The sequence below is a fragment of the Lonchura striata genome, chromosome 6, assembly GCF_046129695.1.
Source record: "Lonchura striata isolate bLonStr1 chromosome 6, bLonStr1.mat, whole genome shotgun sequence".
NCBI classification, from domain to species: Eukaryota; Metazoa; Chordata; class Aves; order Passeriformes; family Estrildidae; genus Lonchura; species Lonchura striata.
Genome location: NC_134608.1, coordinates 5,550,430 through 5,622,518, shown reverse-complemented (window position 1 = coordinate 5,622,518; position 72,089 = coordinate 5,550,430). Strand labels below are relative to the sequence as shown.

Here is a 72,089-nt window from a genome sequence, read left to right as displayed (position 1 = left end):
AAAGCAATAATTAATGACCATTTCTGCTGGGTCTCTAACTGATGCAGGGGGAATATTGATATAATCCTATTAGTGTGTTGCTCTCATTAATGTACTTATGTCAATTAGCTGAGCATTTTAGCAGAAAGGTGAATTTATGATTTTTTTCCCTCCATCCAACATAGATTTCCATTGCAAAAATCAATTTTGAACAATCACTAAAGATCAAGGTCCATTAATGAATCTTATCTGACACTAATGTTGTCTAATTACATTAAAATGTCACAACTAATTTAATGGCAGAAGAGCTCCCTACTCCATAAACAAACATAAGTTTGGTTATTACATTTCTAAAGAATTGAATGTTTGATCACGAAAATAATGAATGGAAATTCCAGTTTTGACAGGTTTTTTTGCATTTCTGTCATTCTTAAGTGTTTTGAAATAAAGAGCAAGAAAAACCTGGGCTTGACAGAACATTCCAGGCCCTGAGGAATTCTTGGAACTCCTTCCAGGGCCTTAAAAGGCTCCAGGAGAGCTGGAGAGGGACTTTTGACAAGGGTGTGGAGTGATAGGCGAAGGGAAAATGGCTTTAACCTGACAAATGGCAGGTTTAGATTAAATATTAGGATTTTTTTTTTTTTCTGTAGGGTGGTGAGGCCCTGGCACAGGTTGCCCAGAGAAACTCAGGCTGCCCCATCTCTGCAAGTGTCCAAACCCCATCTGGATGGGACTTTGAGCAATGTGGTTGATCAAAAAGAGGGAGCAGAGACTGCAGGGGAGGCACAGTGAGAGTTTTCATCACTCCCACAGATTTGAGCCTTGAAAATGAGTTAAAATAAGACACTGAACCAACAACTCCTCACATGACTGAGAACTGGGGCAAGGAGGGGAGATCTTAACCTAATTCCCACTGGGTTTTTTCCCTTCAACAAAACAAAACAAAACAAAACAAAACAAAACAAAACAAATCAAAACAAAACAAAACAAAACAAAGCAAAACAACAAAACAAAACAACAAAACAAAACAAAACAAAACAAAACAAAACAAAACAAAACAAAATAGACAGCAGACTCCTTCACAGTTGCCAGAGCTGGAGCCTCAGTGAGAGATGATGAGGGATGCAGCCAGTCACTAAGTTTGGGTACGAAAGCATTTCTGATTGGTTTCCCACAAGATGAAATTCTGTTATAAAACCTGCTGCTCATTTTCCATTGAAAGAGTAATTTGGGAAACTGTCTCTCTTTGTGCTCTAACTAGGCAGCAGATGGCTCCAGATATGTTTTACTTGGTCCTATTGATTTCACTGCACGATTAAATTTTATTTCTCAGCAGAGCAAATTAAAAATATGTGAGATGCTTTATAGGCCCCTGAAATGACAGAAACCTGCCCTGAAAAAGTTCCAGCATCAGTCTCTCATGAAGAGCACCTCTTTTCCTTGTGTCAGCTCAGAGACATCCCCTTCCTCCCCACAGTGTCCAGCAGTATTTTTTGGGTCCAGGGAATGCTGTTGGCAAACCCAGTGCAAAATACAGACAACAAACAGTCAAAGGAGAAATAAGAAACCCTGAGGAAAAAAGGTGCAATGTGTTTTTTTTTTTTTTTTTTAAAAGCCCATCCCCAACATGCACTTAATAAATAATTAATTGCTGGTATTTCCAGGCTCAGATCCATTTTCACACAAATGCACTTGTAACCCCAGTGATTAAAAAAAAAAAAAAAAGAAAAAAGATGCTTTTTTGATGATTTTTCTTCAATGCAGCCTTGAAGCAATAAACCAAATTGACTGCTAAATTTAGACAAGAATACAGTCTGGCCGAGTCATCTCAGAGTCCATAAATTTATTAATAGGTGAGATCAAGACGAGTCAGGAAGCAATCCCTGAGATGCAGACCTGCTCCTCCTTTTACTGGGTCAAGGATAGTTTGGGGTATGAAACACATATTGTAGTCTCCAATTTACATGTGTAAATCTGGATTTATGCTCTTAACTATGAAAAAAAAAAAACTTCCTGGAAGAAGAAAAACTTCCCCTGCTGAGGGGCTGCTTGTTCCAGACCTGTGACTCCACAGTCCTTCTGCCCTTAGGATTCCTGCTTTTTTCCAGCAGAGAGAGGGGCTAAGTAGTACTTCTATATTTTTATCTCTATATTTGCTCTTTTGTAAATAGCATTTCCTTCATGTTCCCTGGCAAGGGAGTCCTTGGGAGTGTATTTGAATCCCACACTGGCACCTGCATTTTAGTGCAAAGCAGGTGTGGTGGTAGATGCTCAGTCACATTCCTCACACAATTCCTAACTTTTTGTCTCAGGTATGCCATGAAGGTACCTCACACATTTTTTTTTTCCAGGTTAGAAAACAAACCCACAGCAAGGACAAGTGATCTGCCTCCAGTGCTGCACAAAGAAGGGTACAGCCAGTTACAGATCCATTGTGTGGCAAGGTGGGAAAAGAAAGAGGTGGGATGTGAATGGAGAATCCACTCCCCTCAGTGCAGGAAGGAATTGAATCTCATCTTCCTGGGGAGGAGAGCAGACAGGCAGGGGTCACCTCAGAGCAGCTAATGCCATAAATGTCCTCCTGCTCTTCATCATCTCCTTGTTCTTCACAGGCAAAGCATGACAAGAACCTTCCTGGAGAAGCCTGGAGGTTTCTCCAGGTGCTGCACACGAGACCTGGCCTTGAGGGACATCTCCCATTTCTCTCATGATCTTCCTGCCCATAGGATGAACTTTGCAATGGCAACACAGCTACAGCCAGTAGGGTCATAGATTTTTATCACAGTTTTATGTGCAACACCTGGGAAAAGCCTTTGGGTGGACTTTGTATCCAGAGACTGGTCAGGGCTGTGAGAGGGAGCAGGCATTTCCTGGAGCTGCCCCTCTCCATCACCTTTCTCCCTCACCATCTCCTTTCACCTTCCCTGCTCTTCTCCCATTCATGCCTGGGACTGGTGCCTGAAAAGGGCTCTGCTTTGCAGGCACAGGCTGTGCCAACAGCTGCATCTCTAACAAGGGCTGCATTAAAATCTGAAAAGCTCAGAGGGAGCTGCAAGCCGAAGATGTGAGGAGGAAAGGCACCAGGTGACAACGGGGGTGGTTTGTACCTTGTCCTGCTGGAGAGCCTGTTTTCCTGCAGCAGTGTAATTCTTCAGGAGCTGCTGAAGGCAAACGTGAATGGATGCTGCAGGGGCTTTCTCTGGGGTTAGGGCTTGCACTCAGGAAAATGATATCCTTTTAGATACTTAGCAGGACCTTCCCTCTACATTGCCAGAACACTTCTGTGCCCATCACCCTTGGAGTCAGGGCGAGAAAGGCAAGAACTTGCTCTGTGCTCAGAGCATGAGCCTGAGGCTGGGGTGGTGCTGTGAGCTTGATCCTGTCACTAACAGAATGTAATTTAATCACCAGATTTTCAATACTGATCTGTGACTGAATATTTCAACTCAGACTCCACCACAGTTATGGGTAAAAGTCACCCCACTCATCCCCAGGCTACAAACTTGAAGTCCAGGCTCATGGAATCTCAGAATTGTAGAATGGTTTGGTTAGAAGGGGCTTGAGAGACCATTGAGATGCAACAGGAGGGTTGGAAATAGATGATCTGGAGGGATCTTTTGGGTGGATGGTTGGATCCAGATGATCCTACCAGATGATCTCTGCAAACTTCCACTATCTCAGCTTGCTCCAAGCCCCTTCAACCTGGCCTTGGACACTCCAGGGACAGGGCATCCGCAGCTTCTCTGGGCAACCTGTGCCAGGGTGTCCTCAACCTCACACTCAAGAATTTCTTCCTAAATTTGAATCTAACCCTGTCCTCTGTCAGTTTAAAACCATTTTCCTTTGTCCCATCACTCCATGCCCTTGTGAAAACATCTTCCTCATGGACATTAATCAGGTGGTGCTCATTAATCCACCTGCTCCTGTGGCCGAGGCTGCCCCCAGAGGACCCTTCCTGGAGAAGCTGATAGAGACTGACACAATTTACAGCTCCTGGTGTCAGGAAAACCTTTTGCACTGGGGAGGAAAGAGCTCCTGCTTACAAGCAGCTACTTAACAGTCTCTGGGATTTTTTTCCTTCCTTTTCCTTTAAATTGCTCAAGTTGAGCACTCCACTGAGCAAAGAGGGGACAGTCCCCCAGAAGCAACAACTGCCACCTAATTTCACCAGCAGCACTTCTCCCATCTGCCTGGCCATTCTTCTTAAATTGCTGTCTAATTTTCAGTATAAAGAGTGTCTAAGGTGCACGCTTCCCATGATCGCAGCTTTATTACAAACCTGTGAGAAGAAAAAAGAGCTTTTGTTGGTTTAATTCCTTGGAATTTCTGAATTGAGCTTCCCCAAAACACATGCACAGAAAATGAAGAAAAAAGGTGCTGTTTGAAAGAGTGGAAGGAACAAGCAGTGGAACACATTTTCTTGTCATTCTTTTTAAAATAAAAAACCCAAGCAAATAAACACATATCTGCAATTAGAACATTCATCAAACACCCTGTATTTTGAGTTAGCTGTTGGAACAAAAACTGAAATGAAAATAAATGTATTTCTAGAGTGACTGATGGGTACAAACTGGGGGTGTAATTCTCAAACACAGATCCATCCTCAGAACAACACAGACCTTCACAAATACAGTTGATGGCTGATCAGCAGGAAAAAAATAAGAGCAAAAATCAGAGTAAAAAGAAGCAGGGTAAACACTTGCTGTTTGGTTGACTTCTGCCACTACAAATCTAGGCCAGATGCAGCCCTGGGTTTCCAGTCATCGAAGAAAGAGCCTCGTATAAAGAAAATCTATTTTGCAAAATACACAAGTGAAAGAGCTTGGAAGGTCACCAAACCTAAACAGTTAAAAGCAATCACGTTTCAATTAAGATGAATTGAAACAAACAGGCTTTAGAGAGGACGGTAAACACAGCAATGTTTCACTGAGCATTAGGATGAACAAAGAGCATACATCTCCTGAAATGCCTTTTAAGAGCCACCTCATCCCAGCCCTGCCACGAGACCTCGCGCCGCTCCAACCGCCCGACTGCTCCCCGCCAAGCAGAGCACCAGAATTAAATAGTTTTTTATCCTCCCCGTTTGAGATTAAATAACGTCGAGGGAACCAGGTGAAGCAAAAGGGAGAGAAATGGCTGCACTGTATTAAGAGAGTTAATTATAGATGCAGATTAAAAGGCAAGACTGAGTGGTGGAAGAAAAGGGAAGAGTAACCTCCGGCACAGAGATAGTGACATGCAGCAGTTGTCAGTCACCTAGCAACAAGTTTCCTATCCCTGCTGTGCTCTTTAATTCAGCAAATCTGCTCAGGATGTTGGGCTGTTCTCCTGACAAAACGCATTATGTAGTAGACTAAAGGATACAAAAATCCACTGTACACAACACTCTGCTCCCTATTGACCACTGATCCTTTCTCTCAACCCACAAAAGAGCCTTGCATAATGCTCTGAAAAGAGAAAAGTCTCAACAGAGAAAACATTTGCTTGTAATTGAGATTGACTACATAACGAAAATGATGTTCTTTTTTAAATTCAGCTTGTTGAGGCCATGCTTTTTGTCTCCTGGCTCTCAAAACCCATCCCTGCTGGGAAAAGGGGCAAACATTGTACAAACTCAAACCTGTAGGTTTTTTTCCCTTCTTTTCACTGGAAGCACACACGCGCACGCATGCACGCACACGCATTTTGTGGCTAAATGGGCAAGACGGGCTCCTGAAGACTTAAACAAGTCAAAAAAAAAAAAAAAAAAAGAGGAGACAAATAAGAAAATTGTGGAGTGTTTCTGTGTTGAAGGGAAGCTGCCTTACTTCTGAATGGAAGCTGAGGTGTGGAAGGCAGAATGTATTTTGTAATTGTTCTGGCTGGCTAAGAAGCAGCACTGTCTGAGGAAATGAGTTGTTTTATTCCCAAATCCATGCAGTAAGTTATCAGCAAACTCAAGTATCACAGAATCACAGAATGATCTGGGTTTGAAGGGATCTTAAGGATCGTTTCTTTCCAAGCCCCCTGCCAAAGGCAGGGATGTCACCCACTAGTTCAGGTTGCTCCAAGTCCCATCCAGGCTGGCCTGGAATTATCCCAGGGATGGGGCAGCCACAGCTTCTCTGGGCAGCTTTTGCCAGTGCCTCACCACTCTCACAGTCAAGAACTTCTTCCTCATGTCCAAGCTAAACCTACTCTGGCTCCCCTACTGCATTCCCAGACACACACATCCCTACCTCTGCATCCAAGTCAGGACCGTGCTCTGAGATAATAATTATCTAAATACTCAATATTAATATAAAAATAAATATAGACTGAAAAGGGAGTGAGTTTAAAAGATGTGAATTTTGGCACAATGAACTCTACTGTGGCCCATGGCAGAAGTTTGGGTGAGTGTTCCTCACAGAGGGGCTGCTGCAGCAGGAGAGCTGAGGGAGCTGGACCAGCAGGGCTCTCCCAAGACTAATTGGCAGGTCTCATCTGGAGTCCAGAAGGAAGCAGACTAAGAGAAGGTAATGGCAGAGAAGCTAAAGCCCCATGCAGCTCACACAAGCAGAACTCAGCAGAAGAAAACAAATCCCTGAAGAGGGGCCTGAGTCCCACTGGGTACTCAGCTCTTTGGGGTGGGAGTAGGTGCAGTTTGTCCAGTCAGTGGAGCAACTTAACACAGCCAAGGATCAGCATCCTGGGAGCTCCGCAAGTGCAGAAAATGGCAATAAATCATGTCAAGCTTTTCTGCTGACATCAACCAGCTGAGTCTGGAACTGTGCAACTCCAGAAGAACCAGTGGTAATGCCCAAAATCATCTGGAGCTCTTCCGCCAGACCAGGTGGTTCTGAACCACATCCAACCTGGCCTTGAACACTTCCAGGGTTGGGGCATCCACAGCTTCTCTGAGCCAGTGTTTTTCCATCCTCATTGTAAAAATTTCTTCTTTACGTTCAATCTCACTTGACCTTCTTTCAGTTCAAAACCACCGCTGCTAAAAATTTTGTCACCAGCCTGTGGTTCACAGTATCAGAAAAAGAGAGGTGGCTGTGCACCAGGAAATGAAGCAGTGCAATTCCTCCCCCAAAAAGCTACAGAGAAGACTGAAAAAAACACCTTAGTGCTCCAACTGAGAGAAAATGGGAAGGTGATTGCATGATTAATGACACAAAGCTCACAGAACAGAATAACCTGGAGATTGTAGCTGGCCAGGGTAAGGCTGGTGGGTACAAAACTTCATCCCAGAGGAAAACAAACCACTTGGACTTTTCTCAAGCTCAGCAGTTTCCACCCTCAGCTGTCCTAGAAAGGGAAAGGATGAAGGGCAAAGGCCAGAATTTACACTTCATATTTCCAGGGATGGTAATATACATTCCCCACTTGTGCCTACAACCCCCCAAATAGAACACAGAATATAACAAAATCTATTCAAGTTAAAGGATTAGGAAGGCCTGGCACAAATGTGTTATTCAGACACAATCAAGAAAAAGTAGACTTTAATTTTTCAAGTTCTCTCTCTTAAAAGGATTTGCTCCTTTGGAAACAAACAAATTGTTTTCAATAATTCTCCTCCCCTTTTTAAACAAAACAAATTATTTTCAATCAGAAAACATAAATTATACAAGAATTTATTTCAACTGATAAATACGAACTTAAGAGAGGTCTTCAGGAGCTGGAAATGCTGGGAAGGGAATGTGTAGCAGTAGGAAAGAAGGTTTTGTGAACCCTCCATAAGAGATGAGAAAAATAAAAATGCAAAACAGAGGAAGGTTTAGAGGAATGCAATAGAGAAAAAAAGAAGATGTGACTAAATGTGGTGCAGAGGAAATACATTTTGTTTTCTTCATAAACAATATAGTGTTGTTTACTATAGAATTTAAGACTCTGACATACAGAGAGTGCTTCAGACAGATTTCATAGACACGAGAAATAAAATTCCCTGTGAGGGAGCTGGATCAGTCATAGAATATGCAAGAGTTCCAAACTACTGAAAAAAGAAAGAGAAAAAAACTAAACAGCAAGTCCTAAAAGAACACACCAAAAAATATTTTTACCTAGTTTCTGGAGCTTTTAAAATATGGTCTGCAGGGATATTTGTTGAAATGAACCTACAATAACAACCACCCTGGGTAGCCCGAGCACGCAAGCTGCAAAGGGGATCTTGTCTCCTAAAAGCAGAATTTCTGCTAAGCAGGATATGAATTTTCAGGTATAGTTCTTAGAGATTTCTCTCAGAAAAACTAAAATTAAAGTGGACACCGGGGTCAACCCGGAATAGTTGGATCACGTCCTACCAAAAATAGGAATCGCGAGGGATTCTCCTGTTGATATTTCAAACTTTTGTTCATGCAAGTTTTAATCAATTAAAATGCATTATCTACCCTCTTAACTTTCTCAGAGAGGATTATCTGACATTTACTATTCACCAGTTTTGCTGAAAAGGTTAATAGTTCACGGGCTGGAGTTGGGGGTAAACAGAATTGATCATTGCTAATGCCTTGGCTGGAACGGAGGGGCTTTGTGTTGACAGGCTGGGAGATGTAATGAGCCTCTAGTACATTCTTAAGGCTTGTTTCATTTGCTCTGTGAATGGGGAAAGTAAAATTATAGTCTATAGGTGTTTTCCATGGTCCTTTCATAAGCAGGCCTCCTGACACCAATTAAAGAGATTATGTCATCAACTGAAAAGAAAGCTATAACCTTGTATGTTAATGCCGTGATTACTTAAGACAGGGTCACTGGACCCAATAGAACAGGGAATGACCTTGGTGAAATTAACTTCGCAGCTCAATTCCTAATTAACTGTTTTCAATGAAAGAATGTGTGATTTCAGGCTATTGGTTAAAATAGTCACTTTTTTCTGTACAAGGACTTTGCTACCAGAAGTTAGTCTCCAGCAGCATTAAAAAAAAACCAAAAAAAACCCCAGGAATAAGATTAGGAGATGGCAAACAGCATGTTCAGAGCTTTATGAAAGCAGATATTGTCCCCTGGATATTTTGCCTGAGAAACCTTATTCTTTTGAGGCTTCTTTGCCCACAGTGCAAAATTTACAATCCTCGGGAGGAAATGACACATTTGAACACACATCCATGGCAGGAGAAATTGAAAAAAAAAAAAGTTTTGAAAACACAACACTACTAAAACGTAGCTATGTATAAAATACAAACCTGTATTTTTAAGCATTTTAAATTTGCCATTTTTAAAATGGAATTGCAGCATATATAGAAATTTGGCCAGGGAATCTGCATTTTGTAGCATTGGAGGAATATGTAAAGAAGGCAGGGAAGGGGTTTAAGCAGCTGTCTCTCAGGTAAGGGTGGTATTGATGTTCCAGAGGGATGGCAGATTGCCAGGGCACCCCTGGACTTTGAGCCCTTTTGGAGATGCTCACTCAGAGGTGCACTCTCAGTTCTGGTGAAGGCACTAGCAGGGGCTGCCCCTTGAAACTTTTTTTGGCACTGAACCTGCCTTGGATCTCTGACCAGCTCTGCTATAGTCACACCTGTACCTGCTTAACTTTCCCAGGAAGAAATACACACCTGAAAAGATTTTCAACACTAATATCCAGCTGATCTGGTGGTAAAAAAAATAAGCTTAACCTGTTGACTTTTTTCTACTCTCTTAAATAATTTTTTTAGGTGTGGTCCAAGTCATACTCAGCCTGGGACCACAAGTTCTGAAGGTGTTGCTAATCCAACACTCCAGCAAGCAGCAAATTCCCTTTCAGAATGGTTGCAAGGTTGATGACAATTGCTTCATGTGTAAAAACACTTTAGACCTGAGTCCCCCTCTGAACAGGTTCCACTCCCAAGTTTGGGTTTCACAGAACCATTGGATGGTTTGGGTTGGAAGGGACCTGAAAAGGCCCAACCCCACCCCCAGCTGTGGTTTACATGGTGCAATAAACAGGGCAGAGGTTCCTTCCTCTGAAGGCTGTGAACAAGGCAAGCAGAGAGGATCTCCAGGGTGTCACACTGTCCAGGTGTCATACTGGCCAGGTGTCACACTGTCCCAGGTACCACACTGTCCAGAGTGTCACACTGTCCCAGGTACCACACTGTCCAGAGTGTCACACTGTCCCAGGTGTCATACTGGCCAGGTGTCACACTGTCCCAGGTACCACACTGTCCAGAGTGTCACACTGTCCCAGGTGTCACACTGGCCAGAGTGTCACACTGTTCCGAATGCCACACTGTCCTGGGTGTCACACTGTCCCGGGTGTCACACTGTCCCAGATGTCACACTGTCCAGGTGTCACGCTGTCCCAGGTGTCACACTGTCCAGGGTGTCACACTGTCCCCAGCCTAGGACAAGCCATGGGGCTCTGGATCTGCATCTGCTACAGAACTGGGAAATGGAGCTCACTCCCCTCTGGCATCTGTGATGGGATGAACATTGAAGGGCAAGCAGGAACCTTTCCTATCTGCCCACATCTCATCCTAAAGAAGTGATTACACAAAATCACACAAAATACACACAATTACACAAAATATCCCAGAGAAGGTCGGAGGTACCTCTGTGCCACGGGCAAGACCTTGAAGGGAGCCAGCAGCAGAGCCAGGGATGAAGCAGCTTCCTGAAGCTGCACCTCTGATCCCAATTCCCATCTGTGCCAGCCACAGAGCTTGTCTGGGTGGCCCTGGGCCAGCTGCTCATCTCCTCACGTGGAGCAAAAATCCACCTGGGTTGGGCACAGACGTTCACTGTTCATGAGAACAGAGAGCAAAAAAGACTTTTCCCACGGTGCCCAGGTCAATCAGCAGCATGTTCCAGTGGGGATCCAGCTCTAGGGGACACTAAAGGGACTGGCACTGGGAATAACTCTGGTGTGGTCACTGATACCTGCCTGGAGATGCAGCCTGCAGATGGGAAGGCATCAATTAAACATAAAGGTCTGTGAACCTGTGACCTTGTATTGCAGGCACAAAACACTCAATTCCCTTCAAACCCAACTGAGTGTGGGCAGCTGCTTTCTATAAGAACCAAGAAAACAAAACCTCATAGGGCTTCCTGGCTTTATTTTCCTTCCAGGGCTAAAACATCCCTCTCAGACAGGGCACAGATGTCGTCAAACAAGCCCCAGGGCTGGGTACCACCACCCTCCCAGAGCACACTTTGGGTAACCACCTTTTACACCCCAGCCCCTGGCAAATAAATGGCAAAGGAGCAGTTGGTAAATTTGATGAAAGGTGCAATTTAAACCCAATAGAGACGTTCTGCCTGCTGAAGGCAGTGTATTCTTTACTGCTTGTTTGTGGAGGAGGAAAAAGAAAGGAAAAGATTCCTCTCTTCTCTGTGGACCACCCATGGAACTTTTTTGTCCCCTAATTCTGACACCAGAAGAAAAAGAGATACTTGTTTCTCACAGCTCCCATGAACACTCCTCCCCATACAGTAAGGCTTTGGGAAGTTAATTGCATTAATGTGTTCCCTGGGTAAAAACAGGTGTTGTAACACCTGCATTTTCTAAAGCTGGATTTCACTAAGAATGTGGATTTTCAGAGGGTTGGAGCATGTAGTTTATACAGAGGTGATATTTAAGGGACTTGTGGCTGCACAGAATCACTAAATTGGGAAGGTTCATAGCTCGTGCTATGAAATCCTGCAAATTATTGATGACCAGAGCTAAGCCTGGACAATACCCAGCTGTCTGCAGGAATTCAGCATGGGCATGATTTTCAGGGCATGGCACTGGAGTCCCTGTGTTTAATTCCCCTTTTGGCCCGTGCTTTAGCCCTGCCTGGACCTGACAAAGATGTTCAGCCCTTCACAGGATGCAGCTCCTTAGACAAAGCCCCTGAGCCCACGGGACTGAAGCCTGCAAGCTCTGTGCCAGCATCTCCACTGAAAAGCCAGGCAGAGGGGATGGGATGAGGCAGCTTTTAGGGAATAAACATTATAGCTGTAAAGAACATGACAGCAACAACATTATGGCTGGAAAGCCTCCTGGCACCGAGGATTTTCTAGGAACAGGGAGCAGCTTACAGGCTCCAAGGGCTGAAGTGGAAGATCTGCTTACTCACGTGAGTAAGGGCTACTAGCAGTAGGAAGGATTGCAAGATTAAGCTCTTAAGGAATGAAGTGCAAATGGGTCTGATGGTGAAGTGGCTCTGCAGCTGCTCACACAGCTGAGGAGATGGCCTGTGACACAACACACTCCATGTGTACATGTCCATGTCATAAAACCAGCAACCTGCTAAGTGCACATCGTCCCTCCCACCAGAGGCACGGGGGCTGCCTCCTTGTAAAAAGCATGTTCAAATCCTGACAATCTCCACTGCCTCGTGCCAACACTCCTCTGGACATTGAATCATGGCTGGGGGATGTATCTGGGGGGGAGGTCCTTCCCTCAGCCCTCCCCCTCCACTTCTCTGGGTTTTTTCTGTGAACTAAAGGTTCAGAGCCATAGCAGAGGGTTTTGGAAACTGTTAAAGGGCAGGAAGATGATTCCTGCAGTGGAGGCAGCAGGAAGCAGCAGAGCTTTCACCTTCCAGGGATAATTCTGTTGGTGAGGGTGTGCAGAATACAGACCAGAAAGAGGCAAACCACTGAACAAAACTGAGTGATAATGAAGACAACTTCCAGAGCTCATTCAAATACAAGTGGAATTGGGACTTTCTTCATGGTTGAGAATATCCAGAAAGTATTTAAAATCTGTGTTGCCTCAAGTGCAACAGTGAGCATGAGTCCAACTCTGTGTCCTTCTAAGTGCCATGGCCATGTTTCATGCAGTGCTTCAAGTTAGTAATTAATACCTAATTCTATTAGGTATATTATTATTATTATTATTATTATTATTATTATTATTATTATTATTATTATCCCTGCTCATATCCAGCCTTATTATACTCTCATGACCTGTAAAGAAAGTGCTGCATGATTTCCTTTTGCAGATTACTGTCAATTGCCAGCAAACTGGGTTTTTTTTCCCAACTGGGTGCACAGAGTTTCCTGGCTGGAACGCAGCACTTCCATGGGATGTTTGTTGTCCTGGACACACAGGCTAGGAACACACCACAAGGGAAATAGTTTAAATGCTGGTATCAATCAAAACATTTAGTTCAAATGCTTTAGAACACAGAAAAGCAGTGGAAGGCTCTAAATACCTCCTCCAGAAAGCAGATTTACCTTGTAATGAAAAATTTTCCAAGGGGAAATGAGAGATGGACAGCAGAAATGACTGACATCCATTTCCTTCCTTCTGTTGTGGGCTATTTTCAGACACGGATGATGATGTCTGTCCTTGCTTCCTCTGAAGTCCACTCTAGTAAATTCAGAATCACAGAAATGCAGAATTGTTTTGGTTGGCAAACACCTCTAAGACCACTGAGCCCAACCATTAACCTGCCATTGCCAAGGCCACCACTAAGCCATGTCCCCAAGTGCCACACCCACACAAATTTTAAATCCCTCCAGGGATGGTGACGCCACCACTGCCCTGAGCAGCCTGTGACAGTGCTTGACAAACCCTTCAGTGAAAAAATTACTCCTGATATCCAAAGCAAAACTATCCTGGCACAACTTGAGGTTGTTTTCTCTTGTACCATTGTTTGTACCCTGGGAGCAGAGCCCGACCCCCACCTGGCTGCACCCTCCTGTCAGGGAGTTGTAGAGAGTGAGAAGGTCCCCCCGAGCCCCCATTTCTCCAGGCTGAGCCCTCCCACATCCCTCAGCCTCTCCTGGTGTTCCAGAGCCTCTGCCAGCTCCATTCCCTTCTCTGGATGTGTTCCAGCCCCTCAATGTCCCTCTTGTACCGAGGAGCCGAGAACTGATCCCAGGGTTTGAGGTGCAGCCTCAGCAGTCCCCAGCACAGGGGCACGGTCACTGCCCTCTCCTGCTGCCACAGGCCAGGTGCCAGTGGCCTTCTCAGAGTCACAGAGTCACAGAATAAAGAGGCTGGAAGAGACCTCTAAGATCATCAAGTCCAACCTGTGCCCTAACACCTCAACTAGACTGTAGCACCAAGTGCCATGTCCAGTCTTTTTTTAAACACATTCAAAGATGGTGATTCCACCACCTCCCTGGGAAGACAATTCCAGTACTTTATTATTCTTTTGGTGAAACATTTTTCCTGATATCCAACCTGTACCTTCCCTGATGTAGCTTGAGACTGTCCTCTTGTTCTGTCAGTGCTGCCTGGTGCAAGAGACCGACCCCCACCTGTCTACAACCTCCCTTCAGGAGCTGGGGTCACCTTCAGCTGAGCAGCACCCCAATTTGATGGAGGGATTTTGTGTCTTCTGAGCTGGGAGCCTTGTCCCAGAGAGCCCCAAAGCCACCTCTGTCCTGCTGTGGGACAGGGCACACCCGTGGCTGGGCTGCAGGGAGGACACGGAGCTGCCTCACGCTGGGGCAGCCGGGGTGAACTTCTCCTGGAGAACTTCTCCTGGAGAGCTTCTCCTGGAGAACTCCACTTGGAGAACTCCTGGACAACTTCTCCTGGACAACTCCTCCTGGAGAACTTCTCATGGAGGGCTTTTCCTGGACAACCTCCCCTCCTCCTCTCCTCTCCTCTCCTCTCCTCTCCTCTCCTCTCCTCTCCTCTCCTCTCCTCTCCTCTCCTCTCCTCTCCTCTCCTCTCCTCTCCTCTCCTCTCCTCTCCTCTCCTCTCCTCTCCTCTCCTCTCCTCTCCTCTCCTCTCCTCTCCTCTCCTCTCCTCTCCTCTCCTCTCCTCTCCTCTCCTCTCCTCTCCTCTCCTCTCCTCTCCTCTCCTCTCCTCTCCTCTCCTCTCCTCTCCTCTCCTCTCCTCTCCTCTCCTCTCCTCTCCTCTCCTCTCCTCTTCTCTCTCTCCTCTCGCTCTTTTCTCCATCTGGGATGATGTTTTCCCCCTGACAAAAGGAGCTGGAGCCCTCTTGTGTTGAATTCTGCGGCTTGCAACGATCCCTTCGGAAATCCCTTCGGATGAAGCTCCCCCAGCTTCACCGGGATGCTGCAGGCGAGCTGCTATTAATAGGAGCCCATCTGCACTGCTTGCCTTTGCTTCTGCAGCAACCTTGCACGTTATAATGGGAGGAAATGGATTTCAGCTTCAGGAGCCACGTGTTTAATTATGAAAAGAGAAATAAAAATCCTATGTTTTAAAGCCCTCCTACTCTAATCTCAGCTTCTGAAAAATGTGGCTTTTTCATAGAGTCAGAGAACCACAGAATTGATTGGGTTGGAAGAAGCATTAATGAAACATCAGGCAGTTCCACCCCCTGCCGTGGGCAGGGACACCTTCCACTATCCCAGGTTGCTCCAAGTCTCGTCCAATGTGGCCTTAAACACTGCCAGGGATGGGGCAGCCACAGCTCCTCTGGGCACCCTGTGCCAGGGCCTCACCACCCTCACAGGGAAGAATTTCTTCCTAAAATCTAATCTAACCCTGCCCTCTATCAGTGTGAAGCCATTCCCCCTTGTCCTGCCACTCCACCCTTGCCCAAAGTCCCTCCAGCTCTCCTGGAGCCCCTTTAAGCACTGGAAGGGGCTCCAAGGTCTCCCCAGAGCCTTCTCTTCCCCAGGCTGAACACCCCCAGCCCTCAGCCTGTCTGCAGAGCAGCTCCAGCCCTCTGTGCATCTCCATGGCCTCTGGATTTGCTCCAACAAGTCCATTTTTCAATCCCTGCTGTTTAATTAATAGGGTACAGTAGGTTCCAAATAGGTAGGAAGCATAGGTTAGAAAGGTGACTATAGGATTTGCAATTCCACTCAAATTTCAAAGGTGCATGAGATAATTAAATCTGCTCACACCTGCTACAGAGCTGTGCAATATGACTGATTTCCACTGATTGCCACTCATTTTGTCTAACCTGATCTTCCAGTATATAGCTGTGGTAGACCAGCACACACATTTGGGAAGGGGCAGCACCCTAATGGCTGAGAATTTCTGAGATTATTGGAAACTGATGCAAATTTGGTGTTACATTTCATGATTTTTATGCCTAAATAATGCATTTCTGCCTCATTTAGTAATATCAGCTTGACTGTGAAAGATGATATTGAAACCACCTCAAATAGAAACATCAGGATTTTATTATGAGAAGCTATTACTTAAGCAACCACAATCATTAATTTGGTCAGAGTTGGGGAAAACCTGGGATTATTTTTGCTTTAGGTTTGTATGTTCGGAGATACTTAGATTTGTTGTAATACCCTTCTGATAAAAGGTTCTCTGCAGCAGTTAGAGCTTTCTGAGCTGATAGGACAACACAGGGATGTGGCTTTCTATGACCACCCCTCCAAAAATTCAGGCCTTTTATGATGCTTCCAGTTGTTTATTCATGGAAAAAATGATAAAAATGCCCCCAAACTCACTAAAACAAAATCTGTCTGCTTTTGGTTGGAAACGTAAATTCAGTTCAGGTGAAGGTCATATTTGATCTTTCTCCATTTTGCCTCCTGGTTCTCATGTCCCCATGTCAAAGCCCTTGATTATAATCTGCCATAAAATCATCTTTGTCAGGTGAACCATTTCCTCTGCTTGTGGTTAAACACAGCACCTGCAGGCAAAATGATCTTTCATGGTTCAGGACTGCTGTGGCAACACCTGGAAGAGGTGGCTGGTTTGTATTTCAGCTTTTATGTTCTGGGTTTCAGAGCCATCAGGGCCTGAACTGCAGAGAGCAGGGCCTGAGTCCCACCCCAGCACAGCTGAAATGGAAATAATTGATGCTGATGGTACCTTTAAGTGAGAGAGAGTCCTTAATGCCTCCTGCCAACAGCAGCTGAGTGTCTGAGCCAAAGCAAGGAGGGAAAGCTCTGACAGAAGACATTATGGTAATGTACTCTAATGGGACTTGCTGATTTGAATAAAGTAGCATGTTAAACACTCCACAGCCTCCTTGCTGTGTGCCATGACCCTATTTACAACTCCATATTTAAGATATTTGCACTCAATACAATTTGAGACAAGCCAACACGCCCACATTACAGTATTTTTCCATTTATTTTGTTCTTAAAAATTTAAAAAGAGTGCATAGAAACTTTGTCCCCTGGTGGAAACCTGACAGCTCAGAACAAGCTTTGCAGCAACATTCCCATCATTTACTTCTTGGATGCATCTCTGGCAGCTAAATGCTTGTCCCAAACCCAAGGTCAGCACAAAGTCACCTGTCACTTGTAGGCAGCACTACTGATCTCAGGAAAGAGCTCACACTTGGGTTTGCAGTTGTAGGAGCAATAAACATGCTTTATTACCCACTCAGAATGGAAAAGAAGAGCTAATATTAATAACTGTACATGCTAATGGCTGCAGAGCACCACAGCCTGTGTTGCACACAGGCCCTGGAGAGCACTCGTGTTCCAGCTGAGTCAGGACAGCCAGAACAGAGCTGGGTGTGATAATAAAAATGATTAAATCATGACATGATTGCACTCTGCTGCTCCTGGCCTCTGCAGCCCTTTGTTCTCCAAACACCCTTTGCAATCCAGCCTCTCCTTTCACATCCAGATGAGAACATCCATTTTTCCTTCTGCTGCTGCACAGCCCCATCCCAAACACCCCCTCCTCCCTTCACCTTCTTAAATCATGGTTGACCTCACCACCAGTGGGCTGTAGGTGTCTGTCCTGTGGGAAGCTTCTCCTGATCAGCCCCTGCACTGCTGGTCTTGGACCAGAGGAGAATTAGGGCCTGATGCTCTTCCCATCCCTTCCATGCACTGAGATTGCAGCCTGCATTTATAAAAAGCCAGGGTTTTATTAAGCTGCAAATGTCATTTGTGGTTTTAATTTAATCTTGTGTTTTACTTGAAATGGGAAGCTTTTGTTTTCCTCGAAGTTCCTCAATGCAATTTTCCTTAAAATTAAGGAATCTTAAAATGAAAAATTCTCACAGAAATAAAAATGTTTAATATTACTAATGGCAAAATGGCTTTTATGAACAGATTAATTGCAACAATATGATTTACAACTTTCTGAAATATTTCAACCAGTGCTTATTTGTTTACTCATTAGATATTCATGTTGGCCAAGATATTTTGAAGCTAAATCTTTCTTGCTTTTACGTGGGGAGGCTGCTGAGCTCTCATGCTCAGAGCTGTGTCACACAACAATAGAATGGTTTGTGTTGGAAGGAACCTTAAAGACCTCCTCATTCCAACCCCTGACAAGGGCAGGGACACCTTCCACTGGGCTGTCCACAGAAGCTGTGGCTGCTCCATTCCTGGGAGCCTTCAAGACCAGGTTGGATGGGACTTGGAGCAGCCTGGGATAGTGGAGGGCTGGAACAAGATGATGTTTATAATCCTTTCCAAGCCAAACCCTCTGAGTCTGTGATTCCAATTTAATGGCTGAGGATTGTCTCTGGTGACTGCAAATGGGTAAGTCTTGTCCTGAGAAGATCAGTGCTGATGAACAGGCTGCTGAAACCTGCTGACCATGGCCAACTATGAGGAGTTCTGTGTGCAATTTTTCTGCCCCTTTTGAGAGGTGCAGATGGTTACCAACACCATCCACCACAGGATGCCATGCCATGGGTGTGAAGTTAACCAGCCCCAGAGCCTGTGGTGGGGCAGTGCCCAGCTTCTCCCAGCCCCTGCTGCTCCAGGAGCCTTCTGCAGTGGGAATGGTGGGATGGGAAGGCAGGCAGGGGGGGCAGGGGCAGCGGTGACACTGTGCTGCAATGTCACAGGATGCTGCTGCTGCTGCTCCTGCTGCTCGTGGGGCCTGGGAGAATTCATGAGAAATGACAGAGAGGTCAGCGAGATAATCTGAAGGAGCTAAAGCAGCTGGAAACCTGGAGAGAAAAATGACAAGTTCTTTTGCACTTTTTGAAGCTGAACCTTATTTACTTCTGGGGACAGATCATCAGGACTGATGCACACCAGTGGCTAAGGTAGAAATTCCAGGAGAGTAAGAGAGCATCCTATTGTAAATGCAGGCAGTGGGAAGAAATGATGATGTCTGACTCCAGTTCAGAAGGCTGAATGATTTCTTTATTATAACTATACTATAATACATTAATATACTATTTAAAGGAGATACTAAAACTACAAACCTACTTTCTCTAACTACCATATCTAACTCACTCACAACTCGTGACCCTCTTCTCCAGAGTCCAGCCCCAGGTGGGTTGGATTGGCCATCAGGCTCAAACAATCTTCACCAGAATCCAACCAAGAACTCACTCCAGGTAAACAATTCTCCAAACACATCCCACATGAGAAAAACAAGGAGCAGAAATAGAAATTGTTTGCTCTTTCTTTCCTCTGTACTTCTCTATGAAAAATCCTGAGAGAAAGAAGAATGTCCTTGAGACAGCATCCCTTTAGAAACGTGTGGGTAACAAGTAGCAGAGAAAAAAGAGGCAAGGATAATTTTGGATCTGAGGTCAATGCTACTGGAATTTTTCTTTTGATGTAAGAAAATTTGCAGAAGATATCTCACTGTTCAAAAACCCCAACCATACACCCAGATGCATTCAAGCATGATTAGATCTGAAGTGTAATTCTCTCAGTGACACGACCATCACCCTGGGTTGTTTTAGCAAATATGGGGCAGGAAGGAGACAGCAGTGAGGAAGAAATCTTTCATTTTGCAGAAACCTAAGGTAATTCCTTTCTTGCCACTGAATTCCTGGTTAATAGCCCTCTGTGAGCAGGTATTTTAGGGCACAGGTTAGTTCAACAAAGAGAGGACACTCATCCCTTGCCCCAAGAGAGGACTTGCTGAGCGTCCCAAGTTTAAGTGCATCACATTTTGGGTTCTGTAAACACAGGAATACAAACTGGATGACAAACTTTTGTGAATTGGACCATGAGTCATGACTAATTTATCAAGCTGTTCTAAATGCATCAACTGAAATAACAGAAATATAAACAGAAGTTATGTAATTCCTCCTTGCCTGTGCTTGGGCCCTGCTTGTGATGGCAGAAATATAAACTGAACTAGAGCGTATAAAAAGATTTCCAAGAAAAAGCCTTTGTTTAATGTTTCCTATGCATCAGATATCCCACTTGCCTCCCAGACACATTTATTCCAAATCATGCTTTGCTGTCCACAGAAAATTCCTCCATCTATTTATACTTTCAAATCTATGATCTTATACATTAATAAATAGTAATGAAGTCCCGAAGTAAATACCAATGTGACGGTTTCACTGGAGCTCTTGCTGACATTTATAAATATCTGCAGCTTTCATGGTTCAGGACACTGGCAGAGCTCACAGATTCTGTTAAACTTTATCATACAATTGTACATATGGTCCCTCTTTTGAAAGTATAATGCACGGGGTTGATGGAATATTTCTGTTAGGCAGCACTGCCTGTGTTTGCCTGCTTTATGAAAAGCCATGTATCCCGTGCAGATGTATTTTAGCTAAACCCACCATTTTTCATCTCAGCTGACACCAAAGAGCCCACACAGTCTGGACTTCCCCAAGCTATGGAAATGCTGCTATCTTGTGCTTACTCACTGCTCTGACTGAGTCATCCATTTATATGTCTGTGCATTTATACTCCAGGAGATAATCCAACGAGACTAAAAGCAATTGCACTCCTCGTGTGTGCCTTTGTCTGTCACAGGGATTACAGGACTTGGGTCCCCACTGTAGAAAGTTCAGCTCAGTAACTCAAGAAATACTTTCCAATTGAATTCTGTCATTGCCCTGCTCCAAAAAGTAAGACAGAGGAATTTCACGGGACAGCCCAGAGCTGAACCTTGCATGGGGCAATCCTGAATCAGGGATTTTGTTGCTGGGATAAGGCCAAAGTGAAGAGCTGTAAAGTAGCAATGAGTTTGAGTCCAGCTTTTTCAGAAGTTTAAGTGACCAAGAGCAAAGGATTTGAGATGGAAATTCAATTCAGTCTCAGATTCAGGGGTGGCACAAGGATTTCTGAGCCAGTTTCTTGCTGGAAACAGTCTGTACTGCCTAAATGTGCAAAAAGACAAATTTCTCAGTAGACAGAGCCCTACGTGCTCAGTGTCTCCCAATTATACCATGAGATGGGGAAGTGGGAGGGAATTCTCCACTCCAGAGAACTCTGACAAAGTAGGACTTTGCTCCCATGCAACAGGGAAGGTCCTCACTGGCTTTGGTCTCCCAAAACTCATCTGAGCAGGAACCAAATTGCTGCCATCCCTGGTGTCTGCTACAACTGGCAGGAAATGGATAACTTCCAGATAAAAGAATGGCTAAAACTCCCTTTTTGCACAGTTAAAAGTTTCACACTCGGAGTTCCATGCTCAGTCATCCCCCACCTGACATTTGGTGGAGGCCTTGGGACAGCCAGAACAGGGGAACTGTTCAGAAAAACTCTCTGAGTTTGTGTGCAGATGAGACACAGACAGAGCTACTCCCAGTAGCTCTGGCATGGTGAAAGGAGCTTCCATCTCCTGCTGGATGGATTCTGCCAGCACTGCTCACATTTAAAGTCAGTTAAAAGTGTTCTGTGCTATCTCTCTGGGAAACTTCTTGAAAATGAACTTCTGGGAACAGTGGCTTTAATCCTCTGTCACTTGGGACATGAGACTTGTGTTTGCCACTGCTGCTGCTGAGGATGAGACTGGAAGAGAGCAGCCAAGGCAAATGGGCTGGGCTGCTCTTGAATAAACACTAAATCCCAGATCAGGTGAGATTTCTGCTATTTCTGCTTGCAGGCTGCAGGATGGAGGCTCTGAGAACACTACATAAACCCAGCTTTTTCAAACAATGCACAAAACACCTTTAGACTCTCCAGATTTCCAGAGATGTTTTTTTGCTGGCCTAAAACAAATGTAACACAGAGGAAGGGAGAAGGGCTTGTGCATATGCCACAATACAGATCAAGTCAAGTGAAAAAGCCAGTGTTGGTGGCACATGAAAAATTAGCTCCCTGGAGCAAAGTAGACAACGACTTATTTATGCTGGCTGGAAAAACTGCTTGTTCTACACACTTGTTTTCCTCTTACCTACAGCTCTCCCCAGGTAAGGGTAACCAGCCTGGTAATTTTGCATGACACATCTTTTTGCTGATAATGTTTAATGTTTGTAGGTGGTGGATGTGTGAGTTAACCAGTGATTCACTGCCAAGTGATTTAAGACATGTAACCCATCCCAGTTATCATTCTGATAAAGGGAAGAAAAGCAGTGATGGGAGTCTGTGCCTAAAAAGTTTTGATCTGACCCATATCTATTAGAGTCACAGAATCAGAATACCCTGAATTGGAAGGGACCCACAAGGATCATCAAAGTCCAACTCCTGGCCTTGCCTCTGCTTTGCCTCCTCTGTGGCTGAAGACTTTATCCAATTTGTAGACTGTGTGTGACCCCAACAAATGTTTAATGTCACTACTGGAAACCCAGGGGCTGTGCAGGGCAGGCACAGCCCTTGCTGGTTGGTTTAAAACCATGGTTTAAAGTGTAGGGTAACCCAGGGCAGGAGGGGAGGGTGAGGGCAGCTGGATGTGCCACCTCTGTATCCTACTAAGGGAAAGGCAACCAGGGGCAGGAGGGATGGAAGAGGCCTCAACTTGCACCAGGGGAGGTTTGAAATACATATCAGGAAAACATTCATGTCTGAAAAGGAAGCTGGGCATTGGAACAGGCTTCTCAGGACTGTGGTAGGATCACTATCCCTGGAAGGGCTCAAAACAATGTGTGGATGTGGCACTTGGGGACACAGTTTTGTGGTGCACGCACAGAACCGTGGTGGTGCTGTGTTAACTGTTGGACTTGATAATTTTAAAGCTCTTTTCCAACCTCAATTACTCCATGATTCTATGAATGTTGCTAAAAATGACCACTGGAAAAATGAAGTTTAAACATCCTTAGGTGAACTCACCACATTAGTGTCCTGGTGGCCTCATTGGATGGATCGTGCCCTTTCTCAGCTGCTCTCTTGCCAGCACGGATTACTCCCAGCTCAGATAAGCCCAAAGGTACCAAAATAACATCGTCCCCACAATTCATTTATTTATTAACTTCTGAGTCTCCAAAGACGAGGTCTTTTAAAGGTCACATCTTGACAGAATTCCCCTCCCCAGCCCCCTGTTGTGCTAAAGCAGATCAGTGTTATTGACCTTGACAACAACGCCTGAAAGGTTTAGTGACAATCCATTCTGTACCAACGAGCACACGGAGCTGCTGCTCGTGGGCTGGGCGTGCAGAGATCGGCTTGCACTGACAAGGCACGGAGCAAAAAGATTTACTGCATCCATCTGAAGGTGAATTGGATCCTACCCTCCTGACATGAGATCCCCAGCCCCAGGGAGAGCCCTGCCCGGCGCTGTGCTGCCGCATTAGTGGCTTGTAATGGCCACGAGAAGAAACAGAGCATGACAAGAGCTAAATAACATCAGAGCAGGGAAATGGCCAGGATTCCCCCAGCCCCTCTGCACTCCCAGACTTTTTAAAAGGTGGAAAGCAATGAAATGCCTTTGTATTGCCTTTGAAACAGCTCTTTTAATTTATTTTTTTTTTTAAATAAGCATTGTGGCAGTGGATGTGTCATGATGGAAAGAAAAGCATCCATGGGTGGCTGATGTTTAGCTGCTCTCCCACGTTTAACTCCAGTCCTCAGCCTGTGTATGCCCTTCCACCTGCTCTGGGGCAAAAGGTCCCTGCTAATTGAATTCTTCTTTTCCTCTTTTCTTCCCCGATGGCCTCTCCAAAATGATCAACAAAAATAAGGGTTGAAACTCTGGCCTCAAGAAAGGCAAATTGAATGTGTCCCTGGTGTCAGTGGGGGCAGGATTTCACTTGTTCAGTCAGAAACAGGTTTTGCCAGAATCCTGACTCTTTCCCCTCGAGTTATGGTGATTATGGGGGGAGAGGGGAAGGGGGAAGGGAGAGGGAAGTGCTATAATAGATAAAGAGGTGGATAAAAAAAAAAAAAAAAAGAAACAGCACACAGAGTGGAAAAATGTACACTGACTGTTGTTATTCTTGTGGTTTATAATAAAATTTGGGAAACGAGGCACATGAAGAAAAGAAGACAAGATAAAAAAAATTAAGGGCTTTGTTTCAGAGTTAACCTTTCTCTGGTTTAAGGAATTATAAATAATCTCTCCTAAAGGGCTGGGTTACCTCCCATCATTAGTCTTATTTCCACAATGCCTGTTCCATCATGTTCATTTCGGGGTCAAAAAAATCCACCTTGAAAAGCCAGCAGCACCCAGCAGATTTCCTTGAGATCCATGCAGGCACACTTGTTTGCCAGCCCTTGCACTGTTCCAGCACTGGGAACCCAACCCAGGCTCCGTGTGCTTGGCCTCAGGGTGCCTTTCCCTGGATCCTTGTGTCTGGAAGTAGCATGGAAGCAAACTGACAGCTCCTCATGGTCTCTTCTGGAGGTGCAGGATTGTTGCCCAAGGATCAACAGCTTCTCTTTTAATGCGTGTATTATTGAATTGGTATGATTGAAAACAACATTTGGGAAGAAGAGGGGTCACTCACTGCAGCACGAGTCCCAGGACTGGAGAACAGTGAGTACAGGGACATCACTGTCCAGGGAGGCCACAGAGGTGATCCAAGGGCTGCTGAGGAGACAGGCACAGAGAGCTGGGGCTGCTCAGCCTGGAGAAGCTCCAGGGAGACCTTAAAGCCCCTCCCAGTGCCTCAACTGGCTCCAGGAGAGCTGGAGAGAGGCTGTTTATCCCTCCATGGAGGGGTAGGACAGGGGGAAATGGCTTCAAACTGACAGAAGACAGTGTTAGATGGCATGTTAGGAAAAAATTCTTCCCTCTGAGGGTGGTGGGGCCCTGGCACAGGCTGCCCAGAGAAGCTGTGGATGATCCCATCATCTTGTTCCAACTCCTCTGCCATGGACAGGGGCACCTTCCACCAGACCAGGCCCCACCTCATCTGGCCTGGAACACTCCCAGGGATGGGGCAGCCACAGCTTCCCTGGAAACCTGTGCCAGTGCCTCTTTAAGGCTCCTTCCAGCCCAAACCATTCCCTGATTCCATGATTCTTCCCACCTGTGTGGGGACAAGAGACTAAACTTGAATGAACATTTGTTTGCACACACACTTCCAAGCCCCAGTGTTTAGAGGCCCCTAGAAATCCCCCCCTCCTTTCCTTCTCAAAAGGAACAGCACGGTGTTACCCTCCCAGTCAAAGATGTTTCTCTACTTCATATTTCACCCACATGAGCTCATTTGATTCCTGCAGGGGCAGAAAGTCCAGAGAATTGCCAAAAGAGAGCTTTGACCATGGTGAGCTCAGCATCACTGCACATCTCTGGCAAGCAGAGAATCACCCCCACCACTTACAACATTAATTTAGTGCCACACAGCTGCTGCAGGAACAAGAAATCCAGCTTGGGTGGCTGGTGAAGCAAATTCCTGCTTCAGTCATTCAGTTTGCAGATCAAAGGGGTCTTGGTGAAAACTAAGGCACAGGTTATTTGAAATTCAGTCTCAGCTGGAAGAAGCCACTGGAGGGTTTAAAGCTGCAATGACCCAAGTGTTGCAGCTGGCAGGATGTTGCTGATGGAGGGTGGTCAGCCCAGGCAGCGATCACCTGCCTGATGTAACACAAACAGTGCCCCTTAAAGGAGAAGATTAATTTTAGAACCCTTCTAGACTGTTCAGCCATCAATGTTAGAAGTCCCAGATTAAGAAAATCGTGCTATTAAAACAAAACAGATTATCTCTTAAAATGAAAGAGCCTCTCCCTCCTCACCATCATCTTACCTTTACTATTAAATCATCTTATCTTTACTATTAAATCATCTTACATTTACTATTATTTCCCACACCTCCCCAGCCCCTGACAGCAGGGTTTCCCATCTCTGGGTGCCTCATGCTGCCTCTTTGTTTTGCAGAAGCTCCTGGAATTTGCCTGTTGCACCCACACGGGGCAGAGCCACCCCTTTGTTCTCTGGCAGGAACTCTCCTCAGCCAGGGCTGACCCACGACTGGTGAGCCTGAGCTCTGCTGTAAAATAAATGACCAGTGACAGTGATAACCACAGGAAAGTGAGAACTGAGATGATTTAGGCTTGCAGCTCTGTCCTTTGATTTGGTTTGATGCAGCAAGTCCAGGCATGGATGAACCAGGGATGAAGTGCTCCCCTCTTAGCCCTGGCTTTGTGGCACACACAGAATCACAAGTGGTTTATGTTGAAAGGACCTTAAAGATCATCTCCAACCCCTGCCACGTGCAGGGACATCTTCCATTAGACCAGGTTGTCCAGGGCCCCACCCAGCCTGGCCATTCCACTGCATGTGAGATTTCTTTGCACATACCTGAACCAAAGGTGTGTCCTGTCTTTCCCTCCCAGAAAAATCCCAACAAAAATCCCAATGGCCTTAAGCTGAAAGTCAGTAGGTTTACATGGGATGTTAGGAAGGAATTCTTCCCTGTGAAGGTGCTGAGGCCCTGGCACAGGGTGCCCCAAAGGAGCTGTGGATGCCCCTGGATCCCTGGAAGTGTTCAAGGCCAGGTTGGAAGGGTCTTGGAGCAACCTGGGATAGTGGAAGGTGTCCTTGCCATGGCAGGAGGGTTAGAATGAGCCCATCTATAAGGTCCCTTCCAAGCCAAACCATCTGATAATTCCACGGTTCTGTGATCCAGGGGAGGGCAGCAGAACTGAAGCTGCTTTCTCGGAATGTCCCTAAGGCAGCAGCTCACAGCAGACGAGGAGAGCAGCTCTGAGCTCTGCTGAGCTCAGCACAGCCTCCTCCTGAAGCCCCTGAGTTAGCCCTGCCAGAGCTGCTCCCCCTGCCAGGAGCGTGCCTGCTGCTGGCTCGGGAGATCCCGGCTCAGGCACCGTCCTGCTCTTCTGCAGATGCTTCTGACTCATGCTGATCTCCCAAAGATTAGGGAGCCCAGCTTTTGAAGTGCTCTGAGACATGTGTTATAAAAGAAAATAAATTAATTGAAGCAACATTGGTCTGAGCCCTATCAAGGCCGAGATCAGACAGAGGAAGGAGGAATGTCCTTTTTTCCATGGCTCCCTCTGACCCATGGGCTGGAGGAGGAAGTGGGCAGATATTTTTAACAGAGACATTACATCACCATTTTTTTTTTTTATATTCTCCAACTGTATGAACTGTAGGACAAAGTGGAGCCAAATGTAATTATTCCTAAAAAAATGAAGGCATGAGCACATGCACAGCGTCACGGTGGAGATCCCAGTTTGGCTTCTCTCTGGGCCAAATGAAGATCTGTCCCTCCTTCCTACCACCTCCACCTCTCCCTACAAACCTGCCGAGCTCCCAGGACATCTGGCCATGCCCAGGACCATCTGTGCACTCAGTGAGACTGGTGTGACTTAAAACCAGGAGTCACTGGGAAATAAATCTCTTGGGGGACACTCCTTCTCTTGGGTATTTGAAACAGCAGTCTCAGCCTTGCCAATTGATGCAGTAAATATTTCTCCCATGAACAAGTTATTCTAAACTGGAAATTAACAGCATAAAAAAAATTAATAAAACCTTCCTGTCTCCAAATTGGACTTGATCCCAAGTACTGTAGGAAATGGGCTCACCAGTGGGATGAGGATCCTATTCCATATGAAGCCCTGGCCAGGTTTTTGCCTGTTTCTCCATGGTTTGCCCAGGTCACCCCACAATGACCCTTAGAGGTTTTCCTCAGCTGCTGAACAGAGGAGCACAGAAATGGATAAGAGGCTGCACTGCAGCATTCTTGGAGTTTTCAGGTTCCCCTGGATCCCAGACATGACAACAGCCTGTCTGCTTGTCCCACCCCACTGCCTTGCTCTGCCTGGCTCTCCCAGAAGAGGATTTTTCCAGCCCAGGAGCAGAACTGGAGACATGGTTCCCATGGAAAGGCTTTGACATCTCTGAGTGAAGGAATTTGCTCAGTAAGAAGCACTGCAGACCATAGGTGTGGGTTTACCATATTGCAGCACCCTGATTTTCTCAGCACACTGAAATGGCAAGTTTTGTTTTTTTTTTATCAGAGGCTACAGGTTCAGCCTGTATGAATATAGGACACCACCAGCTTTGGATTGTCTATTAATTTTCTATTTATTACATTTGATTTTCTATTAACTTTTTAATAATTCTATCTGTTTTCCTATAATATTTTATTAGTTTTTCTCTTTTGATTTTCTGTTTCATTTCCTCTGCTACTTTTTCATCTTTCTGCTTTATAATCAGCTGAGATGAACAGACAGTTCTGGCCTCTTCCCATTGATTACACAGGCCTGTTTTGGTTTTCATTACCTTGTTTTTGTTCTGGAAATCATACCCTGTCTGCAAAGAGACAGAGAAGGCAAGAACAGCATTTTGACCCTCAGATTTCTCTCCAGTTTTCTACTGCTGAAATGTCTGGACCTTGTCTTCACATCAGCTGCTTTTTCTACTGCTCAGCTCTGCAGCAGCCAGACTTTGTGGCAACACCCCAGATCCAGCATTCCCCACTAACCAGGAGAACGAGGCCATCCTATTCTAGGACACCTCCCTGAGAACACACAATTATTTGAAGCACAGGAGGGAAAGGGGTGAGAAAACTTCAGTAGTGAGAGAGAGGATGTTCCACAAGCATTTACAAGTATGGTTTATAAACAGGAGATTACTACAGGAAAGTTCGGCGCTTGCAGCTGGCTGGAAAAACCCCTGAAATGTAGATTCCTTTGACTCTCCCTTCTGCAACAGTTGGGACTCAGTCTGAAATTCAAATTAACTTTCATACCCGGCCTACAATTCCATTTTGTGCCCCAAAGCAAAATCTCCTGCATAATTGTGTGTATTTAGGTCACTTCTCCATTGTTCGCTTCTGCAAAGAAAATCGCTGATCTGCCAGTGGAGAAAATTCCTAATACAGTTTTCCAAAGCACTCCTGCAATTAGAGATTGTGCTCCTAAATGAGACTGAAACATAGGCATGGATTTGCTTGGGAAATGTCTTGAGACTTTTTACGCCTGTTTTTGACAGCAGTGACTTCATTTAAATACAGATTGTATTTCACATTTATACAGGGCTGAGCTTGTTTGCCAAATTTTATTAAAATAAGTATTTATCCTACTTTCATAATTTAATCAAATATTGGCTATAAGTATGTAATATTTGTAAATATTAATCTAACTAATTAACATTTAATCTAGAGAAATAACATCATCTTTTGCTGTTCAAGGGTTCTTTTCAGTGCAAATTTTTCCCTACACTTAATGCTGAGTTAAGTCCTTTTGTTTCTAAATTTCTGCTGGGGTTGGTATCTCCTGTTTATGCCTGACTGTACAGCACCAACCACATGTATGGGCAGATCCACATAAACATTTTAACTGCTCCAGGTATCAAATTAAAATATTCTGAGCTGACTGCAATGACAAAGAAACCTCTCCTGGAGGCTCAGTTAATTGGCCGAGACCAAGGATCTACACAAAGCAAAGCTGTATCTCTGGGTCTTGCAATGAACTAAGCAGCATGACTCAAAATTTATATCTTTTTACATCTTACAAACCCATGGCTTGTGGCTTCATAAATATTTTTTTGTGAATGTGCTCCAGAACAGGCCCAAACATTGAGCAAAAGGCCCCACCAGAGCTGCACTTCAGGGCAATGACACCAAAGGTTGGGCGGTGGAAAGTCAAAAAGCTGATGCTGCAATGTGCATTTCTAGGCATTAATTAAAAAATCAAATCAAATCACTGCCACCCCACCCCCTTCAGACGCGTGCTAGGGACAACAAAGCAAGGCAGATCTACCTCAGGATGCTGGGGGAGAGGGGAAAAAGAATCAGGTCAAAGCACACAATGTACAAATCCTTGCGACGCCGTGGGGCACAGCATGCAACGACCTCAGACTGCTCTGAAAATCGATTACAGAAGGCCTTCAGCTGAATGGAGTCAATGACCCTCTCCCTGCACGGCAACAGAAAACAGCCACATCTTCCCTGAGCTCACACAGACCAGGGGGTCCCAGCCCAGGATCCTCGTGGTGGCCAGGAAAAGGGGACAACCACGGGAACAGCCCCTCCCAGCTACTCTTCCTCAGACCAGGAGATGAAAACATGGGCTTTCTTTTTGAGAAGATTGGATTTCCATGGGATCAAAGTAGATGAACCCCAGTTTTCCCTCTTCCCCTTCGGAAAAACATCACCAGCTGTGCTGGAGGTCAGGATGTAATAGACAAAGAACGTGTTTAATTCAGGAACTACAACTGCCTAGTGAAATATATGTCAAAAGAGACAGCTGGCCTGAAGGCTGGGCTGCCCTGTGCCTTTGTCTTAAGTTTTTCTCTGCCTACAAGTACAGGAGAAGTGGGACTGGTGAAATGGGCTGAGTTCAGCTGGTATGTCCAATTGCCAGTGCCTGCTTTTTTGTACTTAGAGGATTTGTAACTCCTGGCCAGTTCCAGCTGCTCTGCTCAGGCAGTGAAAGCTGTGACCAACACACAGTGATGAGGTTTGGAGCAGAACAGTCAGACGCAGGAGAGAACCACTGAGTCATTCTCTGGGGAGAACAGAATGGTGATTTGGGTAGCAAAGAAGTGGCACCCCTTAGATTCTTGATACTCCCAACAGACACAGAAATATGAGTTTGGTTGTGTTACTGGTGGGCAGATACCCTGCTTCTGGTAATTGTTTCCATCATCCTCATTAAGAGTAAAACTGGTGAAGTTTTTGGTTCAGTGCCATGCATTGAGGCTGCTCTCTCCATCAGTGCTGCACCTCAAATCCTTGGGTCAGTTTTGTGCCCTTCAGGATAAGAAAGACATTGAGGGGCTGGAGTTTGTCCAGGGAAGGGCAACAGAGCTGGGGAAGGTCTGGAGCACAAGTCTGATGAGGAGCAGCTGAGGGAGCTGGAGGGGCTCAGCTTGGAGCAAAGGAGGCTCAGGAGGGACCTTGTGGCTCTGCACAACTCCTGACAGGAGGGGACAGCTCAGTGGGGCTCAGGCTCTGCTCCCAGGGAACAGGGACAGGACAAGGGGAAATGGCCTCAAGTTGTGCCAGGTGAGATTTAGATTGGGTTTTAGGGAAAAAAATTCATTAGAAGGGTTGTCAAGCACTGAACAGGCTGCCAGGGAAGTAATGGAGTTACCAACACTGGGGGTGTTTAAAAGATGTGTGAATGTGGCACTTGGGGACATGGGTTAGTGGTGGCATGGGCAGTGCTGGGCTTACAGCTGGACTTGATGACCTTAGAGATCTTTTCCAATGTAAACAATTCTATGATCCAATGAATTGAGAATCAGGTTGGAGAGCATTACTTGCACAGAACTCATAAATTGGAGCACAGGAATTACATCACTTAAAACCACACGCTCTTCAAACACTGAGAACATGATACAGTAGCATGATACACCAGACTAAGCATATTTTCCAGGAAATTGTGCAAAAAACTTTTGAAGTCAAACACTACTGAAATTAAAAAAAAAAAAATCAAAAAGCGTCAGAAGAAGCTCCATTAATCTTTTGTGCGTCAGCTAACACAGACTGTGCAACTGTGTCTTCTGTTGTTTCTTCTTTCAGAAAATCCCCCAGAGCAGCAGAAGCAGCAGAGGAAATGAGTTGTGAGTTCCGTGGCACACAGACATCTGCAGGGGTTTACTCCTGAGCACGCGAGGAGCTGCCTGGCCTCAGCTGGGAATGATGCTCAGCACCCGCTCCAGGGCTCTGCCAGCAGGGATCCAGCCAGGCAAAGGGCACAGCCTGGCCAGACGGGCTGCGAGGGGTGTTCACACCATGGGTGAGCTACCTGCCTGCAGGAAACTCAGTTTGGCTTTCTAGCAGTGCCTCGAACCCTGTGAGAGGGTCCAGCCCGCAGAGAATAGGGGAGAACCTTCTCACTCTCCTCAGCTGCCTGAGGGAGGGTGCAGCCAGGTGGGGCCATGTAGAATGACACTACTCCTAGTATGAGAAAACCTAGAAAATGCAGAGAAGATGCAAGAGGGGACACAGTTCCTAACACTGAGGGGATTTTCAGACTTTTACAGAATAGTCTGGTAGCTTCAGGCCAAAAAGAGATGGACAAAGGAGAAAAATCAAAGAGCTCAGATGCACAGGAGTGGTGGCAGAAGGAATGTGCTTCACTGCATGCAGAGCAAGAGGCAGCCACAGGACAAGACCCAGCTGATCCCTGGGTAAAGGGAATATAAAAATCAGGCTAAAGGCTACAGTCTATCTAGAAACCAGGTGATAAGGTGAGTACACCCCTTATCAAATGCTAATATGAAAGCTCTGTATTAGCTATTTGACAATAAAAGCTGGGCTGGGACCTGGGGCAGGTTTATTCTGGCACTGAGCTCATGCCCATGCTGAGGATTTGGGTGCAGGCAAACTGAGACCCTCAGCCTAATATCTGAAACAGTCCATTGGGCTAGCACCTATCAGTATTTCCTTACAGAACAATACAGTTTTCATGCTAAAATTCCCATGAGCTTTAAGAGTGTAGAAGCATTAGGTTAATACATTTCTGTAATTAAACATTTACATTACTTTAATTCATGCTGCACATCTGATTAATATTACTCTCTCTAAAAGCCTTCTAAATCAGCCTTCTGCTTTGGTTTTATTTTCTCCCTGAAACTGATTCTTGACATCTGACCAGTCTCCAGTTCTTTACTGGGAGTTAACAACAACCAGCTGGGGGGGGTGGACTTCACTTGCTTTCCTATTCCAATTATATATAGTCTACTAAAACAGCTGTAGGTGAACATTAAAATCCCCCAAATTAAAAAAAAAAAAAAAAAAAAAAAAAAAACAAAAAAAAAAACCAACTTTGAAACAACTGCAAATACTAAGATCCAAAAACCATTCTGAAGTGCACATTTCCAGATACTTACAACATGAGCTAAAACATTCTCAGGATTAAGACTGATTTAACTTGATGGTGTCACTCTTCAGGTAACAGACTTCTTCTGTATCCCTGACAGGGATGATCACCAGGAGAATAAATTACTCTTCTAAAATAATACTTCAAAAGGTTTCTGGCATTTTGGAAAAGGCAATTTGGATAAGATGGAAATGCAGGGGAAAACAAAACCCCACAGCTCAAGACTTGGAGGATAGGCTTGTTCAAATAATCCTATTCCTCTTGGCCCAGAAACTCCACAGGTTGTTTTAAAAACAGACCAGGAAATGTTTTATTTCCTTAAAAGCCTTTTAAAAAAAAGTTCTATTGCATGCTCGTAATATACCCTGAATTGTTTTGCTTCTTTCTTATAGTATGGGACAGGAGTCAATTTTCAGAGGAAGGTGAGTGTTCTCAGCGAGTTCCACTTGGTGTTCACGAGCCAGAACAAACTCTGATGTTCTGCTCAAAGAGGGAAGAGCCATGGAGCAGCTTCAGCGAGGTGACACCTGTAAAGAGAACCAGCAGGACACTGGACAGTGTCACAAACACTTCTATTCCTAAGGAGCAGAGGTAAAGACAAGAAAACACAGAGCTAATTGTATTTTCTTCATATCCGCTCTACTGTTCAAATAAACTCCGTTTCAAATGTTTGTTCAGCAAACCCTTAATTCCAGACAAGTCTAAGTTGTAGGTCACAAAGTTTTCAGTGCTGTTTAATAGGATTAAAAACCTGTAGCAAGCATTTTGTTAAAGTAGAGCAGATACCCCAGCAAAAGCTGCTAACTGGTAAAAGAGAATAAATCTCTCCCATAGCTGTGGCTAAGTAGGACCTTTGAAAGGCTGCAGATAATTTTAAGCTCTCCCACTTCCAATAAAAACACTGGAAAGTTTGCACTGAAGTTGGTACATACAAATTAACTTCATCAATATAGGAATTCTCATTATATTGGTGAACTTCCAGCCCTGCAAGCTCACAAATGAGAGCCAAGCACCACGTTCACCCAAGTCCCAGAGCCTCTCCTGGCCATGTGTATTTGCAGAGATAATTGTCTTCGTTAGCACAGAATCATGAAGGTTGGAAAAGACTCTGAGATTGAGTCAAACCTTCAGAAAATCTAAGATAATATTTCTATTTTTTGCCAAATTCACCTCTGTTCCTTCAGAAGCTGTTAGAATAATCGCCTATATTCTGAAAAATTGCTGAAGACTTAAACTGAAATGAGTAAAATGACTTCACCAGGCTTCAGGGTTCTACCTCTTTTAAATTAGCTCACATAAATGCAGCCTCATGAAATTCAGCCACGATGAACATCTGCAGTTGGCCCAATATTTCTATTTAAACAGCTTGGATGGCATTAAAATTTATTATCACATGTCAGGATTGAAAAAAACCCATTTAAACAAACCAACAATGCCATTCAGAGGTATATTATTTTTTGGCTTTGAGGAAAAATACATTAAAATGCATATTTTCAGTTAGATAGGATAAACTAGTCTTTTTATACACTCTGAGCTGGAAAACACAGGGATATATTTTGCCTCCCATGTCTGCTCCATTAATGTGAACCAAGGCTAATAGTCAATCTTATCATAGCAATTCCATTTTTTTAATCCACAGAAAATATTTTCTTTTGCTAGACCATTCAGTAGCTCCGAGTTTTAATCCTTAAAGGGATGGGGCTGAATCTTTAAGTTCTTTTAACAGACAAGTTTGCTCCACGTCTCAGGTGACAGCAGAATCCCCTCCTGTCCCCTCCCCAGCTTTAATTCATTTAATCCATGTTAAAATCCTTCCAGCTCTGCCTATAAAGATTTCCACAGATGACAAATCTGAGCTGGTTACATCCTGGCTCATTTTTCCTTCAAATCACAAAGGTTAAAAACATATTTATTTTTGCCTTTAGCATCCTTAAATTCTTAGAAATTATATTACACAGGTCTAGCTTTTATTTTACAGTACTGAATCTGAATCAGGGCAAAAGATACAAATGTATTTTGCTCCTGTGTGATGTAGTATTCCAGAAGTTGGGCATCCTAATCCATCCCTATCTCTCTTGAAAGCCCCAGACCAGGTGGCCCCTGGGGAATGCTGGGGCTGGAGCCAAGCACATGTAGCTTTATATTGGAATTTCAACATGAAAGGGAAAAAACAGCAAAAGGGAGGGAGTTTTATAATTGTAACTAAAAAGTGATCACGATAAGCCCTCAGTATTTCATTTTAAACTAACTCCCTTGAGGCAGAAAATAGAAACAGGCCTGGAAAGTTTGCAAATCAGGGACAGTAAAAGAGATGTGAGGACGATATGTGTAGCACTCAAATACACACACACATTGTAATTGCCTGTTTTATTTAGTGGAATCACTTTTGTAGATTAGAAATATTTCCAATTCCCGTTTACTTCAATGCAAGCCTCCACCATCGACAGGCGTAACGCAGTTTGTTCAACTGATTCCAAACCAAAAAAAAAAAAAAGGAAAAAAAAAAAAGGAAAAAAAAAAGTACAATCTCAAAAGTTAAGTTAGAAACTAAGTTCACACATTTTCTTTGGGACCAGGAATCTGTACATAGTACAAAATATACATTTATTGAACTTTCTGTAAACACACAGTTTGAATTGTGTAAAACTGTAAATAGTGGGTGAACTATGTGGAGAATAATTTATTATATATTGTTATACATTCTACTTAAGGAAAATAGTTATGCTCTTGTATATTACTCTGTTAAATTTATAAATTCCATAATGAAGCTGTGTAATCTGCAAACATGCTTTTCAAGCTTAAATCTCTCCATTCATAACACACATTTATACAGGTCATTAATGAAAAAAGTTACACTTTCCACAAAATAGATATAAAGAGGTCATGAATTTTCTAAAAAGACAGGCACAGCATGTCACTACAAACGAGACTTATGGTACGGTGTGGAGTCAATTCTGTGAGAAGACAGGTGAAAACTCTCTAATTCAGCATGTTTGTACATGGTCTTAGGAACAAGACAGATGCTAGAACCCAAAATCTCTGCTTATAAAGATTTATCAAATAGCTGGTCCTGGAAATCAAAGCTCACACTTTTCAGATATCCAGCACTCCCTGGCTGGGAGAACCTCAGCTTTTGTCTCCTATCAGCTCTTGGTCATGAGTAATTGAGTTTTCTGAGCAGTGAAATACCTGGCTCCATTTGCCAAGAACATTTGCATAATTCAGCACTTACTCGAAAAAGTGGATTCCTGGCACCAAAGAGTTACATTTGGTTAATGAATACAATTTAACTCTTGGTGCCCAAGGTCATCAGCAAGAACAGGCTGAGAAACCCCAAGTCCCACAGGCTGCAGGGCATTAACCCATGGAACATGAGGTAACAGCGTCCCAGCACCAGGGACTCTGGTGTGCAATGCCCAGTTTCCAATTTAAGGGGCTGGAAATTTCAAATTACAGCAGACTTCTCAGTCTGGCATCACTCAGCAAAAATAAAAAGTTCCCCTATAAACACTGTCAAAGATCCTTTCACAGCACGGTCCACCGGATGATCTGGGTTGGAAGAGTCTTAAAGATCATCTAGCTCCAACCTTTCAGGAGTCCATCACTGAACATGGATATAATTATATGTAAATTCAGGACATTTATTCCTACATTCTCAAGGTCTCATTGTCTTTCCATCCTGGATATGCCATTTTGGATTTCATTTGTTTGCGGCTAAAAGCACTAGATCAAAGATCAAACCTCTGAGACTGTGCTCTTCTGCGGTTTTAAAAGCAAAAAAAATTCTTAAGACATTTAAAGAATTAAGAAATTATCTCAGATTAACCAAACATTTTGCTTTAACATTACCACTGTCTTCCCTTTGGCTTTGAAAAGCTTTTTCAAAACCTACACTGAAATAAGATTACATTTGTTTTTCATTCCAAGAGAAGTGGGATAGTTAAGGCTCCAACAACACGTGCAGAATTTTTATGTTGTGAGCAAAAGCTCCATCAACATCAGCAGGATGTAAAGTTAAGTTTGTGCCTGATTTTCCCAAGCCTATCCGACTCTGATTTTCCCCTGTAGTGTGAACAGAAATATTGTGATCCAGCCTGAAATCCCAACAGTGAAAATGAAACTGGGGACCCAGTATTTGCACTGCTTGGACTGGCTGAATTCAGTAACAGCTGAATTGAAACTCTGGACCTTACTCTACAGGCTTCAATAGAATAAAAGTATTGAAGGTTTGAGGACCTGCTGGTCTGTTGTCTCATTATTCCTAAATCTATTACTCCATTGATTATTATTCCATAAATTATTCCATTTATTTCTCAAAATAAATAATAATGGCAGCTCCAGAGGCCTCCTCACAACACACATGGGGAGTCCTGTCCACCTGGAAAAACCCCACCTTCCCACCCAAGCTCTTCAGAGCCAACACTGCAAGGAAGCAAAAAGGAATTTCAGCTTTGCCTCAATGTTACTGAGCAAGCTGAGAAGTGCTGGTGTTGTGTTCCTGAAGGAAAATGGTACTGCCTGACACAGCACCCGCCCTTCAGATAAATGGCTGGTCACACACAGGTTTTATTCTTCCCATTTTGGGAAAAAAAAAAAAAAGAAAAAATAAGAAAGCAGGTGCCTAGTGATATTTTAAAAAGTACTTGGGCAGGGATCAGTTCAAGTTATGTGTAAAAATCTGGCTATGCAAAAACCACTCTGGAAATCTGACCTGTCATCCCACTTCTACCCAAGTTTTGACACTTTCAGATTTTCTTGGTTCTATAAAAGGCATTTTTTTAAGTTAAGCCCACTTTCCCAACTTTTGTGGTGCAAAAGTTGGGGGTTTTGTGGTCTTTGCATTTAAAGCAAACCTTTCCCAAAATACCTTCCTAAGACATCAATATCACTCCTGTTCTCTTAGCCTGGAAGCGAAGACTTTAGAAGAATGTGTACAAGAGATGGGAAAAGAAAGATCTGTATTACTGCTACTCAAAAGGAACATCAAACAAAAACACAGAGAAAATGAGAAATATGCACAAAGCCTAAGTTACTACAAGTCAACAACTCTGACACAATCAGGGGATTAAAGCTCCAGACATTTTTTTCACATACTAAGTAAATTGTAGAAATAGTTGTCATTTTTCTAGAAACAAATTGTCAATGGAAGACAATGTAAAGTCAACTTTTAATGTCTATTTTTTTTTCTACTTGAATGCATTTAGTGGTCCATGATACTAAAGAGAAGATTCAAGTTTTCCTACAGCTTCCTGACCTCCTGAGAAGGTGTGCCACAGTCCAGGTGGCTGCTACCTCATTTATAAAGCAACGTTGTTAAGCAAAATAAGGCCACAGAGTGCTTCAGATGTGCACACCTGGGTCTGCAGAAAGCTGCAGACTGTGCAAGCACTCCAGAAAAAGCTCACAAAAGATTGGAGTCTCTGATCAGTATTTCAGACAGGTCAGTCAAAATTATTTAACCACAGAGTGATACTTTTAAACTCTGCTCCTTTCTTATAGCTTATAGCAAGAATCAGATTCTTTTTTTTTTTTTTTTTTTTTGTGCTCCAGCATCCTGGAAATTCACATCTGGAGCCTCTTTTCACAGAGTCAATAAACCTTTCCAGCCAGATGGAGAGTTTACACTCTGAACTGGTCTGTAAAGGCTCAGGTATGATCACCTCAGACACAGGCAGTTGTAGTAACAAGGAGCCACACTCATTATCTAGGAGACATTATTTTCATAGCTGGTAAAGCTTGGTAGCAAGTAACAATTCATTTTCTACACAAGAATGTCAGGTACAGCCCTGTAGCTCTACAGTTCTGCTGCCTCTGAACCCATACATCAGGTTTGTATCAAACACTGTATGTGCCAAAGGATAAGGAAAAGGGCACTGGCTTGCCTAAAGGTTAGCCCCTTTCAGACGTGGCCAAGTTTAAATACCAAGGAATCGAAACACACCAAGTCATTTGTGCACAAAAGCAGTTCAAGAAGGTGCAGGTAGAGATGGAGTGAACATCTTGGCATGATGAAATCCTGATGTACATTGAACTAAGGTAAGCTGTAACAACCATATCATTAACCTAATTGTGGCAGCCATGCTGTCTCTCCCACAGGACAGAGCTCCAAACCTTCAGAGAATGTGAACACAGAGGAAGTTGTCAGCACAGAACTCACACACAAGACATTGAGACCAAAGTTTCATGGTTCCAGTTTAAAGAAAAATGTTTATCAAAGCAAAATGTTTGTCTAAAGCAGGGAAAGATCTGCAAAGACTTCAATGCTCCCTACACAGGCCATCATTTATATGGGTGTGGTTTCCCAAACTGTGGCAGGAGGGGTGAGGCAAGCATTCCTTTGCTCTCAGTCCTGTCTCCCCACTCTCCATTTTTCCCTAGCACCAGTACCCCACAGCTGGATTATCAATTTACCCAGCTCAAGAGGACAATTCTCTTTCTTTCTCCTAACTGCACACCCACTTAAGGACAAGCACTGGCACAAAAAAAGGCAGTAGGGGAAAACTAGGAGCAATGGTTTAATCTTGGCCTAAGATCATGAAACCATATCCTTAGACCATAAACTACTAAAAATGGAATGTAATAGGAAGTGTCTCCTATCCCAGTGTATAAAATTAAGGCGGGATTCTTATCAGGGAATCAACTGAAGTGAAAACTGATCCCTAATTTTGTTAAATCATCTTAAGCTTTCAAATCTTGAACTGAGCAAAATGGCTCAGACATGAACCTATATAGACAGCACCAGCTTTGCAATAAATAATGTAATGGACACTGAAGTCAGTTTGCTACAAGAAAATGTTGAAAAGATCAGCTTTGGCACCTGCAGGAACTCTCAAGGTAAGTGCTACCATGACTCATCTGCTGCTCAGTATTCACCAGGCACCTCGCTGACACAACCTTCAGAGCAGTTTAACCACAAGCTGATGGAATTTCTCTCTCCCAATTCTGACTCCAGCTCAAAGTTTAACTGAGTGATGGCTGTGCCTCAAGGCCATGGTGGTGCTGCTCCTGGGCCAGCTGAGAGCAAGCCCAGCTGAAAGGCTCAGGCTGTTTCTGCCCCAGCATGAGTACCAGGGACTCTACGGATACAAAGGATCTACAAAGCCTTGCAAACCTAGGATCCTACTTAATGTCACTGCATTCAGTTCATCCAACATTGGTTTAAAGCACATTTTAGAAGCCTCTGTCTTGAACATATTTTCAATGCTGAATTAGTGAGAATTATTTGGAACAGTTGTCTATAAAGCAGTTACAGGTATTCTCCCAGAACGATCAGCCAAACATTTAATCTGACTACGACAAAACTCACAGAAACTGTAGCCAGTGAAGCTGTCAAATGTAGAAGGAAAACAAAGTTGCATGGCATACGAAGCAAAGTAGCTTTACAAATGTCATTTCCTTTTAAAAACAAGCAAATTGGGACCATCCTATTTGAACATGTATTTAAAAATACATCTGTTAACATCACACAATTTTCATTTTTGTCACACATGAATCTTTTTCCAAGAGGGAAATAAATAGCACACAATATTTCAAAATAAAAATTGCTGCCTTGCCCCTGAGGTGCTAATGTTTTTAGCATTTAAAAAAAAAAAAGTTTCTGGTGCAAGAAGGAGATGCACAAAGGTGCAAAAGTGCCTTTTTCATCTCAGAGCAGTGAAAAAAGTACAGCTTGCCTCTTTTCTAGGATGCTTTATATACTTAACTCGTTTATTCTGTAATCAAAGTCTGTATCTAAAATGGCAGTGTTTATGCATACATCATAATTCAGTGCTCTGAGCTCATCAAAACGCTGAACGTAGGCGGGAGAGAGAAAGGCCTGAAACGGGCTTTCTGCACTCCCCTCAAACCTACTCACATTGCCTGTAGCAACAGCAGAATTATTTTCTTTCTAACCTTCAGGAGACCTCATCAGAAGAGGCTTCAAAAATCTCCTTTGTCACTGAGACAGTTTAAGTGATTATGGTTTGAAGTATGGCTTTTCACACCACAGTTTTGCTTCTGATTTTTAAAGTTTAAAACTCAAAGGTTCCACAGTCCAGTTCAAGGTTTTGCAGTTTCCAAAACTAAACCTTAGTCTCTATGAAAAAAAGGACAGAACTTTATCTGCCTAGTCCTAAATTAAGTTTAGCTTTTTGCACTAATACACCATGTATTATTAAATATGCTCGTTAATTAGGTGCCTGTGAAGCTATAACTTAACATCATTATAGTCTTGCACTCTACAACAAAATTAGACATTTTAAGCATTTATTCATAGGTAGGTAAGGAATTGGTTCTTTAAGCAAAAAATTGCTATAAATTTATAAATACAAATAGTGCTTATGTTTTCTTCATTCATGCTTGAACAGATTACAAACTGAATACAATGAAGTTACGTTTAAGCACCCCACATAGACAAGAGGGATAAAAGAAAAGTTTGCTGGTATATACTATACTTAGGTTCAAGACACTATAAGTTACTTTTTCACTGTTCAGTGTTCCCTAACTCTGCATTAGTTTTAAGGCTATATATACAAATATGTATATGTCAAAGTTAGGGAAAGACAAATATAGCAAAATGCATTGTACTACATTTTCCTATCAAAAGTAATTATACACCAAGTTCTGATTCTGTTTAACTGCAGTAAATATTACAATCTACTTGTTTTACTGATTTTCCTTTTGAGGAATCTGCCTACTAAATGAGTAAACTACATATTAAATACAATATTCTCAACCAAAAAGACAATACAAGGTGCACAAAACAGCAGTTTTGCAAACACGACTGACTTGAAAACTTAATTTTCGTATGCTCAATGGGAAAAAGCTAAGCTTAAATCAAATTAGTTTATTATCTTATAAAATTTTAAATTAGAATTTTAAACAACAAACAGTTAAATATTGTCAACATGCTATACCTCAAATCACAAGTACTGTTTAACCACTAGTCTCTCATTCTAAGTGGGTCAATTAAAAACACACACCATAAAATGTTAAAGATTGTCAGGCTTTGACAAATGTATTTTTATCAAACAGTAGGCAAATTCAAACCAATGCACATCTTCAGTAGGGAGAGGAGGGAAAAAAAAACAACACCAAAAAGCCTGAAAAAACCCACATTTGTAAAAAATAGGGTAACGGATTAATCCCACATCATCCTCTAGCATATGGCTATGTCTTGGGCAATAATCAAAATCCTTCCCATTTTAAAAATGGGCTACCAATTAAGAAAAATATTCTTCCACAAGTAAAATATCATTTACAATGGCACTGACATTTTAAAAGGCAGGAAAAGAAGGAATTACACATTTATGGGTAAATGTCTTGTTTGTTAAATCAAGCTTTATTGATAAAATGGAATTCAGAGTATTTTTCTTGGAACAGCAGCAGACCCAGCCAATCAGGATTGTAAAAATGCTGCAGACTCCTACTTTACGTAGAAAGTTGTCTTCGTGCTCAGTGATTAGTAGTTTCAGGTAAGGGTTAATGAAAAAAGAGGTGCAAAGAACCAAGGAGTTCTAATGCCACGGTTGGTACATGTATGAACAGGATACTGTTAATAGGGCATGATTTAACTCCCACTGAACTCAAAATCACAAATCCCTTCGACTCAATGTGAGAGCAGGAGTGCATCCAAGAAATGATATATGTTTGTTGAAGAATGTGCACTACTCCTAAGTTATTTTTCCATTGCCAAGCGAAATTCACACACTGTATACAATTTCTGGTAGGTTGCCCATGAGTTCAGCTTTCATATAAACCAAAAAGTTATCTTTAACAGTTTTGTGCACCTCTTGAGCACCAAGCTGGCTAGGCTGCTGCTCCTTGCAATCCAAAACCACAACATGACTTTTAAAAGGGATATATATTGTTGCATCACACAAGCCAAAACATTTCTTCTAACCTTTATAGTGATTTAAAGCGGTTCATAATTAAATATGAGCATTTGTACAAAGACAATTGCACTTTACAAAAACAAAATCATACAACATAAATTGCTGGAGTCTGATTTACAACATGTATTTATGGTTTGAAATCACGTTTACAGAAGTCTGTTTTACAAAAAAGATCAGTTCCTGGGCTAGATGTTGTACTGCTGTAGTCACTCTCACCAACACATCATATTCCCTTCTTTAATTAAGGTTGAGGATGGATGTTAAGAAGGGTCACTGAGGTTGGGCTGCACTTTCATTTGCAGGATGAAACGTGAACTCCACAGCTAGATGAGCAGTTTTACCACATATCATCAGTTGAGGCAGAATCCTTAAAGAAAAAAGAAGGAACCCTTTAAAGTCTGGAGTGCCCATCCTTGCGGCAGTTTCTGGATAATCCAGACTGAAAAGGGTAAAGACTTAAATCATTTCAGGAGTCTCTTTTCTCTCCCCTTTTAGAAACAGCTTTTAAAAAGTATCTAAACCCTTATTTTTAATATTCATAATTACCAAAATTATTAATATTCTTAATTAACAAAACATCAAATCAAGAAATTTCAAAATACGACCAAGTGTTTCATAAATCCTGAAAATAAGATCCTAGAAATGTTACTCAAAAGCATTTCCAGAGCCTTTATAGCTATTTCCTGAGTAGCTGGAAGTAATACAAAATGGATCCACTCAGCTCACAGGTGCAAAAAAAGAGCAGGACGTGTTATCACCATTAACATCTTTTGTGTTCTCAGCCCTCCCTCGTTGCATGGGAAGATACAGACATCAACTGACACCCTGTTATAACTCAGAGCTATTTTAGCACTTTTAATTTAAGGTTACAGAAGTGTAGTTTAGGTAACTGAAGGAAATCGTAATTTTGGATGGTAATAAAACTGCAAAGGAAAAAAATAAATATATATAACAAAAAAATATTGGAAGTAGAAACATGCTGTGCTTCAAATCATAATTGTATGGTCACATTACTTGGGTCTTTCAACCTATCCAATACCTGAAAATTAATTCCATTTAGGCCCACAGGCAACAGCAGATTTTGTATAACTACCACAAGCCTGACAAATGTTTAAGCAAATCCTGGTTTAACCAGTATTTAATTTTACCAAGTGTTTAATCCATTTGGTTTGTGTCAGACTGCTTGCTTAGACTGCTCTGTATTCAGCTTTCTCTACCAGCCTCATCAGGTGGGCTCACAGGTTAACCAGGAGCAGGAGAGGCCACAGCTCTGCAGCTGAAGTAACAGCTGAATCAGCAGCACAGGAGTCAGAGCAAACTGTTCCTGTGCACCACCTTTGGTTTCAGCATCATCTGCTCCTTCTCCCTGATTAAGGGGCAGGATGGGCTTTTACAATTGCTCATCCTGGTGCTTCCACAGCTACACCTCCCCATCATTACTGAGGCTGCAGGAGGTAGAAATATTACTTCTCTTCAAGAGCACTGCCTTAGTGACTCCTTGGAGAGGAAAGAGGCTAATTAAGTCTCTAGCAATGCCACACATGATAATTTCTTAGCACTGAAGTTCTGCACCCTTCATTCAAACTTGCACACAGAATCCATTGCAAACCAGAGAGGAACATTTGGCACGGAGGTGTAGTTAAAAAAACACCAACTGAAATTGCCCTTTGCAAAAGTACCACCTCCAGCTTTTCCTTCAAGACCAGAAGTAGCAAAGGAGAGCAATTACATGAAAGAGCAAAATGGTTGTTTCAAGAATGAAGAATAAAAGCATGAGTAAAAATGCAGGCCCTGCTTGCCAACTATTCCATATGCAAATTTCTGTATCCCAGTTGCCAACATGATCAAAAAGTTTGTGTACTGCAGGTCTGTAGAACAGCAACATACTACAGAATGTATTTGAAGGCAAAGCATCCTCTTTCAGCCCCTGTTTAGGAATTTTTATGCTAAAAATAGAAAGAAGGCTGCCAAATAAAACTAGTGCACGGTTGTAAGGCCAACGCACAATCTTTATGTCTGGCTGCATTTCACTTCTGTCACATCCAAGCATGGAAGTAATTTCTGCTGATAGTTAAAGGATCAATTTAACTGCTCCATGAGATACTGCATTTTCAGTGACAGAATGCTGTTTCTGGTGATCAAACTGCCACTGGAATCATGCTCACGTTCACTGCTTGGTTTTTTTTTTCCCCTCATCCTGACAGTGGATTTATGTCTCTCTCACCATTGACATATAAGAACCCAAAGTGTTTGCTTGCTGTAAGATGCTCTATGCTTAAGAATAGAAGTGTTTACACAGTCCATTTGGTAAACTAATATATTCTTAACACATCCATTTAACCTTTAGATATAGCATTTTTCTTCTTGATATTTAGGAAAAATTGTCTCCTACAAAGAAGGGGGAAAAGAGGCCCCCCATGACTCTTTCCACCATTTGGCAGCACTTGGAAACCCAAGCAGGACTGAAATAATGAAATTGCAGAGGACAAATGAATCAACCCTACTGGAGTTTTGAGCTGATGATCAGCAGAAGACAGCAGAGAACAATTAAAAAACACAGTCCAAAAAGTACAACAGTGTTATTCCTTTCTTGGGGGAAGAGGTCTTTAACAGGAATTTGCAATATCTTTCTTTACAAAACAGCTCAAATAATTGGGGTGGGGAGAAAGAGAATGTAAGAGAAAAGATACTTACAGCATCATCATTCCTGTATGGGTTCAGTCTGTTATACACAGCTTCAATCACACTCCGTCTAGAGAAAAAAAACAAAAACAACAAAAAATCCACAAGATTTTAAGTCTTTTTTCTTTTTTTTTCCCCAAGTCAAATTCCCAGTTTTAATTTTAATGCAAAATTTAGAAAACTCCACATCACAGAACCATTTTTACTGCAAGCTAGCACTGTGTCCTTAAAGATTCCATATCCTTAAAAACCTTTAGGCTCAAGACAAACAAGGCTGAATATCCCTCAGAGTTCAGCAGGAGAAGGGCAGAACCTGACAATCAGATCTTCACTTTGAAAAAGGGCAGCAGAAACCTCAGTGGACATTGAATATCCTGGTCATTTGTGCCCAGAAACCACTGCAATATTGCCTCATGTATTATGGCATGTATTATGTATTACTTCCATAGGGGAACAGTGTTGTGTTATTTTCTGGACATACAAAAATTATGTTCTGAAGTATATTTTTGTTTGTGTTATGTCCTAAAATGTACTTCCCATGTGCAAACATGAAAAAAAATAGATCTAGAACAGTACTCTTCTACAATGACATGACGAACACTCTCCTACAATTTTTTCTCAAAAAAACCCAAACAAAAACAAATCAAATTTGCAGGTTTGTGTATTGTATCTTCAGAATTAGATAAATTTTGTCTGGTAAAAAAAAAAAAATATTCAAGCATTTTGACAGTTACCTCCTTTTAAAAAGGCCCCTGCTTAACATATTTAAGATAGCTTGAAATTAACCTTCATCTCTGGGATTCTTTACTTTTCTAATAGTGATGGAAAATTGGTAAAGAATAGATTGATAAAATATGAATACATTTGCAATCAACATGCAAATGAGCAGCATGATTTTTATTCATTTCTTTTAACATAGGGTGAAAAACTCAGAGTCAAAAAACCCTTTGAAAACAGGTATTTAAAAAAACCCCAAAAAACAAAACACAAGCGAATATGAAGGAAGAAGCTGCCTATGCCTTTTCCAGTACATAAGGGAAAAACTTGGAAGAAAGAACAAGAAGGAAAGAGGGGAGTAAAAAAACAGAAATTACATATTGGACTTTTAAACGTAACTTTCTTTTGGATCCCCTTCTGCAGAACCAAGTAAGATGAAGTAGTAAGCAGATTGTTATACAAAACAAACTTCAAAGAGCAACCTTTAAACTGCTGATGAATGCATGCAGAACAATCACAAAGGAGTGCAAGAGAAGAAAAAAAGCAGATGACAACCTTTGTAATCATCCTGCAATGCTGAAGAGTCAGGAACTACCATGTGTAAACATCATAGTGAATGGTTATAGGGCATGAAAGAAGAGGTTGGATTTAAAGTAATAAAATCAAGCAATTACACACAAGGTACATTATATATATGGATTGGAAAGTTTCCCATATCTTTCAAGAAATAGGTGTATTTGATTCTAAATATAGGCAGGTTTCTTGGAAAGCATTATTTTCCTTCCAAATTGGCAATACTGCTTTAAGTTACATAAACATCCAATTAAATCAATATTTCTCTAAGTCCCTATTCAAATTAGCATCACTGAGACACAAAATCCAGCTGAAGTCACATCACTTCAGCATTTCTTCACAGCCATGATGCTACTTCCAGCCAAAGGAGATTAAGAAAAATCAATTTGTGTGCTGCATTTCATGAGTAACTGACTCACTCATACTTCAAACACTACAGCAGCTCATCCTAAATAGATGCTATTATACTTTAAACTGCCATCTCTTCTTCTCCTAGTCAAACAGTTCCTATAGGAACAATATTCTTTTCTAGAAGCCATCTTTACAGTTATCACTCTATAATTTATTCAGTTTATTAATTTATAATTTATTCAATTACATGCCTGAGGTCCTGATGCTTTGGTGTAACAATACAAAAATCATACTCTGAAAGGTCAAAAATACTCTGTATCATATGTGCCTGATCCATATTAACACAGCACAGGCTCATGAAGAATCTTTTGAATCAAAAAGCACTTGGTTTGGGGCGCAAACAAGCTGAGCACATTGCTTCTTTAAAGACTGAATATTTGAGAAACCACAAAGCATCACCACTGAACACTTCAAGGACAAAGTCAGCTATATAAAGCTACAAATTTAAACTTCCCACTTTTCTTTTTTGATAGATTTCTATCTTGCTTTCAGATTTGTCACAAGCAGAGAGAAACAAAAGCAAATTTTTAAGCAATTACAACATGGCTACAGACAAGAAAAGCAAGCTGCCAAGCAAAATATTTTATGCATAGCATTTCTTGTTGAAATGTATAACACTTCAACCCACGTAATTAAAGTCAGGGCATTACTTTCACATGTTCAAATATAACATCCCCCCAGAAACCCCAGTTAATCACAAAATCAGACATTCAGGCCACCCTTAAAAAACCCCTCAATCCTTCCCAGTACTACAGTTTGACATTTCATTTTTGCAATGATTCATTGTCAACTCCATTCTTAGGCTTGTCCTTTTCATCCAGAACAACTGAGTAACAAAAACTGGAGAACAAATCATCACCTTTTGTCCTGTGCCCTTCCTCCCTCCCTGCCCCCCAACTTTTAAGAGTGGCCTTGCAGTTACAATGTGATTTAAATCAAACCCCACATGTACACCGATGTGAACTCACTTGCTTGCCAACTCCCCCCCGGGCGGGAGGTTTGGGATGCTCTCAGTTGCTAACGTACGCATCACGTGGACTAAGTCTGGCACTCCTTCACCCTGCTTCTTTATGATCTCTGGGAATCAGAAGTACTTTTTTTGTAAGTGCAGTCCAAATTTAACTTCAAAAGATTGAGACACTCAAATTTTACAAAAAGGCAGCTTAACATTAAAAAAAAAAAAAAAAAAAAAAAGCGACAGACCGTACTCAACATGGTAATTGTTAACTTTGGTTCCATAAGTAAAAACCTGTAACAGATTTGACACAGATTTACTGTTGTTCACATGCTGACTTGGTTTTAGAAATACACAGCTACCTAGTAACAGTGGGGTAAAAGAAATCTTTAATGGCTTTCCTGCTATACAGTAGACAGGAGATGTAATATCTTCCCACGATATGCCCAAGGCATGGGGCAGATATTAACATCAGCTTTATCACTGCCAACACAAGTTAAAATATTATTGCCATCAGAGAAAACATATTAATTTTCAAGAAATACAAGGTTAGACAGGTCAGAAGTAATTCCCATGGCTGTATGTGTATTAACCAATACTTGTACTTCACTGCATTACAGCAACATGCAAATTTTAAGAACTATTACACATAAATTAAAAGCCAGGGACATCACATCTAATTGACAGTTTCATCCTCAACTCAGGAGAAATTTAAATTCAGGGCAGAAACTTAAAGTGATCCACTCCAGCTTCTGGGTGAAGAGAATCTCCATTGTAGCCACAGCCATATTTGTCAAGGCATTAATTCTTTAACTTTATTCTTAGGCCTGGTTGGTTTGTTTTGTTGTTTTTTCACATTTGCTTTTTTCACTTTTCTCCTCAAGTCAAAAGCACACAATTTTATTTGAATTAAAGACATTCCAGTTCATACCAGCCCTGAAGAGTCAGGCCTTAAATAGGGATTTCATGACATTTAAAGAACATATTTTAAAATGCATCTCATTCATTTCTCTGAAACATGAGCTCTCAGAAATTGCAAAACACGTGAATTATTAAGACCTGGTGCTTTTCATCCTCAAGTGAATACTGCAACATGCATAAATAATGTGTACATATGTGCACATCTATACATGCATGTATGTACATACACACTATTCTTCATGTAATAAAGCATTTGCACAGTTTGAAAGTAGTTGGAATTCATCAATACCACTCTTGAAAAATACTCAAGCATTCAGATTTTGCCCTAAATTCCAGAAGAACATACCAAGTTTCCATTTTATAATTTGTGAGATAAGGCACACTGAAAGCTTTTAAAACCAACATGTAATCCAGTCCTTTTTAGCCAAAACAAAACAAAACCTAAAAAACAATTGTGAATTACTTTTTGCATATGTATTGGTTTTTCAGGGCTGTGTGTGTTTACAAAAACCATCAGCTCTGTTTTGCAGTCAGGCTGTGTAAATTATTTGCAAGGTATAGTGGAACCACTGCCTAGTCCTCAACCAGCACCAAACCCTGTAGCACAAAGCTTTAAGCTGTTTACTTCAGAACCTAAATTTTAAATACATGACACCGCACACCACAGACACCTCAAAAACTTGCCATTTCCTCAAAATCTACAGCCAAAGTTCATTTTACCATCTTACATTTAGCAAAGAAATAATCTATGAATCTTAAATCTGAATAAGAAGCCAAGATCTCAGATTTGGTTTGCCAAGTTCCTTTATTGTGCAATTTTGAACATCTAGAATATGCTACATTGTGCTAGTTCTAAAGTTCTGCTGTACAAAAATAAGGAATTTATAGTTGACCTATACTACACAGTTTCACAACCTGTAACTGTAGTACATTTAACATACAGTCTCCACTAAATGAATACATTTATATTTTGATAAAACTATAGATACAAACTGAATGAACACTGAAGACACAACAAATGGAGTCGGTCTGCTAGCTGTGTTTAATTTATTGGAATTATCTTGTTTCAATACACCTTCAACCCTCCCCCCAGTCTTTAATTTACTTTTAAACCTTCTACACATTTTCATGGCATCAAGTACTGGAAAAATGTACTTACAACCCTAAAATAAAGGATTCAAAAATGGGAATTCTATACAAAGTTTAAGAAAAAGCCAGAATTTTGTTTACGTGAAAATTAGGGATGGAACATTTAACAGCTAACTTAAAATTATTTATCTCTACATAGGTATAAATATTGCAGGGAATATCTATTACGGAATGGTTTTATGTAAAAAAAATGAGAACAGAAAAAAAAGCTTAGACAAGTTCCTTTTTAGAGTTAACACATTGATAACACATATTAGTGCAAATAATAGCAACACATTTTGGAATGACTGATTACTTCTACCATGAAGTTCACATTATACTTTAGGAGTAACATTGATTTATTGCAAGTAATGGCACAAGGATGTTTCTCCACACTTGCTGCTTCTTCCGTTATTTGTTGCAGCTACAAATCTGGACCACAAACACATCAGGAGTGTCTTAAGTGACATAGTAAGTAGAAAAGTTTCTACATTTTTTAATATCTGAATCATCTCTTCTTATTGAAGATGACCATCATTATTAAATCCTATTCAGTCTTAAAATTTGCACTAGTTTTTAATAGTATAAATGCATATTTTGGGCCAAGGGGATAAAAATACAACCAGAAAAAAAATGCACATTAGAAAGGATTGACTCTCATTACCTGTTGGACTTCACTGAGTACTGAAGTGCATAAAAATATGTAATATGTATTTTGACCAAGTTTCCATTTGAATTAATTTTAAATTTAAATTGATATTACAGATTAGTAAGATAATTCTAAAAATACTCTTTATATTTTTAGTTCCTTCAGCCAAAAATTGGGCTTTTAAAGTTAAGCACTGCCACTCTTACAGTATCCTAAGAGCAAGATTGTATATATATATATCACTGTAGTGTATAAAGTTTCAGATGCTGCATCAGTCCTACCTTATTAAGGCATTATCCACTTATGGCACAGAAATTAATTATATATTAAATATAACAAAGTTATCAACTCCTGTACTTGAAATTCTGCCTTAGTTCAGGCCTTTCAACTTTCCTCATGCACAAGTCCTAAAAGGCCAAATTCTGCAAACAGCTGATACAAATCACTGCTGGGTTGAGCAGTGTTTACTAAATATTCTTTAATTCAAATAATATTTTTGTGCAATAAAAGAGAAAAGATTGAGGCTAACTCTAAAAATTAAGCAAAGACCTTGAGAGGAAGTACAATATATTTTCTCAAGTCGTTCAGACATCATCCCATTAAATTAGTATTAAAGTGCTTTATAACTACATACAGAATCCTGCCTCTATGCAATTATCACACTTTGATCATTCCTACAAATTTCCTATTTGTATAAATGCAAAGTACAAGCAGCCAAATTCCTTCTATGTACCATAACGACATGCAGGCCCAGTGTTTAGGCTGTTCCTTTACAAAATAAAGCACCTGTACAAAAATGCCAGCTTTCCTCACTGTAATTATTCCTGGGATACGATGAGGCCAGCTGAAGATGCAGTCTTGGCTTCATCATATTTTTATATTCTAGGTCACGGGTTTGTCTAAGCTCAGACACAAAATCTAAGATAAGAAGGCAGTACTTGCCCAGATAAGGAGAATTACCACGCTGTGAATCAATGTGTGAATGTTCAGCACACTTGTTCTTCCCCAAATCTGTGGGTGGGCACACAGAGTGAGCTCCTCACACGCCTGGTGCAAAGCTGCTCCCTGCTCTGCTGGCGCTTCCCTCCCGCAGTGTGACTGCACCGGGATATTCCTGCCACGCTCTCAGGGAGATTCACCCAGCACTGGCTGTGCACCAACCTCTCCTTGCAGGCAAGTGTGGAGATTAAAACACACAAATGTCTGCCTGGCCCTTTCTTCAGGAGCAGAACAGAACAGATGCAGTTTGCTGAGACCTGGCAAGTGAGGCCTTTGAAAAATGTGGTACTTTCTGCAGGAGCACCTACACAGGTTGTAAGCGCTTTAAAAATTGCACATGGATTTGTCTGAGCCCAAAATTCCCATGCAGGCAAAGTTCACTCTGAATTTCTGGAGCTGCACTGTGTTACCATCATGCAAGTTAAAGAGGAAAAAAGTGCATAATGTACTCCTCTAACTTACTAATCACTGCCACCATAGCTGTGGAGAACTCTGCCTATCGTGCCCTGTGCGGTTAAGGATTCTTGGGCGTATACACACACATAACTAGACTTGTAACATATAGAGGAGTCCACTTCAAAAATAGACTTAACCTATGCAAATAATGCATACAGCATGTCTTAGATTTCAGAAACAAACTCCAAGATGTAGTTGGTTTTAAATATCAAAAGGCACTACAAATGCAGTTTTAATCAGAAATTATTTGAATCTGATTTTAAATATCATTTTTATGTGATTCAAAAAGCCCCAGACTTGCAGTTTCAATGTAAAGTTTAAGAACTCCTGAAAATACAAATTTAAAGAAAAATTTAAGTTACTATCAGAGTGAGTTCCCAGTTTTGTTTGTCATGAATGCTTTAAGATTAGCTTTGACAAATTTCTGACGTACTTTCAAATAAGTAAATATGTAAGCAAGTGCTTAACAATTACAGTCATCAATTTATAACCCTACTATTAATGGATAATAAAATATTATAGCTAACTGATTTGTACTTAACTATAAATGGCACTCAAATTACCATCTTCACAGACACTTTGTAAAATATTCTGATTATTTTCTTTAACTCCATGTAACAGGAACCAGGATTCACTGGCCTGAAGTTAGTGCTGTCAACAGATTCAGGAAAAACACTGGGCATAAATAAATTCTCTGCCATCCTGAATAATTTTCAGGGCTACAGGCTGCTGTACTTTCATAGGAGAACTTTTTCAGGACACATATGAGTGCCTTTTTCAGAGGTACACAGGATGGCCAATGGCACTTGAAGGTCTATTAAAAAGCCTGTATGTGTTAAGAATTTAATTGTTGGAAGGGGAAGGGGGCCAGGGGTCTGTTTAGAAACAAAGTTACTTATTTTTTTTTAAATGATCCACCTTCTACTCTGCTTTCCAGGTACTTGTCCAACTCTGCCTCTCTTTTCACCGCCTCTGGTGATACCTTTGGTGCATTCGGAAAACAGATCAATATCACACTCATGTTGTCTCGACTTCCCTGGTGGAAAAGAAAAAATGATTTGAGAAATGTATACACACCAGGCTTAACACACATCAAAGCATTTTAAATACAGAAATTCACAAATCATATGGTATCAGAATCCAACTTTCACTATTATGGATTAATATTATCAATAGAATTAATCTCCCTGTACCCCTCAGAGAATTCCAGGCCCATTCATTTCGTACAACCCTTCAGTCATTGTTTTTCCCTCTTTTATGATCTGAAGACTACATGGAGCCAGTTACAGACACCCCATTGTCATCTAAAATTGACATTAGTAATGAGTGATGTATAAATACAAAGTGTTCCATCTGGTTTTAAGCACCAGCCAATCGTTTTGGGAAAACAGCTGAATGAGTGAACAAAATCATTACTGCTCAAAAGCACTAATCAGAAAGGTGCTAAATTCAGACAGTGCTTCCACTAAAAATCACATCTATTAGGCTTTTTCTTCTCCTTTTCATTTAAAACAAGAAAAGTTGCAAATGAAAGAATTTGTTAGAAAACCAGCTGTAAGGTACCCAGATCTTACAAAAAAATGTTTGCATTCAGAACTCCAAATAAAGGAAACCCAATATTGAATATCTAAAAATACAAACACATTCTGCATATGCAAAGTAACTGGTTTACTTTCAATACCCCTGTGCTTTGGCCTACAAACATGCATCCACAGGCTTAACTTTTAACACTAATTAATTCCACTGATGTCAGTGAGATCAAGAACAAGCCAGTGTGCAAAACAGCAGTATATGGGCATGGTGAGGTGCTGACAGTTGGCTCCTGCAAAGCTTACAGCATCCACAAGTCTCTGTTCCCTTCCTGGTATTTGCTTTTAGGATTGCCAAAGAAAAATAGTAAGCAAAAACATAACCATTATCAATCTGCCAAGGTATTGGAAAGCAATTACAATTTTCTAGATGGGAAACAATGATCCTGTTAGCCATGTGGGAAGAGCAAGGATGTTGTCTTGTTACTTTAGAAAAAAGTCAGCTTTTTTCTCTATGACTTCCAGTTTGCCTTTGCAAAGTAAAGTATTAAGCTATGAAACTCAGTAACTGCATCACACTGCAACTTATTAATACAGAGTAGAAGTTAATGCAGACAAAGTTACATAGTTGTGTTAAACCAAATAGTCTCCATGTACCTGAGCTGGTTTCAGAGCTGTATCACACAACAGTGAATAAGAAATATAGTAATTAAACCAAAATCAAAACTAACTTAGGAAGCCAGGTCTTCAAAATATGAAGTCAAGGTTCATTGATTCTGCATTTATCTTGATGTAAATATGACAGTAATGTTAATACTATGTGCCCAAGAAAGCAGAGGAAGATTAAGGAGGGGAAATAAATATACTCTCTAGCCTGATTAAGTCTTAAGAGTTAAGATTTTGTAAAGTACATTACGAAAGAGAAAAGAGCAGTTATTGTCTTTAGCTTGCCCATAAATTCCCATTAGCTTCTAGTTTTCCACTGATCACAGTGTCTCTGTACATGATTATAACCTCTTAATTAACCAAAACCACCCAGAAAAACATTGTTTCTGTTGTGTGTTCATTCCCCCTCTATCACCATTTTTGCAGGAACATGGTCATCACTGTCAAAGTCACATTACCATAAACCATTGAATATTTATAGACTGGAAGCAAAGTTATTATTAGCTTGTTCATAAACTTCTAATAGTGAAAGCAGAGTAAACTCCTTCTCTCAAGTCTGGCTACCTTGTACAAGCAGGTGTCAACTATCTCATTGCAAACTTTCTCAAGGTCATCAGTGACTTCAAGTCTGGATCTTACAAAGTCACACAGCTCTTCATTTCCCATAACATCCCAGATACCATCGCAAGCCAGGATGATGAACTGATCATCTTCTTCTGATCTCTCAATTTCATAAACTTCAGGCTCGGGTGAGACCAGCTGTTCTGTAGGACCTTTCCCATGGACACATTTGTAATCAAAGTCCCCAAGTGCCCTTGAAACAGCAAGGGAGCCATTCACACGCTGAATCATTACGGAGCCACCTGCATTCTGTATACGCTCTTTCTCCAGCGGGTTACTTGGTTTGTGATCCTGTGTGAAGAAGTGAACCTTCCTGTTTCGACAGAGCAAACCTCTCGAGTCTCCACAGTTGATGAAGTATGTGTGTTGGGGAGAAATCATGACACCCACAGCTGTTGACCCACTTCTGTCTGCGCCATGCTTCTTCTCAGAGATGACTCTCATGTGTTCATCAATCTGCAGAAAACCTGTTCTGATGCCGCTCTTTACACTTTCCACAGATGGTGGCCCATCTGGCCCTTTAAAATCCTGGTTGCTCGTGATGTGATCTAATAAATGCTCACAGCAGTACTTGGCAACCTGGGATCCAGCGTGCCCATCATAGACAGCAAAAAACGACCATCCATCCAGTCCATTTGGCAAACCAATCACAGCCGTGTGTGCATCCTCCATTTCCACGCGCCAGCCCTGCATGCTGCTCAGACCGTAACGCAGCCCATTCCCCTGCCCCTGGGCGTTATGCTTCTCCATCTTTGGCTTGTCTAAAAATGCTCCCATGGTGACCTTCCTTCAGTTCTACAAAGGAAAAAAAAAAGGATTATTAAGATATTCCTTAAGTGTCTTATTTAAAAATCCTTTTGGAAGATATTAAATAATGGTGCAAGTAATGTTAAGATGCCCAAAATGCACAGCTATAAAGCTGATATTCTGTGTCTCCAGTCAAATTTGCATTGCTTTCATCTAATTTAAACAAGGACACTACTACTAGCTGAACTGCACTTTTCATATTTTTGTATTTTCAGCTGTTTTACTTGAAAATTTTATATTCACTGTCATTCATGGTTCTGACAAAAGCCTCTAATAGAACTATGTATGAAAACCAGTATCAAAGAGGACTTGTTAACTGGCATACATCTGAATGGCTGTTCCCTGTAACTACTGAGCCATGAAAGAGTTTAGTGTTTCCAGGACACTGGCATTCCCTAGATCCCTACCTGCTGGCCACAAATTCCTGCTAACATTGCTTTTCTGGTAGTGATGGGGAAAATGAAAGCAAACTGATTAGTTTTTGTTTTTTTCAAGAACGGGGTTTCAAGTTATTTTGGGTTTAGTTGTTATTTGGCTTTTTTTAAACAGATAAATTATAAGAATGACCAAGAGGATTCCAGAGTCTGCATAAGGGAAAAAGCAGCACTGGATAAACTAGCAGCAGGACTGGGAAGGAACAGAGCAGCTGTCCCTTTAGGCAGCAGCAAGCCATTCGTTTGGCTCAGCCATCTTGTGAAAGCTCATCCTTAGATTTTCGGTTAAATTACGCAGCAGCTTCTCAGATGTCTGTGTTGCAGATTTACTTAAAACCCTCATGTATTCATGCTTCACTGAAAGACAACTGCCCCTGACAAGACTGAGGAAATCTGTTTGGAAGTAAAATCACATGTATATTCTTGTGTGAACCAAGATTCAAGCCAGACCTATACACTGCCCACTCTCTCCTCCTTGGGATGTGATGCAGTGAATATTCATGCTTAAGAGAATAAGAGTTATATTTGAGGGCAGTGTAAACTGACTGGTTTATCTTCATGGTTTTCACACCCTAACCATCCAACCCACCCTTTTAATCCACATTACTTTATTTGTGCATTCGTTATTAAAAAATCGTACAAAATAGGTCACACATTTTGCATACTTGCAAATTATGCCTTGGGAAGCATGAAAGAGTCTGCAAATCATTGTTATACAATACAAAGTAATGGAACAAAAGTATGAGCTTTTCTGTTTGAAGACTGCAGACAAAAATTAGCTGTGAAAAGAACCTCAAAAACAGATTTTACCTAAGGCCCCAACTAACAGCTGCAATAGCAGAAAAAATCAGCACACCAGGTGTTTCAGAAATGTTTAATTTGACCATGGAATATATTTGACCAGTTTTCTAAGTGACAACATCATGTTTTTATAACATGCTTTTATTGCAATACAGCACCAGTCATTAGTGACACCATATATCTAACAAAGCTCTTCACACTGTCTCTTCCAGCCACTGTCAACCCTTCTGAAACATCTGTGTTAAACTAAACAGTCAAGAAATGTTTATATTTGATCTCACCACCACAGTGATTCAAATGTGAGGCATGGGGACTGGTTATGCACTCTTTGGCTCACATGCTTTGCTAACAAAAACAAAACACATACTTCAGCTGTATGGGGATGGCAGCAGCAATTCACCTCTGCTTCCCCTCAGCCTAAACCCTGCTCTGGAGTTCTGTCACTTCTCAAGTGAACACAAAATATTGATGCCCAAGCAAGCTGTAACTAACCAACAAAACAGAGTGTGCACCGTGTGTCTTGTGTCCCAAGCACATGCACAAGGTTCACATTACTGTAGTTGCTAGGAAAAATATACTACTTAAGACTTTTTTATCTTCACATGCAACTCTAGTGAAGTCAGAGTGATCAAAATAATTACAGAATGTTGCTATAAATCACATGGGTAATTATTTTGCTGAATAACACTTTTTATTCATTCTATGATAGGAGCAAAGTTTAACACTGAATGTTCTCTTTGTTGAGGAGATCATTAAACAGAACAGATATTCAACTTTTTCACCTTAATTTAGAGTTCAAAAAGCAGAAACTGCCCTAGCAAATATACTTCTGTGAAGTATTTGACATTATTGGTGCAACATTAAGAGCAGGGGACAGTTACACTGACCAAAAACACTGTCAGAATCAGGACTAAAAAGGGCCATTTCTCTTTTAATCTCTCACCTTAGTATGCACACAACATTCAGAGCTGTGCTTTATAAACTGTTTGTCCTGCTCAGTAGTTTATAATGTAAATTAGAAATAGGTACAGACAGTCTGTGTAAGTTCTAACAACTACAGAACTGCTAGTGCTAGCACACCTTCTATGTTAACAAATCACTTTCCATTTAAATACCAAATTGCCTTATCCCTTCCCAAAAGGGAACCTGAAAGCTGGTGATCTTTGAAGCTAAGCTTTGTAGGTGAGATGTTCATCCAGGAGTCTTCAGGGGTGAGAGTTGCCCACCATGGATGAGAATACAGCTTGGCAAAAGGAAAGCCACAGTATGGCCAAGGAACAACTCTTTCAGAAATTGCCCCCAGCAGGACGTGATCCCCCTCTGTAAACTGCAGTAACAGACTGCAGTTGTCTGCCCTGCCATACTCCAGCTATCCAGACTTTTACCAGAATAGCAGTCTAAACCTGCAGGAGAATAGGTCAGGTTTTCAAAATCCTCACTTGAGAAAAGCATTGTCTACTTGTGGATAGGATGAATGTGCCAGATCTTTAGGTTTTTTCCAGAATTCTGATTCTCATTCAGAAAAAAAATCAGTTAAAACTGACCTCTCTGTGAATTCTGATGAATTGGAGACTACCTGCTACTTCTCCCCTCATATCCTTAATGTGCAGTTAAAACCTGAAGAATTTCAAGAATCTTAGCTATGAACAAAAAGAATCCTAGTTTTACAAGAAGGGATGGACTGACATAGAGAAATGCTGACATAAGAAAGCCATGCCTCCTTCCTACTAAAAATACCTTTCAGACCTGTTTTTGAGTGCATATCTACGGAAACATCTTTCACACACCGGTGCCTACCTAAATTATGAGCACATTTGTCATTCTTTGATGAAGTGCTTTGTGCAGTACAGTGACTGAGTTGGAATGACACCTTTGGTTAAGCACGTAACTCTGTATGCAAATCTGATTAACCTATAGCAGTGTAAGTGCCCAAGTTACAGCATGACTTTGTTATGTAAAAACACAGATCCAGAACAGACTGCATGCAATGTGTGCAATACATAGAACAGATCCTGAACATGGCTTAACTCAACCTCTCTTCATGTCTTTAGTCATCTTTCTCATGAGAAGCTCTCATAAAATGATCTTTATTCTCCAAATCATTTTACTTTCTTAATCCAGTCACACATTTCTACAATCATGTCAGAAAACTGCAGGAGACAGAACCAGTACTCTAATCTGGAATTCTGAGCTTTTGGGATGCTTGAATGATGCACATATGTACTGAAGGAGACAGGCATTCTTCCTCTTCCTATTAAAGGCAAAGTAAAAGAAAAGGCACTTTAATAATGAAGTTTAGTAGCAAACATACACCACCTTTTTTTTTTTTCCCTAAGGAAGGACCATTCTGAACAGTACTGTAAGGGTGTTGTTTTGTAAAAAAGTCAGAGGTGCAACATTCTTCATAAATGGTGGCTCTCACACATCATCTGATGCTACAACTGCACAGCCATCAGCCAAGAAAGCTTCAATTTTAATCTAAGATGATTCTTGGATCACCATTTTCAAATCAGTGACTTCCATTAGTTTTAAGTCCAAAACGAGAAGAGCTTTCTGCAGTGAAAGTTTCTGGATTTTGGCTCTGAAGAACAGAGAGGCTTCTGAACAAAACTAGATGTGAAAATGGACCCCTGTGAACAGAAATGAATGTGCAGGGGCTGCATCTCTGCAGCTACAAGTGCATTTTAACCACAATTTCTGAAGTGCTGATTTTGTGGAGGTCAAACTGAAGGACAGCCTCACCAGCAAGTGCACAGAAATTCAAGTTGCAGTTTGCAGACAGAAAATAAGAATACTGTACACAGCCTAGAAAAACCAACAAAAATAACAAGGTCTTGGATAAAACACAAGAGTATCAAAATTCAAAGGACTGCAGCATTAGAAAGAAAACTGAAATAATGAATGGAGCATGCCAAAGAGTCAGCAGCTAAACTCCTTCAAAGTAGATGCAACTGGAGAACAGAGCGGCGAAGAAAAAGGAAGGTAATTAGTATACTAGGCCACGGACAACCACGGACAACCACAGATACATCACTGGAATGCATGAAATCTCTTTGCCCCTTCATTTGTTCCTCAAATTGTGCTATCCAGGCAGCACAACTGTAATGCTTTCTGCTACACAGGAAAATAAATTTTACTGGTTTGCTATTTGCTTGTTCATTTGCCTGAAGGTTCAAACAAAGATAAGCCCTAAACTGTTCACAAAGGACAGTTAATGCAACCCTGCATACCCCTACAGAAATACAAATTTATTTTTCCAAGCAATTTGGACAAAGATTTGATCGTTTTGTCCAAGAAAACAAATCATCCCCATTTGAAACTTTCACTTGAACAATATGTAAATTAATAATCCTTTTTAAACAATGTTCAAGTTGTATTCCTTCCACTAGGATAAGCTGCTTACATGAACCACACTGAAGTCACAGGCACTTGTTCTAACTAAGCTGAAAAATACCCCCACACTCCAATCTCCTGGAACAATTCTCTCAGTGACACTAACACCCTGTGTGTTGTAATGAGGACCACAGAGAAAGATTACAACCTTTAGCTGAACTAAAGGACACAGAGCAAGTCACCAAATTATACAGACTTCTACTGACAAGAAAAAGGGCATTTGTTCACTTCAACTCCAGCCTGATCCACAGTACTTTTCCCTCTGCCTTAAGCAGGCTGGATGCAGGAGCAGACAGCATGTAATTGTGCAAACGTGGAAACATCTTCAGAAGTTACAGCCTCCTGAATGAAAAACTGACAGTACATACTGGATGCCCCAAATCAATTAATTTTAACAAACAACTTGTCAGAGAACATCCCAGAGACTGGAAGAATGACTAAAATAAAACAGAACACGCAGATGAGGAGACATAATTACACCACAGTCATGGGCTGAATGAAGTCACGAAAAAGCTTCTTGCCAATGAAACTATTTAAAAACTATTGGAGGCTCTATGACTGAGCTCTGGCACTCACAGTTCGAAACATCAATAAAACACAGAAAAGTTACAGTTGATGTTTCTGAATGTGTACTTTCAGACACAGGAATACATGGCAGCTAGGAGACATGAACTGTTTATGTAAAAGTAAATGAAATAAAATACAGAACTGGGGCTATTTCAATAAACACAGACTAACCCACCATTTCCCCACCGGAACATTTGTTTCTTGGGGATGCAACTGTAGCCTGCGTTCTACTTCAGTAAGACAACTGCAAAAGGAAAAACATAAACTTGCCATATGGGTATGAAAATTTCTAATAATATTAAGAACCTTTGGTTTAGGACAGATGTAGGAGGTATGGCTTGTGGCAGATTGAATTAAAAAAAAAAACAAAAAACAAAACAACAGAGGAAGCAAGTTAATAACTCTGTGCATATGAAGGAAAGTATGAACTGTTCCAAATTTCCCCAACTACCCTCCCTCCCAGTAATTAATATGCAACAGTGATGGCTATTACAACTTCACAGCACAGCAGAAAATACCAAATCACTGCACTTCTGATACAAATACCTATGAGCTCTGACCTCTTAATAGCTGGTCCACAGGCACTGCCATTTCACCGAGCTAAGCTGTTTGGAGAGTTGTTTTTTTTTTAAACACAACTTCTGCTTAAAATCCCTTCTCCTTGCTAGAAGCTGACAGCATTTCCAAATACCACCCTGTACTAAGCAGCAAAATATTTTATCCCACGTGGTGTGTATGGCAGGGCAGGTAGGATTTAGGAGAGGATTATTAAAGCCTTCTGGAACACAGAAGGTAACCATTTCTAAGTTAACACCCTCCCTCCAACAACATGTTTCAGCTTCTTCTTAAAACATTATTTTCTGCTCCTACCTACCTTTCCTGCAGACAGCTAAACCTGTTCCAAGGTTAAATGAGAAGCTTCTCAATATGAGTGTATTTTGGCTGAAGTTCAAACACTCTCCAGCAGAGACATGTGTAATCTGATTTTTGCAAAAGGAAGCTCTGGACATTGAAATAGATAATTCACCTCTAACAAATTGTTCCTTCAGAAGTTTGAAAGATGGTGATGTCGTTTCAAGAATTCTTTATGGAGTTAATTTTGCAATCTGGTCAATTATGGAAGAAACTAAGCTCTTTCCAGAATCAAGAGCACTGCTGGGAATGAAAAATCACTACGCTGATTCTGAGAGGAGATACAACTTGCATCCATGACTGCCAGTCACTCATCAGGATCCTAACATGACTGGCACCCTCAGAACATGATTGAGTATTTTTTGGCCCAGACAGAATTCTTGCTTCTTTCTAAATATCTGTACTACAAATTAGAAGTGGGAAGGCATAAGATAAAAAAAACACAGCAGCATCAAAGTATGAGCAGCCCAATCACAATGAAAAACTATGTAGACAACCAAAATGGCACTAACAAGAACTATGAAAATCAATGAGGTAGCTCTGCATAAATTCATGTGCTGCTGTCTGAACAGCATGAGAATGAAAACGTCAAGGTCCTTGTTTGAAAGCATTAATAAGCAGAAAACATGCCCATGCTGCTGCTGAGTTCAGCACCTTTCTGGTTATACTTCATTTTCCAAAGATTTCTTACTTAGAAGTGTTGGAAGATAAACAAAAGGCACCCATTTTAGACAAAAAGCTTAGAAAACTGCTTTGTTAACAGTGCAGAAATTCCTGCATGCTCCAGCCAAAATTCAGAGCCCCACTGAAGCATCTGAAAAAAAGAACTGGAAGATCCAAGGAAGCTGCAGTCTGAGTAGACAGAATTTGGGAGAAAGAAAGGCCTTGCTTCAGTTTATACATCAATGAGATGCAGTAAGATTCAAATTTTTTGAAAGAGCAAGGCAAACAAGTGAATTTAAGGATTCCAACCAAGCTGCTCATGACAGAAGGAGTACACAGTGCTACACAGCCATTCCAACAGAACTCCACACAGCAACAGTTTCACCACAAAGAAAACATGGGTGAAAAGGAAACAGAAAGAGACAACCCAGAAGAATGGAGCTATAGTAAGTCATAAAAGTTGAATTACAATTTTTTCCAGTATTTGTAATGCCATGAGTGCTCTGCCACTGTCATTTCTCATCATAGCAAATCATTTCCCAACTCCTAGGGCCTAACTGAAAATTCCTACTTGAGTACAAGCTACTCAGAGTGCAAGAATTTAATGAAGAATCTGAACATATCAAATTACTCAAATAATAGCTAAAATCCTTTTCTCTAAATTTATTTTTTCTGATCTCTTATTTACAGCTTGAAGCCTCAGTATCTTTGCTCACTATCAGTTTTACCAATCAAATAATACCTGCCACAAAAAAAGTTAAAGATTCACAGAGGAATGTTTTTTTTTAGAGGAAGGCTCACGTAATTCCATTGCCATTTCTGTGTAATAGGAAAAAAACCAAACCTAACCAAACAAAAAGCAGTTACTTTTTTTCTTTGTCAAGTTCAACTAAATCTATTTAGAAAAATCAAGACAAATGGGGAGTCCTAGCCCACCCTGCTCCTACCCAAAAGAGTGAAGATATCGGGTAAAGAGCCTCTAGACCAGAATGGGTTTTGTCCATGACTTTCTGGTTGTTCAAATGCACCTGAAGTCAAGCTACTGCCAATTTGTCTTTGTCAGTGTTTTAGCTAAGTGTTAAAATAAACTAGGAAAAAGATGCTTCAAGGAAAAATGTCCCAATGGGATTATTCACTGAGACACCAAAAACAAAGGCAGGCTCAAATAACAATAATTTAAAAATCAGCAAAAGAGAAGCTCTATTAACTGAACTATTCCTGAAATATGAGGAAAAAATTATATTCACACAGTCACTCTCAGCTCAGGAAACTGGCATTTTTTTGCAGTTGATATTGTTTGTTGCCTGGGGCAAGGTGTAGAAATTCTTACAGAACCCCATCATCCCTCTGTTGTATGGTTTCACTGATAACCTCACCACAAACATCTTAACAATTTCGTTAACACAGTCCTAAATAGTTCAAGAAAATTGAACACATGGAATCATTCCTGTATCTGCTCCTCAATTTCTCCTCTCTGTGTTTCTAGTTGCTCATCAGTGTCACTGCTCCTTTTAAAAACTAATTATTTAAAGCTTTCAAACTTAAGATCTTCTTAACTTCAACAAGAAGCACCAGCCAACTGTTTAGGGTTTGTCTTATGAAAATTTTATTTTAACAATAAATGGCTGAATGAAACCCAAGTGAAAATAAAGTTTATACAGATAAAGCTTGGGAGTAAAATAAAAATAAACTACTCTGAGAAAACATAACCAGTATGCGTGTGCCCAATAATTAGAAAATGATGTTTGCATGGAGGCCCCAAAACTTCCTGTTTAGTCAAGCACTCAATATTATGAAATAATACACAAGCAATTTCCCAGACCCTTCACTTCACATGAAAACATTTGTGGGGTTCTAATCTCAGCAACATTAACACTATTCTAGTGAGGATATAGGAAAAACAGCATACAGGAGAGACTTGAAACCTGATGACTACACACAGGAATAAAATGGCAATAAAATAGGAAATGTTTTGAAGTTACAGCTGGAACCTGGCTTTGCTTGCAAGGAAATTACATCAAAACTATGCCAGAAGCACATTAAGACCTGGAAGTTAAATCCTCAAAGCTTAGGAAAAGCTGGAATTTGCTCATTTGTACACACACAGAGCTTTTATTTACAAAGCTATTTTGCCCTCACGTCCCCAGCATTCTTATCTCATTAAAGGAACAAGGACAGAGGATGACTGCTGCAATAAAACAGATTTTTCACTCAAGACTACATAAAAATATAAAAAAGAAACCACTGCCGAAAACAGCCCTTGTTCTTAGCTTTTTATGCAGACAGAAGTTTTTGGGAGTGAAGGCTTTCCTCTGAGGGCACACTGATTGCCAAGTTCACTTCTATCTCTATCAGCAGAGAGGTGATTTGCCCATGATAAACACAGCAGTAAAGGTGCTCCTCTCACTCCAAACCAGAGTTCATGACAGCTCTAAACATTCTGGTCACTTAATGAGGACATTATTAAATTCATCTGTTCTTCAAAAATCAAAGCAGTGCTATTGCCACCATTTCCTAAGCTTACAGGGCCTTGCTCTGCAGCCTCAGAATGTTTTTTTACAGAGAACAGCAGCAGCTGATTTTTAACAAGGGTCTGCCCAAATACTTACTGTAATTGACTGAGGGAACTAGAAAATTATTTACTGACAGCAACTGATTCTTTCTTCATTAAATTTTCCTACAATTTAATGCTAGCTGCTTAACCGCCCACATTTTTCCACACTGTGCACTCCTTTCCAAAGACTGGGTTTTACTTAACAGCTGGAGAATTCCTTAAACTCATCTCCAAATACAAAGAGCTCAGGCAGTTTGCACAGTTCTAGTGGCTACGGCATTTTAGAGCATTTCTAAGGAAAAAATACCACATAATGAACAAATAGCTAAGATATATGGTCAGGAAGAATACCGGCTACCATTCAAATTTCAGATGACAAGGACAGTTGGCAGCAAAAATGAATTGCACACATAGATACAGAGAATCCTTCAAGTTACAGCTGAGACCCAAACATGAGAGCACATTTCATTCTCTAGGTCACAATCCAGCAAGGCACTTTTTTGAAGATGAGAGCAACATCACAGATCTGAGTAGTCCCACATAATTCAGCTGCACGTGGTGTATCACCACAAGCACACTGAAGGGCTTTGCTTTATTTAAACTGCAGCTATCAAAATACAAGTCATGTAACACTTGAGTTTGTTGGGTTTATAAATTGTTATCTCAGAAGAGTTTAGAGACCTTTTTATCTACTAAAATATTCCTACTTTTGAGAACTAACCTGTTAGCAATGAAGAGGCTAATGTACTTTTCCCTCTCTCTGTAAACTGCATTTCTCTACGTTTCAATATTGAAACATGGGTAGCCAGTTTTGCTTTTTCCTTCGGAGCACTCTTAGATGCTCTTTTGATACATATAAATATATACTGCTATAAAGTTTACACCCTAAACAGTAGAAGTGTACTTCATTGGAACTGTCTGTCAGTGAAAGAAGTTTTTATTCTGTTATTTTAGTCACATATAAACACCTATCGAGAAGAGCTGTTAAAAAAATCTGAGCAACTGTTTCATGTATTTATAAACACACTCTGTTCTGTAGACTCCAACAGGCAGCTGAAATATCCATTAGTGAATTGTACTGGTATTTGTGTTTAAACACAAACAAAATAAATAAGAAAAAAGATAGCAACTTGTCAGAAATCTGTAACTCAGTATGTGGTTTAACACAGACCAGAGTTCAGCACACAAATACAGAAAAGCAGACCTTGCAGCAGTAGCTTAACACCAGTAACACCCAGTGGTTACTGCCTCTACCCAGGAACAAAAATCAGCCTACTCCCATGGTATCACCCTTGCTTTCTCCTCCTGCTCTGATTACAATTCCTTTGGCCTAAACATTCTTCCCAGTCTTAAGAGTCAAGTGATTTACTCTAGAATATTAGATTTTATTAAATGCTAAATTGTTCCTTCACGGACAGAGATGAACATAAAGAAGCTCCAAGTAGAAAACGTTATCTCCACTGTGATCTGCATCACATCATGGCTCAAATGTATGAATCCTCCCTTAAGAATATTTTTTAGTGCTGATAAATGGAATGCATATAAAATGTACATGTATGCACATTCCCTGGATCTTCTAAATATCCTAAGAACACTGTCATTTTTTCAGGGATTACATATTGTATACACATACTTGATACTTTGCATTTAGCATTCATTCAATGAAGAGGACTGTAGTTAAGCATGTGTACATGTTACAGAAGTTTATTTCTTATTCTAGTATTCTAAACTGAAATTTGGATCATGTGATTAAAACTACAGAGATCAGTAAGAGTTCAGCAATCAAGTATTATCCAAGAAGAGATTAATCTCCAAAAGAACAAATGATACTAAACGTTGTGTCGTTTAGAAAGAAACAGATGATACATCAATTTTTAAAAATAAAAAACTAAAATTCAAGTATGATTTATGAGAAAAGAGGAGCAAAACTTAGAAAGGTCCACGTTATAGTAAGTGAGCAGTTTGGCTCAGGTTTAACAATGATAAACCACTATTGTCTCGACTTCAAACATTACTATTATATCCAAGTCTTTAAAATGTCTCTGGTTTGCAGAGGTAAAATGAAAACAGTTATTTTCCAGCACTTCCCATTCTAAAACTTGTTTATTTATTAGCACAACCTGCATCATTCCATCACTTAATTGCAATGCCGTTCTGCTGAGCCAATTACGTAAGAGTTTTGTACATCAGAATTGACCTGAACACATAAAAGTTAAGCCAATAGCAGTGTCAACATTTTAGTAAGAAATATGCTAGTCTTAAATTATTTATACTTAGGTCATCTTGTAAAATCAGCTGCTTTAGATTCCCTAGTTCCACTAAAACCGAAAAGTGCAATAAGATCTCTTATTGACAGCTGCATTCAAAAACATACCAGTTACATAAGTTTGCAAATTATACTGTGCCAGAGTTAAATATCTAAGCATTTTAACGACAGTTCTCAAAATGCTATCTCAGCAAGAATGACTCAACTCCACTGTATAAGCTGCACTCCAGATAAGAAGCAACCAGCCTAATTTTATAGAAAAATAAAAAACAAAACCAACTTTTAAAGTATTCTGCTTTAATTCAAATTGCTCTGAGTGAGTTCTGCATGTTTGGACCTGGCAAGCTTTGCCAGTCATTTGGCATTTCCATCTCTCCTCACTTCCAACAAAAGTATCCCGAGCATAGCTAGACACAGTTAAGGAAATACTTGGAAAACAGGTATAGTTTTCTACTGTACCTCCAGGGGAGAGATTCAGCTGACAAGCACCAAGCAGAGGACTAGACCTGTAAACCAGAGCTAGGCCTTGCTTGTATATGAGAAGAACATGGCTATGCCAGAGGAAAGCAAGAGGACAGACTCTCTCCATGTTCATCCGAGGATTTATTTTAACAAAGATCTCTGTGAGGAAAACATTAATATCTGGCACAATGCATCAGCAAGCCTTTTAGCCCAGTCTCATATACAAAAGGGAGACCCAGAAAGGCCTGGAGTGAAAACTTTAGGAGCAGCAAATGCTGGTGCACCAATCCAAGCTGTTGTCCTTTAACACCCTCCTTTTGAACACCGCTGTGATTGGATCGGTGGAGTGCAAAACTTCCCTGGCCCACGTTTTCTCTGATGTTATTCACAGAAGAAACTATGAATAGCAACAGATGGGAAGCCATCAGAAAAGAAATGAGACAAGAAATTGCACAATTCTTGGTCATTTGGCAATTCACTCAGGGACCTGAGTAACAGTAGCCATCCAGCCTTAATTCCACCAGTACTTCACAAAACCTTCTTCAGCCACCTAATTACTGAAACAGCTCAGGAAAGTGCTACAGGGGCTCATATTTGGAAATTCACTTCCTAGAATCACAAGAGTTAGAACTTCATAAATTGATTCTGCTTACTCTGATGCTAAATATCACAATCTAAGGAAAACATATCACCTACCTTCTTTCCAGCTACTGCTCTCATGATCTAAAACTGCCTTCTGCTTAACAAAATAAAAATTTCCTTTGAATGAAATACCTTAAGGACCTTAAACTTTAGGGTTACCACAGAGGCCACCCTAGTGCACAGCACTTTCCCATATGACAGAAGATACAGCTCAAAAAAAATTAGTTTTTCCCAAGTGCTACTGTAAATCTAAACATTACTTCTATAACCACAATTTTTTGCCAGCCACACGGCAACACTAAGAAATATTTTAATCGTCCCAAATAAATACAAATACATATCAAACAGATGTCTGCAAAATCAATTCTCCTGAAACTGTCAACCTCTAGCTGTTGTTTCACAGCTACTAGAACACAATCTAATGTAACAAAAAGGGTAGACCTATGCTCAGAACCTCTGGCATTTCACACACAAGCCCAATTACCCAGCACATCACCGCACAACTTTCTCACCGAGGACAGCATTTTCTTCCACGGACTTTTACCACGCACGCCGTGACAGATCACAGATCGTCAGCGCAACCTTTGCTCACGACATTGTTTTCAAAGACACCGAAACCTCTCACAAACTTTAAACGCCCGAAAGGCGTTGGCGAGGGAAAGCCGCCCGCTGCATCACAATGTCACTATTTGGGGAGCGCTTGATGCTCCGACCCTCGCCAGGGTGGGGTGCTTTATAAATAGATGCGTGTTGTTATTTTTTTTTTTTTTTTTTTTTCCCAGTCAGTGCCGTGCCCCGAGCGTTTGGGTGGCGATGGGAGAGCAGGCTGTTTATAGCCTTTATTAAATGAACTCTGGGCGAGGAAAGGAGGGGGGCAGGGAGAAAGGGAAAGCTGCTGCTCCTACCTGAGCCAGGCCCAGACCCCGCTGCTCACCCTCCCTGCCTGCCCGCCGTGCCCGGGGGGCTGCGGGGACACCCCCACCCTCAGCAGGCGCCTGCAATGCAGGGGCTGCGCGGGGGGCTCCAGCAGCGGCATCCCGGCGGGATCGCTCCCCCCGTCCCCTTCCCCATCTCCCTCCCTCCCTCCGGCCGACCCGTTCCCAGCCGTGCCCCCGGGGATGGCGCCGCGCTCCGCCGCCCCCGGTTGTTTACGGGCCCCCGCAGCGCCCCGGCCCCGCCGCCCCCTCACCCCGCCCCGGCCCCGCACTGCGCAGCGCCACTTACCCCCCCGGCCGCGGCGTCGGCGCCGGCTGTGCGGGCAGGGCCGCGCTCCCGGCGGTGCGCGGGGAGAAGGGAAGGAGGAGGAGGAGGAGGAGGAGGAGGAGAAGGAGGGGGGCACCCGGCTGGCGGCCTCGCCTCAGCTCATTCACAGGGCGGCTCTGTGCCCAGGGGGAGCCCAGCGCTCATCTCGCCCCCGCCGCCGCCGCCGGCTCCCCCCCCCCGTCCCCGTCCCCCGCCCGAGCTGCTCCGCGCCCACCGGAGCGCCGGCCGCGGACGGACGGGCGGACGGACGGGCGGACACACGGACACGCTCGCACTGCGCTGCCGCCGCCGCCCCTCTGCGCAGGCGCGAACGCCGCGAGGGGAGGGGGAGGCGGGAGCGCGCGCGCGCGCCCCCGCGCCGTTTCCCTCCTCGCCGTCTCCCCCCCCAACCCCCGTCAATTAAAAAAAAAAAAAAAAAATCACATCATTAAAACACCCAAAAAAAAAAAAAAAGCGACAAATGGAGCTTTTCGGATTAAAAAAAGGGAGAGTAAAAATAAATAAATAAATAAAGGCGGAAAAAAAAAAAAAAAAAAGAAAAGCAGCAGCACCCCGGCAGGGTTCCCGGATGTCGGCCGGAGCAGGGCCGTTACGGTATTACATCACCCCCGCCCCGGCTCCCGCGCCGCGCGCCGCGCTGACGTCACCGGCCACGCCCCCGCTCCGCAGCGCGAGCGGCTGGCGCGAGAGCTAGGGCGGGAGTTCCCGTCCCAGCCAAACCGCGGTCCGCATCCCCACCCGCATCAACATCCACATCCACATCCCCATCCACATCCACATCCACATCCCCATCCACATCAACATCCCCATCCCCATCCCCATCAACATCCCCATCCACATCCACATCCACATCCACATCCCCATCCCCATCCACATCAACATCCCCATCCACATCCCCATCCACATCCACATCCACATCCACATCCACATCCACATCCCCATCCACATCAACATCCCCATCCGCATCAACATCCACATCCATATCCCCGTCCCCATCCACATCAACATCCACATCCATATCCCCGTCCCCATCCACATCCCCATCCCCATCTCTATCCCCATCCACATCCCCATCCCCATCCCCATCCACATCCCCATCCCCATCCCCATCCACATCCCCATCAACATCCACATCCCCATCCCCATCAACATCCCCATCAACATCCCCATCCACATCCCCATCCACATCCCCATCCCCATCCGCATCCCCATCCACATCCCCATCCCCATCCACATCCCCATCAACATTCCCATCTCATCCCCATCCCCATCCCCATCCCATCCCCATCCCGGCCCTGATCCCATTCCAATCCGGATCGCGGTCCCACTGCGGGCAGCTCAGCCCACCTGAGGATGATCGAGTGCGCAGTGGGTCCCGAGGTGCTGGCGGGATCCCCAACCCCATCCCCATCCTATCCCCATCCACATCCCCATCCGCATCCACATCCCCATCCCGGCCCTGATCCCATTCCAATCCGGATCCCGGTCCCGCTGCAGTGGCAGCAGCAGCTCAGCCCACCTGAGGACGATCGAGCGCGCAGTGGGTCCCAAGGCGCTGGTGGGATCGGCCGTGTCTCCCCTGAATCACAGAATCATTTAGGTTGGAAAAGATCTCTGGTATCACCTGGTTGACACCACCGTGTCAACCAGAGCATGGCACTGAGTGCCATGTCCAGTCATTCCCTATCCACCTCCAAGGATGGTGATTCCATCACCTCCTGGGCCAGCCCATTCCAATGTCTAATCACCCTTTATGTGAAGAAATCCCTCCAGATGTCCAACCTGAACATCATCTGGCACAGCTTGAGACTTCTCCTCTGCTCCTGAGGGACTCACATCGCCTGAATCAGAGCCCCACAGGATTTCCTGTTGGAAGCACAACCTCTGGTGAAATCAGCAGCGGATTACCAGTAATGAAGGCATAATGGGTTTCATAATCCCACGGGTTTCAGCCCCCTTTGATGAAGGCAGGCCTGTGGACAAAAGACATGGGAGTGTGTTCATGAAGCGACTCCTCCGTCAGCCTGCGGGGAACAAACGGAGAGGAGAAGCTTTTAGACAAACCTCTCTTTTGTCTCAAGGAGGGGAGGAGGATGCTCAAGAAGGCTGCGATGGGAGGGGGGTGATTCTGGGAGGAATGGCTCATTCCATGTGTTTTAAGCCAGGGTTAAACCTTGTGGCTGGGGATTTCTGAGGTGGAGTAGGTGCCAGGAGGAGGGGAGGATTAGGAATGCACGGTAGCTCTGAGGATGTGAAGAAGGAATTGAATACAGAGGGAGTGATGCTGAGGACTGGGAAAGGTGAAGTGGGTGCTTGGCATGGTTGTCTAGATAGTTTCCATGTTTAACAGTAATTGCAGCAAACAGAGCCACGTGTTAATGGCTTTAAACTGAGAGTAGTTTTAGATTGGAAATTATGAAGAAATTCTTTACGGCAAGGTGGTGAGGCCCTGGCAGAGGTTGCCCAGAGAAGCTGTGGCTGCCCCATCCCTGCAAGTGTCCCAGACCAGGTTGGATGGGGCTTGAAGCAACCTGGTGTAGTGGAAGATGTC

The 72,089-nt window shown here is 42.1% G+C and overlaps 1 protein-coding gene across 2 annotated transcripts; it reads right to left on the bottom strand.

The window, feature by feature from the left end:
- Nucleotides 1-40,822: 40,822 nt before the first annotated feature.
- On the bottom strand, nt 40,823-69,697 carry PPM1A (protein phosphatase, Mg2+/Mn2+ dependent 1A). 2 transcript variants are annotated; one of them, XM_021554508.3, is made up of 6 exons: nt 69,500-69,697; nt 54,718-55,569; nt 52,877-52,994; nt 47,819-47,927; nt 45,162-45,219; nt 40,823-42,906 (listed from the first exon to the last, which is right to left on the bottom strand). In XM_021554508.3, exons 2-6 carry the CDS (start codon nt 55,549-55,551, stop codon nt 42,859-42,861), a joined length of 1,167 nt encoding a protein of 388 aa, XP_021410183.1. In that variant the 5' UTR covers nt 55,552-55,569; nt 69,500-69,697; the 3' UTR covers nt 40,823-42,858. The 2 variants fall into 2 exon arrangements, with proteins under 2 accessions (XP_021410183.1, XP_021410184.1); XM_021554509.3 differs by having other exon boundaries at nt 40,823-42,834; nt 69,500-69,696.
- Nucleotides 69,698-72,089: the final 2,392 nt, after the last annotated feature.

Bases quoted from the DNA above. Each gene is read 5' to 3' on its own strand.
- PPM1A (XM_021554508.3), bottom strand. From the start codon at position 55,551: ATGGGAGCATTTTTAGACAAGCCAAAGATGGAGAAGCATAACGCCCAG. The intron at 47,928-52,876 runs GTGGATCATTTA...TCTGATTCCCAG, and splicing joins CCTGGAAAGCAGAGTAGAAG to AGATCATAAAGAAGCAGGGT. The intron at 45,220-47,818 runs GTGAGTTCACAT...TTTTTTCTCTAG, and splicing joins GGGGGGGAGTTGGCAAGCAA to ACGGAGTGTGATTGAAGCTG.